At 39.7% G+C, this 72,089-nt stretch overlaps 1 protein-coding gene across 1 annotated transcript; it reads right to left on the minus strand.

The window, feature by feature from the left end:
• Positions 1–15,541: 15,541 nt before the first annotated feature.
• LOC103707105 (nuclear transport factor 2-like) lies at positions 15,542–37,121 on the minus strand. The gene is made up of 9 exons (XM_008791473.6): positions 36,618–37,121; positions 36,375–36,512; positions 35,957–36,239; positions 35,600–35,844; positions 34,334–34,511; positions 34,134–34,255; positions 33,976–34,041; positions 16,592–16,658; positions 15,542–16,236 (listed from the first exon to the last, which is right to left on the minus strand). The coding sequence occupies exons 1-9, from the start codon at positions 36,672–36,674 to the stop codon at positions 15,983–15,985; spliced, it is 1,410 nt and encodes a 469-aa protein (XP_008789695.4). The 5' UTR covers positions 36,675–37,121; the 3' UTR covers positions 15,542–15,982.
• Positions 37,122–72,089: the final 34,968 nt, after the last annotated feature.

Here is a 72,089-nt window from a genome sequence, read left to right on the forward strand (position 1 = left end):
TCCCCATGGCCAATATATCGTCAATAGAGGCCAAACTTATGGGACTTCTATGGAGAACCTTCTTATTTTCCAAGGATCTCCATGTTGGCTCGATTATTGATAAACTAGGTAACAATAAGTGCTCTACTGAGCACTACTCTCCTAGTTTCTTTGCTCACCAATTCAGTCTGGTCCAGAGCATCCCTTTCCCACCCCCTTATTCTCTAAATGCCTCGCTTGCTGATTGATTATTTATTTCTAAGCCATATCAGATCATGTTAGCAGACTTTCTCTATGAACAGCCATGTCTAGACTATTATTCATCCCTTTTGACTTTCGAGATAGCATGATCGAAGAGTTTTTAGGTTGGATGCTCACATAACCAACATTCGACATAAGCAAGTCACCACTAGGGGTGCAAATGGGTCGAATCGGGTCGGATCCTGAGTGACCCCGATCCGACCCAGTTTTTTGTTCGAGTTCTAATTTTGGACCTATACCCGACCCGGTTGAAGATCGGGTCGGGTCCGAGTCGGGTCTGGGTCGGGTCCGACTCCGAGATCGGATTCGGGTCCGAATCGAATCCACTTTTTTTGTGCTTTTGGGAAAGAATTTGGGCAAATCTAATTTGATCATATCATAATTATGAGGTGCTGGGTGACCCATGACTCGAAAGACTTGCAATTGACCTCCAGTCAGCCAAGTTGGGCTACAAGCCAAAAAAATTCCTAGGCCTTCTTCCAAAATCCAATTCCATTGCAGAAAACTGGCACATGACCCATATTCAGTTCAGTGTTCCCTCACTTTCTCCCTTCAAAAGTTAAAAGAAACAAAACCAAAAAACAGAAGGAAAAAAAAAAAGCCAGCTACCGAGACACCAGAGGTATCAACAGTGTAATAGGTCGAGAGAGAATCCTGACGGGCCGAGGATCCTTTGGATTCTGTGAACCTATGCTTGTTGCTATCCTTCCACGTTTGAACCCTACTCCCCTTAAGGCTTTTCCTCCCTCTTTTTTTTTTTTTTGGTACAAAGCTTTCCCTCCTCGTTGGCTGGCATTTCCCATCCCTTGGGGGGCAAGCTAACAAGCTCCTAAGAAACCCATATCTCCTTCCTCTCTGCCTTGAAAACCTGCCATAAATTCACTTAAAAACGACCAATAGTACCATGACCCACACAAAAAAAAAAGAAGAGACTCTTTTTTGCTTTTCCTCTCTCTCTCTCTCTCTGGGCCCATTCGAGTCGGTCGGATCTATTCGGTAAACCCAGACCCGATCCAGAAAATGATTTAGGTCTAATTTTAGGATCCGACTCGAACCCGCATATCCGAAAATTCGGGTCGGGTCTATGCTGGTTGGGTCACAGGTCGACCCGACCCAGTTGCAGCCTTAGTCACCACCATCCTAGACCGCATCAATGTTGGTTCTCCTCTTGATTCAGCTCCTAATATGCCTTCTAGTTCATAGCCATCTAGCATTAAGTCTTCGGTGTCTACAAGCAAGACTCTAGCCCCTGCTAAGAATAAAGGTATGTGTATCCTTCTGAATGAACTAAGTTGATCTATTCGACTGCAAAGTTATAATCATTCCTAACTGACCCTTATCCTTGTAGCTCCTTTGTCGATACCTTCTGTTCAGCTAAAATCAAAGACCGAGGTCTCCATCCCAAAGAGGATAAAAGCATAGTTCACAAGCCTAAGCCTACTTCTCTTCAACATTGTGGTAGAATAAGGTGCCCCATAAAGATACATGATGCCACATCTTCCAAGTCCGCCATAGTACTAGACATCAATGATGATTCAGAAGAGAAATCACTTGATGTCACTATTAATACGACAGACTCACCACATTCTGATCATCCTCAAGAGCTTCAGGTATCAAGGCATCCTTCAGTTCCTGTGACCAATGTGGCTGACATTCCTCGGCCTAATGAGTCTGAGCCTTTGTTTACCCTAGCTCCCTCTACATCTCTAAAGGCACCACTATCCAACTCCCTGACTATTGGCTACAAGGTATTACTTGACTGTTATTGCAATAATATTCTTTCATTTGCTGACCTGATAGTCTTGCAGGGCCTCAATAGTCTCTCCATCTTTCAATCTTTGGTTAGTGTCAGAGTTAATTTCTTGGCACGATTGACTGAGACCCATATCGGCCACTCATCATCTGATACTACTATAAAAATGAGGATAGTTAAGAAGTTGCTACAATGCATTCTCACCATCTTGATTCATGAGCTAATCTTTGTAGGTAGCATGGTTGAGTTTTTAAATGCAATCCCAAGCCTTCAACACTCGATCTACCTCTTGTTGACCCAAAAAATATTTGATTTTGATGATACAAAAATATTTGAGTAAAACACTAATTAGTTGCTTGGAGTATACTTGAATATTTGCAGAAAGCCAAGAAAAAAATCTTTTAGTAACTTTCAATATGGAGTAATGAAGTCATTTTATCCAAAGCTCAACATAAAGAGATTCGACTCCAAAAATAATTTGAAGTGTCCTTTGAATGCTCACATATAATAGCTGTGAATTTCATCTTGGGCTATCTCAAAAGTCGACCCTTGGATTACAACAAGTCGACCCAGCAGACTAATGCAGACTAATACGCATTCATGATTCGACCCCAGAAGAACAAGAGTCGACCCTAAAATAGTCTCAGAAGACAGATAGATAGTAGTAAAATTCAACTTATTGGAGAGCCGGCTCATTCAGCTTATTAAAGAGTCGACCTATGAAGAACATGATCCAACTCCAGTCAAACAAAAATCGACCCAGAACGAGTCGACCTCTGAATGGCTATAGAAAAAAGATAAAAAGCTATAAAATTTATCATTATGGCGAGTCAACCTATGAAGACCACGAGCCGACTTCAATCAGACAAGAGTCGACCCTAGAAGCAAATGAGTCAATCCCTGAATGACCACAGACAAAAGATAGAAAACAATAAAATTTAGGATATTAGAGAGTCGACCCATGAAGATAACGAGTCGACCCCTGTCAATACATGAGTCGACTTCTAAACTAGAAGAGTCGACCTCACAATGGTCATGGGAGACAAACAAAGCATAGCTAAATAATAGCTAGTTCAAGTCGACCCCTAAAGATCACAAGTTGACTAATAGAGATCATGATTCGACTCTTGAAAACGTTGAGTCGACCCATCTGCGCCTGACAACAGTGATGACTAGTTTTTCTATAAATTAGAATGGTTGTTTTTATCTCACAATGGCTCTTTTGACCTGTCTAATGGATAGAAGAGTCTTCCAACTATTTCTAAGTAGTATAAATGCATGAGAAGACCACAAGAAAGATAAGAGATAGAAAATAGAATGAATTGAATAACCAAAAAAAAAGAGCTTTAAAAATAAAAATATTCAAGTGCATTCATTAAAAGCTAAAAGATCACCTCCTCTACTACAGAGAGAGTTGGTGAAGAGCATTGAAGTCTATTCAAGACCAACGAATTGATTCAGAGCTCCATTTATTTTGTGTATATTTTACTTTGAGGTTTTGTAATTCTGTTGCTTTGCATTTTCTTCAAACTCTATTGTGACAAGTTTTAGAGTTTAAAACTTAGGAAAAAGTCTATCCAAATCTTGAATTGGATTGTTTTAAGCCTAGAAAAAGGCTCAAGTGTGGTTTTGGTCGATTGCCAGTAAAAATCAACTAGATTGATTGTGAGTCCAGCTAAAACAATCGGACTATAATCTTAAAAAAATTATAGTAAAAATTTTCAAGAAGGGTGTCATGAGGAGTGGGCTTAGATGCTGAGTTGGCACGGAACTGCTATAAATTTGCTATGTTTGTAGTGCATGACTTGTGTGCTTTGATCTCTTGCATATTTACATTTGTTGATTACTTGTTGCAACTCACACACGTTCATCAAGTTTTATTCTACTATATTTTACTTAAAGTTTTTGAAAAGCTCACTTCACCCCCCCCCCCCCCCCCCCGGGCTGGATAGCTGGGCAATACCTCTCGACGGATCAAACTAATGATCTCTAACATAGGTTGGCTAACATTTCTAACATTCATTGTTCATTGGCCAACCTGACCAAAGAAGTAAATATAATGACAACCCACACCGATGAACTTGAAGTTAGGGTCTCTTTCTTAGAAGAAAAAATTAGGAGTGCCTTGGATGTTTACATGTTAGTTCAAGAGAAGTTATGCATTCAAAAGGACTAGCTCACATCAACTGAGGCATAGCTGACCGATGTCTGCTAAGAGATACAATTCCTAGATGAAGAATAGATGGAGATTGAGCACAATATAGAAAGAAGTTTCTAGTCTTCGATTCAGTTCAAGAGCAGCTAGAAGCATGCAAGTCCAGGGATGTCAGCAAGGTGGATTTGGTGCGGTTAGTGAAAAAAGTCAAAACCAAAATTGAAATCCACCACCAACCCCAAAACCCAAAATTGAACAGTTTTTGAAATAAAATACCATAATCGCCACCAAAAAACCTACAAAATCGAAACCAAAATTGAAAATTTGAAAAATGTTTAACTTTTTTTATTCATTTCAATTTTTTCACATATCTTGAGTGAGATAGGGGGCTAGGATTATTTGATGACCATTCTGTGGAGTTAGTAATTTAGATTTATACTATATATAAAGGATATTAATGTTTTTAAATATCGGGCATGATCGATTTAGGATTGGGTCTTAGGTTCAATGTCAGTTCTAGTTTCAGGTTGGGAAATCATCAAAACCATAACCGAACTTGAAACCGAATAGTTTTTAATTTTTTAACCCATCATCGAGACCATCTTCATTTAGTTTTGGTTAAAATAGTCTTTCCAACTCAGGGATGGATAAAATATTCAAATATACATCCCCATTGACATCCCTATACAAGTTTAAACTCCCAACTCTCTTCAACAGGGTGGTTGCCTCGGAGCTCATATTCCAAGCTTTCCAATATGTGTGGGAGAGAATAATTGAATTGTGAGAGGTATTTAGACCAAACTAGGGAATTATTCATTGTATCAGCATCTTGACCGAAACCTAGTAGAATGTCTCCTTGCTAGTTCATATATATATATATATATATATATATATATATATATATATATATATATATATATATATATATATATATATATATTTGCTTTCATTGTGAATTTATTACTTCTTCAATCTTCTAATAGATCTTTTGTATAGCACTGAGATCCATATTATCTATAATTCACATGAGAATCTTGGATCATTCGAATGACTAGGCTCGATACCTTATAGGATCTCCATTAATAGCTAAAATGACAATACCCCCTAGCATATATGTTTAACAATACCCCCTAGCATATATGTTTAATGTGCATAGCATCCAAGCAGAGCATAGTTTTTTCCTTTGATGCGGTTGCCTCTTATGCCCCATGACCATAGCGCCGCTATGCTGCTACCTATCTACAATGGGATAGCTAATTTCCTTGATTGAAGCATACGCTCCTTCCTTGGTCTAATATGATTCTTGCATATAATTTTGTTACCTTCGCTAAAGAATTCTGAGAGCACTGAATAATTTTGGCCCCATTTTCTTGACTAGCTAAAATCAATTTGCCACGTTTAAAGATATCAACATTCTACTCAAAAACTAACGGGCTGATTTATCTTCTTCGATTTCTTGATCCACCAAGTTCACCACAATCTTCATCACAGTATGCAATATTTGATCTGTAACAACAAAACTAGACTTCTCAACTTGTTCTGTCATTATCTTTAGAGCTATTTTTTCACTCCGTAGATAGCTTTAACACAGCAGCCACTTGGCACGAGAATATCTCCAACAAGTTGTGCCTGCTTTCCTCCAAATATGACTGAAGCAACATAGCCACTTTCTGAAGAAGATCTATTGGTAGATGGGTCATCATCATCTAGCAAGCATCCACCATCTCGACAATATCATGGCAGCTACATAATGTGTTCCACCGAACATGCTAGAAAATTTGTTCCACTGTTGTCTCTCCGGATGTGCCAAAGAAACTTGATTGTTGGCTGGCTTGCTAGAGAACTTGTAGGATAAGTCTAATGGCAAATAATAGACAATAGACAAAAAGAAGGTGATCAAAGGGAGGATATAAAAATAGTGTGGATCTACGTGCCTTGACCTTCAAATACTTTCACCATCATCACATAATCAATTGAAGAAGATGGATTAGGATAGGAATAGGGTGTAACCTATCTATAGTACACGAGATCTAAATTAACACTATTTCTAAGATAGAGACCTACTAGTAAATAAAATGCAGGGCAAAGTAAAGCTAATACAAAGATAAGTTAAGATAAGAAAGAATTGATTAATATGTCTGAGGTCAAAAGGTTCCTTCATAAAGTACAATTCTACTTATTTATATGAGGAAATGTAATAACTGCCCACTGCTAATAATAGTCCACATCTGGCTTCCATATCTTGTGATTCTGATAGGTGATGCCAGTTGTCCTTCTGCTATGCACGTTTATCAAAACAGTCACTCTGCACCAACTACCAAACGATAATTATACTTTATCAGCCTTGACCTATTATTAGCCTTCATTCGGCCTTTGCTGGCATAGCTTGCATTGGCCATCTTCCTTTAATTAGGTTATAGGATGATCTTCTACAATTGGTAGTATCTTTGGGACCGTTTTAATCAATTTTTCTTATGCGGCACTTGTTCACCTTGGTCTATCGAATCCTTCTTTTATCAATCACCTGAGCAACCATATTAACTTTAGGTCCTAGCTCAAAGCTTAGGAGTTCCATCTATTTACCTCAGTCTAACGGATAGTCCTTTTATCAATGACCTGAGCGACAACATTAGCTTTAGGTTTTAGCTCAAGGCTTAGGAGTCTCATCTGATTCCACTTTAGGGACATATCCAGTGATCCTCGTGTGTTAGAATGCAGTATGAACAAATTTTTTTTTTTAATTTTAAAAAACAGTTTAATAATCTAGATAAATATTTATATGTAGGTACGAGCAAAAATCTTTGGTGCGGGCACTAGAGATTATCTCCTATGATGGCCTTCATTTGCCGCATACCGCTCCCCCCTCCTAGCTCATATCTAGAAGATCCAAAAGCATTAACAGAGGGGTAGTTCTAAATACACCCCCCCGATTGCTCAGGACACCCCCCAAAAACCAAAAAAAAAATACCCAAACTAACCTTTAGTGTAATTACCATATTGCCCTTGAAATTTTCTCAGTACACCCCCCTTCCTCCTCCTCCGTCTCCTCCTCCGTTTCGTTTTGAAAAGGAAAAAAAAAACCACCCCTCAAACCCCCCTTAAACCCCTCGATCCATTTACATCGTTTAGGCGATCTTTGAAGGAGATTTAAGCCCCATTCGAAGCATGGACAAGCAACTAGTGATTTGGGACGAAGAATCGGCCGCAAAGGTACGTGTTCCACCTTGTTTCGAAAGTTTTTTTTTTTCACGGTTCGTGCTCCGTTCGGCACTGGATCGCCGAACAAAAGGCTTCTGTTCGGCTGCATAGTGCCGAACAGAAGCCTTCTGTTCGGCAACGCTCTACCGAACAGAAGGCTTCTGTTCGGCTGCACAGTGCCGAACATAAGGCTTCTGTCCGGCACACTGAAGCCGAACAGAAGGCTTCTGTTCGGCACTCTGCAGCCGAACAGAAGCCTTCTCGTGCCAAATCGCGTGCCGTGCTGAATTTTGTGCCGAACAGATCCTCTGATTCATTAATTCTTGGTGATAAATTATTTTATATGTAGGGCTATGCTACAACCGAATCGAGTATAATTGGATCAGAATTTGTACTGGATTACACAAGCGAATTTACAACTTACGAGGTATTATAATATATTGTGCAATTTTGTATTAGTTTAGCGAGCTATTTTTACAACTGTGTACTTACATAAATTGTTTAATGTATAGATCTTCAAGAGTAGAGAGGACTTGTGTAATTGGTGTCGTGAAGCTGGGAGGCGAAATGGTTTTGTTGTTGTAATCAAATCATCCGATGCAGGTACCATTTCTAAGAAACCCAGAATTACGTTAGGTTGTGAGAGGGGTGGGACGTACCGAACCACAAAAGAAAAGCGAATAAAGACTGCCTGTGGGACAAAGAAGTGTGGATGCCCTTTTGCATTAAGAGGAAAGAAATTGGATACTGCGGATGATTGGATATTACTGGTCGTATGTGGAGTGCATAATCATCCCGCTGCAGAGAATCTGGAGGGGCACTCATATGCAGGGAGATTATCTGAGCAGGAGACGGAATTGTTAGTGGATATGTCGAAGAGTTTGGTTCGTCCAAAGGACATATTATCCACATTGAAGGAAAGAGATGCCCTCAATGTTACGACTATCAAGACTATCTACAATGTACGTCAACGGTTTAAGGTTGCAGAGAAAGCCGGGAGGTCTGAAATGCAACATCTATTAGGTAAATTATCAGAGGCTAAATATATTGAGTGGCATAGGAATTGTACTAATACGGATGTTGTGCATGACTTATTTTGGGCACACCCTGGCAGCATTGATTTGTTCCGTGCATTTCCCCGTGTGTTGATAATGGATTGCACGTACAAGACGAATAGGTATCGTCTTCCGCTCTTAGAGATTGTGGGGGTGACATCTACTGACATGACATTTTCAGTTGCTTTTGTATACTTAAATTCTGAGGGGGAAGAAAGCTATACTTGGGCATTAGAGAGATTGCGCAGTGTCATAGCTGATGATGTTTTGCCTGAGTTGATTGTTACAGATAGAGACTTGGCTTTGATGAATGCAATTCATAGAGTATTTCCTACTGCTAGACATTTATTATGTAGATGGCATATTAGTAGGAATGTTTTGGCCAAGTGCAAAAAATTTTTCGAATTGAAGGAGAAATGGGATAAATTTATTATGAGTTGGAATGTACTAGTACTGTCCTCCACGGAAGACGAGTATAATGATCGCTGGAGTGCACTGCAGAGAGAGTTCGGTACCTATCCAGATGCACTACAGTATGTGTCAGATACTTGGCTGAGCAAATACAAGGAAAGATTTGTTGCGGCGTGGACTGATACATGCAGGCACTACGGAAATGTGACGACAAATAGGTATCACAAATAAAGACTCATTTAATTTTAATTTGCCTCAATTCTTATATCTAACTTTCATTTGTTTACTAGGGTCGAGAGTGCACATGCAAAGCTCAAAAAGCAGCTTGGATCAAGCCAAGGAAGTTTCGAGTCATCTTGGACTAGAATACATGGATTGATTGAGTTGCAGCACAGCTCCGTTAAAGCCTCATTGGAGAAGAGTTTATTGGTAGTGCAGCACAACTTCAAGCCAGCTGAATTCAAAGAGTTGCGAGGTTTCATATCTATAAGTGCGTTAAATCATGTCCTCGCCCAATCGAAACGAGCCAATTCAGTTGGATTTGATGATTCAAATTGTGGGTGCGCTATTCGACGCACACATGGTATACCATGTGCTCACCAGATTGCGCGGTACAGGGTGGAAGGTCGGCCCATTCCTCTCGACTGCATAGATCCTCATTGGAGGAAACTTGATATTCTGCCTACCCCCCCCCCCGTGCAGCCAATTCAGTTGAGTTGTGATGCAGAGTTAGATTTGATTGCGCTACGATTCAAGAAGTTAGATGGGGCTTCTCAATTGCAGATGATCAAGAAGTTACGAGAGATTGCAAGTCCAGATAGTACACCTCTTTTAGAGCCTGCAAAACGGAAGACCGGTTCACGTGGGCGTGCTTCACTGAAGGTTGATACGTCTACTCGACGTGACCCGTCTGCGTTTGAGTTGGTTCTATCTGGACAGGATAGTTATTCACCTGGTGTTGAGAAAGTTACCATCCGCAATCCATCTACTCAGATTCAAAAGAGACGGCCCAAGCAAAAGGTAAGTACCAAATATTTATTTCCTTACAATAGGTATCACAACGTCTACGGGACGGTCCGTGCCGTGCCGGTATGTCATGTGCCGATACGGGACATGTCGGGACGTGCCGTGCCGAGATGTGCCGATACGGGACATGTCGGGACGTGCCGTGCCGAGATGTGCCGATACGGGATGTGCCGTGCCGAGATGTGCCGATACGGGATGTGCCGTGCCGAGATGTGCCGATACGGGACATGTTCTGCCATTGTTACATATTTTCTATCATTTGATATTATTTGCAGGTTTTTCGTACTAGAGCCCAGTCACATACGCCCATTATCTATATTGATGCTATTCCTTCTGCCTTGAGACCATACATCCAGCATATCAAGGATGTAAAAGCTGATGGGAATTGCGGATTTAGGGCAATAGCTGACTTACTGGGATTTGGAGAAGATGACTGGGTGCGTGTTAGGAAGGATTTATTGCAAGAGTTGCAATGTCATTCGGACCACTATCGCACATTATATGGTGTGGAAGGGACGATTGCTGAGATCACTCATGCATTATCATATTATGATGATTGTCCACCATATGACAGATGGATGACTATGCCGGACATGGGTCATCTTATAGCATCCTGCCATAATGTTGTCCTATACCATCTCTCGTTGCAACAATGTCTGACCTTCCTACCTCTCCGTTCTGTGCCAGTACCTCTTCTATCCCGCAAAGATATCGCTATCGAATTCGTAAATGGAAATCATTTTGTTGAGGTACTACGTTCACAACACTTGCGAATATTTAATTTTGCTTATTTAATTTTGCTTATTTATAATTTTGTAGCTATTAATATTTTCTTATTTCTAATTTTGAAGGTGTTCTTGTTGCCGGGACATCCCGTTCCGCCAGTAGCGACCAACTGGCGAAAATATCATCTTCCTTGTGCTACCGGATGGGAAAATTCATATGAAGCACGGATTCAACAGTTCAAAGAGAGCATCTCACCTAATGTTATAATTAGCGAGACAGTAGAGTTAGATTGATTATTTATATATGTACAATTTTTGAAAGTTGTAAATTTTTTTGGCCTCTTAGAGTCATGTACTGTGAAACTCCATCATCAATATAAATCAAAAAATATCTGTCTTCGCATTGTTAGATTGATTGTTATGTGCACTGTTATATTTGTGTAAAATAGAACGGGCCAGGCTTTACAAAGATTACACGTAAATGTACCAAAAATATATATTTTTCATTAATATCAAAGGCTTTACAAAGATTACAAAGGCTCCATCATCAATCCCTATGACGCCATCGTCGACGCGTGTACTGCTGTACGTCCGAATGAGAGGGTCCTGGATCCGAATGAGAGGGTGTTGTACTCGGGCCAGGCTCATCACCCAGAAGTACCTGATGCATCTGAGAAATAGCATCATATAGGTGCCCGGCACCTAGTGACGTAGCCTCTGAGGGACCCATCCGTACAATGTCGGTACTGATACCGAGTGCAGCTGCATTACGCCGCCGGTGCATGTCAGCATCATCATGACCTCCCCTAGCTCCAGAATGAGTACTCGAGCGCAGATGAGGAGGCTGAACTGCAACGTGCGTGATACGGAGATACCACTCCATGTATCCCGGTACGCTGTCTGATGGCCGGGTAACTGGGTGGCTCCTGCTCGCCTGGCTCAGCACGTGGTCCTCCCACCGCTCCCAAAGCTGATCCATATAGGAGTAATGTATCCGGTACGAGCCTGCTGTGGAACCTCTGTTGGCTCGCGTAGGGGCTAGTGGCGCTCGAGGGATGGTCTGAATACGACCAAACTGTCTAAGAACCCTTTCTGGATGATAGGGTTCTACGATATCAAGGCACTTGATGGAGCCACTAAAAAATGCGACGGGTATATGTGGGCAATCTCCCCGAAGCCGATGATGGGGATCCCAAATAACCTGTAAAACAAAAGGTCCATTTCAGTTTAATACTATATCGCATATTAAAAGTACTGACAAACACAAGCAAATGGTAATATGATACGTACCTCATCGATGCTCAAAAGGTCCAATGACTCACGTAGAACCACTAAATGGTCCATCGTGGTACGGGATGGAGTACCGGGCATCCAGCGGTGCACGCGGGGACTGGCATCAGTATACTCGAGCGACGGGTGAGGACTGAGTGCTGGAAAATGCTCATAAATCCATGCCTGCAGAAGCGTCATATAACCACTGATCTGTCTCACTGATGACCTCGACGCAATCCCCAACTGCCGATACAAATATGCTAAGGCAGCTGTACCCCAGGCATATGTGCTCACCCTATCCAGATCCCGCAGTAAACACAGATACGCTATAGGCACCCTGGTCCCACTCTTATCAGCAAAGAGTGTGCAGCCTAACAAAAATAACAAATAGGCTCGTGCTGCACACTCTATCCTCTGCTGCCTGTCTCTATCAGATACAGAGTGAAACTGAGTCCTCAGCCACTCCATCCTCACAGACTGACCGCGCGATGACAGTACCTCCTGACGCGCGTCTCCAGCTGACACCCCCAACAACTCCACAAGTAGCTCCTCAGCATCCCGATCACTCATCCTCTCAGGAGAAACTGATACTGAGGAACCTGCGACAGGAATCCCTAAAATGGCGGATACATCATCCAACGTGATAGTGATCTCGCCAAATGGTATATGGAAGGTGTTCGTCTCGGGCTGCCATCTCTCTACGAAGCCCGAAATCAGAATCTTATCGATGAATCGATAAGAGCACTGTACTAACTCTACGAGGCCCGACTGCCTCAATAGTGCTCTGAACCTGGTATTTGGTTGGTTTGAAGACCACCACTTCCATTCACCAACCTTGGCAGTATGGTTCATGCACTTTAGTGGAGCTCGTTCCTGTAATATAAATGTATAATTACTACTACTTTATAAAACATCAATAAACAAAATATAATGCTATAACAAATAAACAATACCTGTTGCCTCCAGATGGAAGCTGCTATATGCGTCCTGAAACTGATCAGGACGGACTCATCCTCTGGACATGGTCCAACGGACTCATCTTCTTCGCCCCTAGCGGGCATATCAGCATGCTCTGACTCAGGAGAGTCCGATGGCATATGAGCAGGCTCGGGAGAAGCAATCCTAGCACGACGTCTCCTAGCTGACGCCGTAGGTCTAACTCTGGCGGGACGGGGATCCATGTCTGAAAATATAGAAATTCAATGTTAGGCTATATCAAAGAAAATAATTCAATTGCATACATAAATGTTCGGCACAAAATTCAGCACGGCACGTGATTTGGCACCAGAAGCCTTCTGTTCGGCTGCACAGAGCCGAACAGAAGGCTTCTGTTCGGCTGCACAGAGCCGAACAGAAGGCTTCTGTTCGGCTGCTCAGAGCCGGACAGAACCATTCTGTTCGGCACTGTGCAGCCGAACAGAAGGCTTCTGTTCGGCACCGTGCAGCCGAACAGAAGGCTTCTGTTCGGTTGAGTGTTGCCGAACAGAGGGCTTCTGTTCGGCACTGTTCAACCGAACAGAAGGGTTCTGTTCGGCGATCCAGTGCCGAACGGAGCACTGGAGGCGGGGGGGCGGGGAGCTACCTCGACGTGGTCGTGGAGGCGCCGGCGAGGTGCTCGTTGCTCGGGAGATGGCCGGGGAGGTGGTTCCGGGAGAATGCCGGCGACGAGAGGGAGAAGGGGAGAATGCCGGCGACGAGAGGGAGAAGGGGGAACGGGGGGGTTTTGGGCGAGGGAGAAGGGGGAGACGGAGGGGGTTTGGCCGCCGGCGAGGTGCTTGAGGTGCTTGAGGCGAAGTTTTTTGGGCGGAAGGGAGAAGCCGGCTGGAGTGGAGTTTTGGAGGGGAAGAGCGGGGTTTTGGGGGGGGGGTTTGGGGGGTGTAGAGAGCAATTTAGGTGAGGGGGTGGGGAGGGTGAAGGGTAATTTAGGATTTTTTAATTTTTTAGGGGTGTCCTTAGCAAATGGGGGGGTGTAGAGAGTATTTAATTTTTTTTTAATTTTTGGGGGGTGTCCTGAGCAATCGGGGGGGTGTATTTAGAACTACCCTTAACAGAGTCTCGTCATCTCAAACCCTGACTCTCTCTGTCCATTTCCTCTCCTCTCTGAAGGCGTGCCCTGCTTCCCTGGTCTCACAAAGAATCCTTCTTTTTTTAATTGCTCTATCCCCTCCTCTCCAAAGCCAAGGATAAAGTTCTCTCCTACTCCCTCTTACTAAGCTTGTCGTAGACCAACAACTATCATCTTTTGGAGCTTCAATCATGGCAATTATTTAGCATCTTCTTCGTGGTACTTCAATCTTATTTTATTAGATATAGATCTTTAATATATCTTGGGCAAAGCTAGGCAGTCCTCTTCATCATTCTTTGTGGTTAATTTTTTTTCTCCTTTTTTTTCACAAATTATGCTAAGGAAAATTTGAAAGACTTGAGATACTAGATTTCAGGTCCCAACACAAGCAGTCCTAATCGAGACACCAAGCTCCCCTCACCAAAAACTATGTATTAGTTCAACTAATTTCTATGTTCCATCTCTTGTTTAATCGCTAAATTACATTACACTGCATGTACAAATATTCACATATTACATGCTAGTTTTGCCACTACATACTACATATTCAAATAATACATACTTATATCGAGCTAAAATAATATAATAAGAATGACCATATGCACAATTTTTCTAATTCAAATCTTATTATTTATTTATACATATCCAAAGGTTCACTAATACAAACACCTAGTCTTATGAATGTATACAAGTAAGAGCACTATGATATTGTATTATATTATATTATTTATATGCAATTAGCTTTTGGCATGATTCACATTCTCCATTTTTGGTTTTATCACGGACATGGATTTTAATTGGTTTATTTATAGTTAAAAGTTTTAAAGACTTTGTGCTTCACTATAATCAGTTACGTTCTATTTTTAAACGCACGGCTAAAGTTGTTTTTATTTTGGGAGACTTGACATGTTATTTTTTTTAATTATTTGATGTTTGCACAAATCCACTGAAGATGAACCTGCATCAAAAAAGACAATTGTTGAGTCAAATTCAAAGCCAGAAGTTGGTATTTTGTTTACCGCAGAAAAAGAAGCACATATAATATATAACTTATATGCCAGGAGAATTGATTTTAACGTCCGCAACGGTCATCCTAGATGCAAAAGGTATGGAAGCATACATAGTGGAATGTTTTTGTGCAAGAAAAAATAAAAGTACTTGGAGAACTCAAGCCATACAAAAACTAAGAAACCCCAAGCCATACAAAAACCAAGAAACCACGAGCCGTTGAGAGAACTAATTGCGTGGCTCGAATTGAGTTCAAAATTAACTGCAAGAATTTATAGGTTGCAAGTAAAGTTATCATCGATCATAATCATCCTCTGCTGAATCCTAACAAGGCATATATGTTACAACATATATGTTAAGAGCCTAAATAATTTTAACTAGAATGTATATTTTGTTTTTATAAAATCAACTCCAAATTATCCTTCTTCATTAAGATGGAAATCATCCAATAAATGCTTGTTACAATAAACCACAAGTCTTGCAAATAGCAAAGGATGAACTAATAGTAGGGCTTGCCTAGGTTTTTGGACTGCAAGAAAGAAGTCAGAATTATTTCCAATAACAAGCATTTCCAGATCTTACTTCTCCACAGCAGTCATATTCCAGGCAGGCATATACATATAAATACAAAAATTGAGGAAACTGATCTGCCCAACGTTATGATATTTGAACGATTCAGAACATATCATTGTTTTCTACTAGCTTATCATTTTATCAAAATCCCAATACAAATCAACCGGTTGTTCATGAACACAAAGTGGAAAGGCAAAACGATACCATAATGCTCAAGGGTCAGGAGAATCAAATATTAAGGTCCTAAACTGAAACAGAGAAGTCAGCTAATTAATGCAGTGAAGCCATGTTGGAATAGCATCCATATTCTACAAAAGTTTTCTCACTGCCAAAAATAGTGGAAAAAGAACTAGGGAAACCGTACAATCTATAGGAAAGCTTCTGGCATCCTCATGTGAAAACAATAGAAAAAAGGTGCTTGATGTATTCAAACCAAACAATTTTAGGAGCAGATGGTCCGCAACCTTGAAATGGAACTCCAAAGGCGAGCAGCTCCTTTATTCAATGTTTGGTTGCACTGATGGATGATGATCCAGGACGGCTTCCGCGCCCGCCATTTGATCCCATATGATCAACCCTTTGATATCCAACATCACCTCCGCGGCCCCTACCACCACCCCTGCCTCCAAAATCAGGTCTGTTATTGAAATCCCCCCTACCATAACCCCTCCCACCACTGTAAATTCCACGCCCCCTTATTCCGTCGTTCCGGAATCCGCCCCCTCTGCCAGGTGCAAACCTTCCTCTGTTACCAACTGCAGAGAGCAAATCTTAATTTGTTAATTTGGACCCAAAAAGAGCCAGGAAAACATTTGCAGAATTGAAAAATCAAAAGGTCTGGCTATGTGCAATCTCTAAGTAACAATCCTATCGGTCAAGCTCTGTTCTTCATATGACAACAGTTGCAGCAATTTTTGAGATTTTATACTTGTACTTCATAATAAAATAAACATAATAAAAAACCTTATCTGTGTTTGCATAAACTACTACCATATTAATAGTCTCATCTTATTTAGGAGAATAATAAGTAGCTTTATGATATAGTGGTTTATGTAACAGTACATATATTCATGTGTAAACAACTGAAAATATAGCTTATCCCACACTTGCCTCGTGAACTAGTGGTCCGCTTTTCCTCAACGAAAGCTTGGCGACCACCTATCGTTATAGGCGAAGCCTGAAACAGTAATAAACTCATCATATTAACAGCTGAAAATTATATGCAAAGAATGGAACTTGCTGAACATGAGAAAGATATGCAAAATGCCAATGCTAAAATTGTCTTGACCCGCTTCTCCTTATGCTTATGTCAACTTCACATAATACAAGGAATTACAGATAATGGCATAAAAGCATGAATACCAAAATATGACATAAACATGGGTAGGAAGCAGGAAACCTCAACCAGCAATGAACTTTCTAAATTGTCAATACAAAAAAAAGAATGCTTCAATATGAAAATTTTATATAGTGAAACTGGAGCTATCTTTTGATACGTTATATGACCTATATCAGCTTGTGGTATATATAAAAGAAATATTTCATTGCAATATCAAGCCAGAACAGAAACAGATACAGTTAATCAAACAAAATCAGAAAAACTGGATCCCGTGGCAGTGGAAAATAGGCATATGATACAAACATAAACTGCTTAAGATTACCAATCTGAACCATGATCCAAATAAATCACACACAAGTTTCATGACGGGACTTACACAGAAATGCAGATACCAATTGAACAGCTTGCTAAATATATTTTGAAAAATAACACAATCTTCAAAGCTGTAGAATGTGATAAGACCATGATGAGTGATAGAAATATTTTGCTCATTGCATAGCAATTACTTCATGGGTCTCAAGTTAGAAACTGGGAATATATTTCTGCCCAATGGCAGACAAAGAACAAGGCATTAAGAAACTGAAAATGTAACTAAAAAGACTGTTTTTACTGCTTGAATTTCCTTCTTGTGCAATTGAATGTCATTTTAGAAAGGAATATTAGTACCTAAAGGGATATTACCTTAGGCAATTTGCAGGTTAAGGTATGACAAGTAGCTAATCTATTCCAAAACACCAAAAAATAAAAAACTTGCATTTGCCTTTTCCTGTTTAAACTGACATCACAGATAAAGTTTTACTAGACTAGATGGGATTTGGAAAGATCCTTATAATATTTTCAATGCCACCATGAGAATGAAGCTGAAGGCCGATCATGTCCCAGGAATTAGTGATTTACTCATGAAATATAACTTGAAACAAAATGTTTTTAGTTTGAATTTTAATGACTGATTAAGATTTAATGAAACCACAAGATTGATCAAGTCTAATCATAATTCAGATCAGCAATCATCAGATAAAGCAATCTTTCAGAAGTGAAATAAACTGTTTATGAAGCCTTGTTTACGTTTAAATCTGTTTTAAGATGGAACATGCTAGTAAAACTAACTTATACAATAATGCATGCAAATAGTTGTTTTCCTGCATATGCTTGGGTTTTTGACTGGTATGATCCAATCATACACCTCCTAATGTACCTGTTTTCTTTCACGCAGCCATGATGTATTTTCTTTTACAGTTTGCATGGTCGACAGTTTCTCCATTTTCTTAGATTCAGATTTGAGTTACAAGGCTCCATCTTCCACCCCCTTGACAGGGAAATGTTAATCCACACCAGAATTTAAGACATCCTACATTATCATTTGTTTTCAAAGCATGCAAGCTTCACATGATCGTTTGCATTGTCAGCTTATTGATCATCATTGAACAGCATCGTTCAATATCTGTCAAACTATGCACAGGATCATCATAGATGGAACCATTTACTACTGATTGTAGAATTTCCAATTTATGGACCGAGCAAGAGAGCTAAGAGAACGTTAACTAGGGATTCTACTAGCAATTCCAGATAAAAGAATTCGAAAGAAACAGATGTGATGTCTTTTCCCTCTTGAAAATCTACTTTTGTATAACAATTTCATCATGGTCTGATTGGCCAAAACATCCTTCACCATGACACTTTTAAGGGAGTGGGAGGTCGGTACTATAACAGTTCCAAATAATGGCCCACAACCTCATCCTGGAGTTACAAACAATTATCCAGTTCCCCACAAGAAAGTTGCATCTTGAGATGTGGAATTCATCCACAAGACTTGGTATACAAAACCAAGTCTGAGGTATGGTGTGCCAGTGCCATGTTGGCTTGGCGCTAGCATAGTATGTATTGTGTCATGTCATTCCATGCGGTGCATGGCACATACTGGCACAAGCATCCAACCAGTACTGTGCTAGTGTCAGCAGGCATTCAAGCACTAGCACATTATACTATGTTGGATTTATCATGCAATCCAGAACTTCAATCCATGAGCAAAACTTCCTCTTGAACTTCCTTATATGCACTATGGACTCGTTAAGAAAGAACATACTTCCAAGTAACATCCACGTGGAGTTGTGAGATTACCAAAGTTAACATAGTAATTGCACTTTTAATATAAGATATTCTGATAAATTATAATTAGCATATTGTTGGTGAACCAATCACACAAACAGATTTTGTTTGATGTATGAGATTTTATTTGAAATATGGGATTTTAGACAGAAATTGATTTAAATAGGGAAACACAACAAAAATCTAAAAGAAAGAAGATTGTGCTAAATGATAGGTGAATTCCCATCGTGTTTGCAAAGAAGCAACAGTTAAAGAGAAGAAAATTTTGTTTTCCATAAAGCAGATTCTCAAATGACATAGTAATAGCCCATTTAGAAGATACTATTAGCCAGTCCAACTCATGATACTTTATTTTTTCTTTCCTTGTTAGAACAAAGACATCCAAACTTTATATATATATATATATACATATATATATACATGCATATACATATATATGCATATATATACATAATATATACATATATATGTATAGATATATGTATGTATGTATAGATATACATATATATATATATGTATATAAGTGTATATATATATACACATATCCGTATACATATATACATACATATATGTATGTGCATATATCTGGACTCTTGATCATACAATAGGTCGAAGGTGGAATACATTTTTTTGGTACAAGAAGGTGCAATAGATTACAGAGAAGCATCTAAACAGTATAGATTCCTGTTCCTGTCTCAAATAGTGATAAAAAAAATTAGCAAACTGTTCAGTACTTTTTTTCCTCAAATTAGATGGATGACTGCTCTATCAGAAATATGATGCGCACACTTTTTTCTTACGGACCCACCCACAAGTGGGTGACCCCATGACTTGATGGCCAATTATAGAATTTAATCCCCAAAAATGTTCTAAACCACATCAAGTTCCCATTTGATTTAAATAAAATAATCTCTTTCCTTCCTCAATAAGATCACCTAAGACTTTGGAAAGGCTTTTGTGCCCTCATATTGAGGTGCACACCACGATAACCCCCTTTCCCTCTTCTGAGGTAACAGAGGGGGGCTTCAACATTACAGCTGACTTTGAAAAGGTTTTTTACGAATTGAGATAGACCCAGGAAACACTACAGATGGTTTAAACAAGTTTCCCTTACCAAATTTTGGTCCATTCATCCCATTTTTCCCATAGCATGACTGAGCTGGGCCAGCTAGAGCTCCATCAGAATTGAACAAGGCAGGGTCAAGCAACTGCACTTGTGTCATTCTAAGTAAGTTCAATAGACTCTCTTAAGCTTGAAATGCAAAGCTCAAGCTCACTTACCATGGTTACAGTGAGAATAGCAGAAGGCTAAGAGGATAATGGAGGGGAGGGAGGCAGAGGACTTGGTAGCAGAACATGAACCCCCCGAGTGTCACTGATGGAATCAAGAAGCAGTCATCAATCTGATAAGTTTCTACTTTCCCTAGGGGAAGGAGATGACTGAGAAGAAAGGAGGGAGGATTAAGGTGGCAGGGAGTTGGCCGGTTACTAAATTATAGTGTAATTGACAACTGGGGCTCCATCCATTCTTGTCCCACAATGAAATTATCATTGGAAGCATGTCATCTGCCACGTGACAATTTTTTTTGGAAAACATAGAGAAAATACCACATGGAGAAAAGAAACGAGCACACATCCATGTTAAATAATGGAGAGGCTGCTGATCAGGTAGGAGAGAAGCATGTCATGCAAGTGGTTACATAAATAATCGCCATACAAGGTCGCGAAGACATTCTGATGATCGAGAGAGAACACATTTTCTAGAACCCGCGTCTCCCACTGCATTGACCTAATTCTAATGGACAAGCAAAATCTTCAAGGTGAAGCAGGTGGTGGAGATGGCACAGGCCATCACAAAATTCATATACAACCATACATGGTGTTGGCTTTAATGAGAAAGCACACTAGGGGAGATCTTGTGGTCAGCAGTAACCCGCTTCATCACACACTACATTATACTCAGTAGCCGCATTGAACAGTAGGCAAGGCTGTGATCAATGCTCATGAGTGCGGAGTAGCAAGGCAACAATATATACCTGTTGTGGCACAAAGGTGAAATATGTGAAGGTGTTATTGATCAGCAGTTGATTCTAAAAACGGAACAAGGAACTAGTTACGACATTTGCACCACTATATCAAGAGCTAAGGGCGATTAATAGCAAGAGGTAACCCTTGATGCACTTCCTTTACCATATGATGATGATGGCCAAGATCGAGATTACGGAGACCGATCCGAGACGTTGTTGATGATTACACCAACATCACAGAAGAGAAGTGGGGTACCCAGATAGGGAAGGAGTTGCATTAAGCAAGTAATCCGCATACAAACCTTGCCTAACTCAATGTTACTATAATTATAAGTACCATCATTAAATTTTTTTTTTGTTTGCTAATTAAATCAAATACATATCTCGGCAGCTTACCATCTAAATCCAACATTTCAATATACAGTTCCAGGCAAGGTTTGCTATCTCGGTACCGGACCCCGTTCCAGTGCCACACTAGCACTGTCAGTGTGTACGGTACAGGGTCTTTTCGGCATACCGAATGTCGATACGCCTCCCATATCAGGTACCGGTATCAAACCGGTATGGCACAATACACCCTGTACTGCCCGGTTCGGGCTAATACGACGAACTAAGGTCCCAGGAATAGGATCAGATGAGGAACTTTTAGCTGCAGTTGAAATGTGATTCATAAGACGGATCCCGATCCCACCATTGTTGTCCGATGCAAAGATGAGGTAAGTTGAATTTAATGGAATACCATTATAGGGAATAATACTATGTCTTAACAAACAAGCAAAATAATGCCATAAATGGTGTGTGTTTAACAAATTAAAGTATTTAGGGAGGGCTTCCATAGTTTTGCTGAGAAGGCAGCTATGGCAAACAAACTATAGATGAATCCAAGTATTCTTCAACAATGAGTCTAATTTAACTAGATATGTGTGATTCCATTTGCAGCTGAGTGGTGGCTCCATTTGGTGGGACATGCAAACACCTCAACAGGATAGCGATGTAGATCCTCTTACAAATGGTCTCGTTTAGCAACCACAAAGACAATTGGCCAACTTTGTCATTAAAATACAGTAGGAGGAACGGCCTGAACCAAAGGAAATTAAATGACTTGGTATGCGTACACCACATTCTATGGCTCAGATGAAGTGCATAATAGAGGTACAATAACTTTGTATAAGATAAAGAGGTTCCAATGATTGGTTCGCTTGAGGGCCAACAATGCTAGCCAAAGCTTGAGCCAGGATCATCTCCTAGACCAACCAATATTGTAGCAGAACAAGCTGGGATGAATGTAGAGCATAGGATAAAGCGAAACATGCCACACTCCCACACCTAGCAGTAGCAGCAACCACAAAGATCAAGAGGGATAGGTCAGGGGGGGGCAAGTCAAGATCATCACATGATTGTATGTCCAAGACCTCGAGACAGATAATGACAGAGATTCTAAGGAGAGAGTACCATTGTAAACAAGCCAATCAGGTAGGCATGGCTAGTCTAGGAGGTAGGCCTAGTTGACCCACCCAATATTGGGCCACCAAGGGAAAGAAGACAATTCCTTGGAGATCCACACAAACCCAAAACGGAAAAGGCAATTGCAGATTTGTTACAGAAGGCTGACAAGATGCCACTTCAATCAAATTTCGAGACTACTGAGCCCTCAGATGGTCGGTTGCCTAGATCATCTCGTGACACCAGCAATGATGATAATGATAGTTCACATGATGATGCATTTGGTAGCCAAAGTAGTAGCAAACATCGTAGGGGTGCGCGTTACTCGCAACTTATGGTGTAAACCTATTCATCCAGGTGTCTCATTATGCATAAGATAAGGACAACAACAAGTGACATATCAAGAAGATAGGATACCATATAAGAGAAGAGGCCCTTGAGGTAGTTATGGACATGGCACTGATATAGCTGATGATAAGACATGCAAAGTAGGAACCACGAGCATCTTAATATTTGATGCATACTCCGGATCATCATCGTACAACCCAGATCTTTTTTTAGCATATGCATACTATTCGGCTGAGGCTTCAAATTCAAGTCGCTACTACCCTCCATAACACAGTCTGTTGTGCCAGTACCAGGCACCGAACCGGTTGCCCGGCAACACAGGTTGGTACGGGCCCACGTCGTATCGTGTCAGGCCTATACCAACACAGTAGAGAGGCGGGGGAGAGGGTGAAAGGGAGAAAAAAACAGAGAATGGGGAGATGGAGAGAGAGGAGAGTGGCGGAGGCCAGCAGAGGGTCGACAAAGGCCAGTGCCCGGACAGGAGGCGGAGACCAAAACCAGATCCCCTGTTTCGTTCGAAACAAGGCTCTGGCCGCTAAAAAATAATGGGATTTGCCGACTTCACTTAAACATCTCATTTTTTTAGCGGTCGGGTCTCCTATTTCGTTCGAAACAGGAGACTCGGTTGCAGCCCTTCACCTCCTACCCTGGCGTCGGCCCTCCACCGGCCTCCTTCCCTCTCCCTCTCTCTCCCTCCCCCGCTCGCTCTCTTTTTCTCTCTTTCCTTCTTCCCTCCGGCAACGGATTTCATTTTCATTGCTGGAACCATCTCGGTCCACTACCAGGACGGCTCAGTACGACCGGAATCGCCCGGTTCGGGACGGCTCCGCCGAGCCTGCTCCATAGCCTCAGACAAACAATATGTCATAGTTTGCTGCCTTGATCACTCCTAAGACTGGATGGCAAGCTCAATATCAAACAGAGGATTTGTATTAAGATGGCTATCCAGGCCAAAGGTACTACCAGATGCAAGGATGGGCACAATATCTAGGCTAGAGTCAAGTCATAGATCAAATTATGAATGAGATCTCGTTATCTAAAAGCCACAGACACTTCATAAGGATCTTGGCGTATGTTTTATGTAATTTAAATTTATTCAATATATACCTTTTTAAGCTATAATTTATTAAATTATGTATTTTAATTTATTAATTTTGTACAAAGCACATGGCACACAATATCTCAAGACCACGATAGAAGAACAGTTTTTGAAACATATAACAAATAAAACCCAACTTCAAAACTTCCAATCCTTAAGAAAGCTTTAAAAACTAAAATAAACTGAGAAAACTGAAGAAGGGCTAAAGCCCTTAATCGATACCACAACAGTATGCTTCTGCATACCGTGTCAATACAGCACCATAGTAGTGTCGTACCAACCCGATTCCTAACCATTACAGCACCTAATATCAGTTCAGGAAACCATGGTTGCAGGTGACGCTTTGGCTAGTACATTGTGATGTAAATTTTGTTTGACGCATCTAAAGTTGTTAGTTAAAAGTTTAAGCATTCATGAATCACTATTTTGCAATACAAACATTAACCCAAAATCGATGCCCCACATATCATTAAAAAAATAAATTAGAAATCAATAGTTTTGTTGAAAGATTTAGGAGGCAGTACTTAAGGCAAATTATGCATTCAGGCCTAGATCATGTCAGAAAAGGCCTCCTACACAATACTTAAAATGCTTCTTGCACAAGCAAGGGGATCATAATAACCTTTCAAACTATGAAAACCTAACCAACGAAGTTCACAATGGCCACCTAGAGGAGCTTGCGAGTCTTTCAACAAAAGATGGAGGGCAGCTCAAAAGTGTGATTCCAAATACTACACACAGCAAATCCAAAAATTGTATATAGATATGCGTTGAATCCCAAAGAGCTCCCCTATGATCGAAGGGAAGAGTAAAATTATCCTAAAGTAAAATGATGGGGTGATAGTTTGAAAATGTGACTCTAAGCACTATTTTCAGCTAACTAGAAACTCATGTAGATTTGTTGAACTCCAAAAACTTTGGTGTGATCAATGGAGAGAGTACAATTACACTAAAGGTAGCCTACAAAAGTCAAAGGTGACCTGCAAAATTCAACAAAATCGCTAGTAGAGGCCACCAACAAGGTGGTGGTATTTAACGAGAATACAATGTTCTACACAAGAATGTAACTTGCTAATCATTGTATGAGAATTTATTCCAATATTTCGAGCAACAAACAAATGCATAGCTCATGACTATAGATCTCCCATAGGGCTGTCAATGGGCAAGGTCTTGTTGGGTCAAGCTTAGGCCTGAAGCACGCCCCAACTTAGAGCTCAGGCCCGAGTCCGACCCGGCCCGAATCAAGCCCGAGGGTCCCAATACTAGGCCCAACCTGGCTATGGGTAATATTTCCTGCCGAGCCAGACCAAAGTCAAGATCAACCGAGGTTGGCCTGGGATATACTAGCCCCTTTCATCGCGGACCAATTTGAGCTTTCATGTTAACAATCCGAGCCCGAGCTAGATTTTTTTTCTTGGGGCCAGGTCATTAGGCCACTCAGGCCACCCAACCCATTAATAGCCCTAGACTCCAAAATATATTATAGAAAAGTTTAGATACAAATCCAAGTTCTAATATAAAAAACCTAGGGATATATTGGAACAAGACATATTGATTAGTGCAGCGGACCAAGAATGGCAAAACCATGCTAAACCGGCCCATTTGGGGTGTACCGAACCAAATCGGTCAGCGATAGTTCGATCCACCCTCCCCTCACTCAGGATGTTCAAGAAAGCCCTCCCACCCCCCACCCCTCCCCCCCGGATCCACATTCGAAGGTTTCCTGTAAGTCCCTCTCCCTCTCCCTCTCCCTTAGGTTTATTGTTAGGGTTTCCCTCAGCCCTCCCCCCGTCCTCCCTCCCTCTCTCTCCCTGCTAGATTTAGAGCTAGGGTTGGGGTTAGGGTTAGAGTTTCCCTCGGCCCTCCCCTTTCCTCCCTCTCTGTCTCCGCTAGAGTTAAGGTTTCCCTCAGCCCTCCCCCTTCCTCTCTCCCACCTCCCTCTCCCTCTCCCTCTCCCTCCCTCTCTCTATCTTCCTCTCTCCTTTTTCTCCATCTTCCCTTTCTCTCCCTACTTTCGATATACCCTAGAACGGCACGATATGGACCATACCATAATAAATTAGTCACTAGCTGGTACAATCTTCGGTACAAGTTTGGCGAACCTTGGCGGTGACCAGTTATATAGGTCGTTGTACCCATGTCAATAGTGTATGCACCAAACAAAAGGAGCATATGCATATAATTATGTTATATTGCACAAATCATAAATGAAAAAATATTACATCATGTAGCACATGTTATATAGTATATGGTAATATTGACAAATTGTTGCTACTACATTATTAATCAAGGTTCTCGGAACGGGTACCAAGGCCCATATTGGTCGGCGACCAACACGGTGCGATAGGGATCCATACCATACCGTGCCATGGGCATTTCAACCTCTTTATTTTTTTTATTTTCAAATTTTGAACTAAAGTCAGCATATGGCTTGCTGACTTCAGTTCAAAATATGAAAAAAAAAAGGTATGAAACCACCCTCCTATTCCAAAACGAAAATGACGGGAGAGAGAGGGCAGAGGGATAGAAAGGGAGGGAGAGAGAGGGGCGGAGGGGGGGAGAGAGGAAGAGGAGGGAGATGAGAGGGCGAAATCCCTCATCGTCGGGGGTGGGGGGGCTCGAAACCCTAAACCTAACCCCATGTGAGAGAGAGGGAGAGAGGGAGAAAGGGGGGATGCATTACCTTTAACGTCGGCAGGGGTGTGAGAACCCCTACGAGTATGTGTTTAGAACCGCATAGGCTATACACTAGGTAAATCTTGGATACTTGTATAAAGTCTAAAAAACCAAATAACACACTCTAGCTAGCCTTTCTGGGTGAGATCCGTTGTGACAAATAGTATCAGAGTGAATCTGGTCCATGGCCTATGTGGACTAGGAGACAATAGAACAACAGTTCATAGGAGTTGACCATGGGCCAATCGTAGTGCTTGTGATTAGATATGAATGGATTGAGACTTTTAGCCTAACAAGGACACTAGGGCTTAAATAGGGAGAGTATGTGAGAACCTGTACATGTATGTGTTTAGTCCCACATCGGCTATGCAATGGGTAGATCTTGGGTACTTGTACAAGGTCAAAGAACTCAATTTGGGCGAGGTCTTAAGTTGTGACAGGGGAAGGGCGAGAAACATCGAGGTCCAAGTGCAGGGGAAGGTAAGGGTCGCAAGCATGGGGGATAGGCGAGGTCACAGCACTAGTCGGAGGTGAGGAATCGAACAAGCTAGTGGGACTTACGGGGGAGGGGGTTATACCGAAGCGAATAGATGGTTCAAACCATGTCGATAGTCGACCGGTCCAATTCGGCACACCCGAATCCAACCGGTTCAACACAGTTTGGCCTTCCTTGCTATCAATCTCTAATAATCTATGTTGTAATCCTCAAGATGTATATGGAGTTTAATGAACAAGAGTTAGCTATTAATTTGAATATGAATAGCCCTACTCCTTAGTTTTGTCCTTATTCCATCTGAAGTTCCAAATTCTCCTTCACACTTGCCATTTTTTCTTGCACGCTACTTCTTGTGTGCTGCAACAAAGTTCGCTGCTTTCATCACCATTTAAGACAGATCATGATAGTTATCTTGTCATCATAATCAGCAAAGTCAATCCTAGCTCCATTTTCACATGAGGTATAAGGATAACATGCATTTTGACAACTACCGGAATCCATGTAAAGTTCTCCTTAATAAAATTAATGATGCACAACTCAAAAAATTCCTTAAAATCACAAATTTTGGACGATGGTAGTGATCTCAACTTGAAAATTTTCTCAAAGAACTTCTTCCCTTGCTAAGTTCTTCTAAAATTTACGAAGATAACAGCATTTCAATACGGCTATCATGATCATGTATCTGGCATGATCCAACATCTTTTTGTGTCTGATATCATTGGATCTTTCAAGATCTTTCACTTTCTTCAAGGTGTTGGATAACATATGAACAATATCCACTTCTTTTTCATATTGCAAAACCACCACCTCTCATCATGTTAATGCAGATTCAACTATCACTCTTCACATATGATTTTGCTGAGAAAATATTGATAAAAATCAATCTCGTGATTGAGGCCTAAGATCTAGTTTATGATCAGAATCAGATGAAACCCGACTCATAACTGAATATCCATAACTAATCAATAACAATATTACATTCAATCGAATACATGAACAGATATGGTAACTTCCACATGATTAGGCACAAAAAAAGAAGACAAGTGAGAGCGTAGAAGAATAGAAGCACTTAGATATTAGCAATATTTGGTCCTCGTAAGAAAACCAAATAGTCATATATAATTGTTCCAAGTTCTTTTAATATGATAGAACACTTCCATACATCATGATCTTAAAATCAAAAGCAAAACAGGACATGTTAAACGACTAAAAGAAAGATCTGGACCATGGAATGCCGTACCGGCCCGTACCGGCCGGTACGGGCCGGTACGTACCGGTCCGGCCGTGGACCGGTACCGGAACGGATAAAAAACCGGTATTTCCCGGTTTTTTATCCGAACCGGCCGGTACGGGCGCGTACCGGCCGGTACGGGCCCGTACCGGCCGGTACGGGCCCGTACCGGCCGGTTCGGGCCCGTACCGAACCGGCACAAATTTTTTTTTTTTTAGAAGGCCTCGTACCGGAACCGGCACAAATTTTTTTTTTTTTAGAACCACAGCGCCGCGCGCTGTGGTTTTTGAAACCACTGCGTACCGGCCGGTACGGGACCGGTACCGGCCGGTACGTACCGGACCGGACCGGTACCGTACCGGTCCGGCCGACCACCGGTACGCCGACCGGTACCGGTACGGCGGACCTTGATCTGGACGCTATCTACAATGTTTTGACCAATTCCACTGGCCCATTTAGGAAAGAAAGAGATTAGCAGGCAAAAGGGTTCAACCCCCTTATCAACCTAGAATTAAGCTGCACACCTCTGGTTCTCCTAGAAATCTGCAGCACATTCCTAACTTCTCAACATATGTTTAGGGCCCTTACTGACAAGTAATCCAACATGCCAAACCCTAAATATAGAGATGGTGGCGCCTAAATTTTCATTATTAAAACAATACAAGAGTTTGCTCCACCATAGCCTAAGTAATGGACCAAATTAAGTTTCTCTGGTTTGAAAGAAACATAAGATCATCCCCTAATAAGAGAGCAAGTATAAGCTGAAGGGTACCCCTTATAAAGTACAATTAATTTATTTTTGTAAAACCTACAAATGACTGAAACTAGAGCTGCCTCAAACAAAACTTCATGCTCCTGTGCTCATACACTTGACATGCTCCTCTGCTTGTATCTCCATGGCCTAAATTCAGAGATCTTTGACCAGTTCATCTTATCTATTTTCAACAGAAGCATATGCACAGATTCTGTGTCTCAATAATATGTATGAGTGCATATGCAAGCATGCATCTATTTTTGTGTGCATAAATGTATGTACATACGTATGTATGCACACATAAATGCATGTGCAATATGCATGGCATGCATGCACGCATATATGGATGCATGTATGCACATATGCGTATATGTCCATATGGTTGCAGGCATACATGGACGAAAAGAGAGGATCTTACACCTACTGCAAACTCCAATGATCAAAGCTGCAAAATGAAAATCTCAAACATTAGATATGATATACAAGGCTTAAAAAAGTCATGTTTTGCAGATTCTTTCCTATCATCAGGTCGTCCAAAAATCAGCACACTGTATCATGCCACTATCTAAACTGTTTATAAAGGTGTCAATAAATTCTGTCAAAAAAATCTTCTTAACCACTAGATCATGCTTTTGGAACCATTATCATCAACCATAAACCACAAACTTATGCCCGGTCCAAAGCACAAGCTCCTTGCATCACTTATAATTCAATAAGAGGTCAAAAGGTAAAAGGAAATGGTTCTGGTGTGCAAGTCAAACTAAGTATCCACAAGTCACAAAACAACAACGAATACGCGTCAGCTGGTACAACAGAATAGTTCTATCCAAGATTGATTCTTCTTCACCTAGCTAACCAGATAAATATTTTGGAAGATTCATACTCCTGTGTCTTTCCCACCTAATAAATTTTTATCTTATTCCAAGCAGCAGGTCCTCTCTTTCACTACTTGCTTACCCTTCTTTGCTGTTGCAAAGGCAAGAAATGCTCGAGTAACAATAAGAGGCTCTGCTACTTCAAATTTAAATTCTTTTCCAGATTTAAACAAAATGGAGATATTGGGAGCTAAAACATCCTCTGTTAGTTTATAAAAAGAGAATTATATATTAGATATAGTCTCCTTTGCAAAACAAGCCTGAATCCTGCTAATACAGGCACACATTCAAATTATTAACATTTATGTATTAGTGGTGGAGTTGATCTAACTGACTAAGAAGAATTCTGCTGCTTGCCTCTTATGAACTAGTTGTCCCTCCACCCTCTTCTGCACAAAATTAATTGCTTGAGTTCCACCAAAGGAACAGAAAAATGGTCGAGGAAGGAGAAAAAGCATGCTGGCCCTTCCTGAAGCAACCGCTGATGCTGGATAAAAGCGCATCAAGTTGTGCAAGGTGCCCGTATGTTCTATGAGGTACGCTATGAGGTACGTAGGTTGATCGGCAAATCTTGGAGGGCGATGATCTCCAAATTGGCAGCAAAGTGATTTGGTTCATGTTTACATCCATGGTATGGTCTATGGAAACAAGCTTGAAGAAAAAGTTTTCTAGCATTCCCTTTCTCTTTGCTCCACAAGAAATGGAAAAGACATTAAACATTTTCTCCTCCCTTTGTTTTTCCCTTTTTTTCTTAAAAGTTGTTTTTGGCGGGGTGAATGAAAGGATACTGGATTCAAAAGAATGACTTAGAACATGTTTTAGAGTCAAATTGGATGATTGATGCCTCATCAACATTCGATGTATGAGTACGTAACACTCATAACTTCTTTCGATTAATCTTTACTTTTCCTTAAGCTTTGCTGCAATCCAATATGGCTAACCAAATATAGGAGGTTAGCAACATCCAATTTCTATTTCATCTACAATTGCACTATCTCTAATAATTTCTTTTGATGTTTATTGGTGCCTAACACAGTCATTTGTAACTATAAGTATGATAACTGAAACAGTAATATAACATAACCAAAGAATTTAACACTTAGAGGACTTTAGTTTTTCCTTTGCACTTTATCAGCTTACCTTTATGTCACTTGAGAATCTATAACTCTTCTCCAGGTTGCAACCTCTCCTTCTTTTTCTTTGTTACAAGTGGTATCCCAAATAGATGATAATTATTGTCACTTTTTGACTTGCAAAGCATAGAATAATACTAAAATTGAAGCAAAAGAAAAATAACATTGAAATTTTCTTTTTAGTGTTGATGGGTTCTACTTGCATTTGCAAGTATACATCTACCAGTATCTATAAATTTGGGATGCTTTGTTACATAGGCAAGAGAAACTCAAAATAAATAAATCTTTCTTTATAGACAATTTAGACCTTGTAGATCACATCCGACAACTACGTATTTATTTTGCAACTCCGATCACTAAAAACTAATAGTAGGTGTGAAATCCTCCCCTCACCCTCTATGTATTATAACAGAACATATATAATTATGTATATATGCACGTCTGTCTATCTACTTATGAATATAAATATACGTTTACATATGTAACTTATTCTTATAAACTGTGAGGTCATTAATAAATACGAACCAGAATTATTGACTCACCGATCTCGTGTACCTATGCAATATGTTAAATCTGTATCAGATCATCTGATTGCTTAAAAACAAGCAATTAGAAAGAATCATACTCAGTTATAAAGATATATTTATGCTAAATATTTTTGAAATAGAAACATGGATATAGCCTCTCTACACGCGGGGGTACGGCTGCATGCATCTAACCCTTCCTCAAATCTCACAATGGTGGGAGCCTCACGCACTGGGCCGCATTTTTGAAAACTTTGGGAAAAAAATATATCATCGCTTTGCAAGTTTGAACATATCAACGTCAAATGCAACCATATGCATACAGGTCAATTTTTGGCTTCACTTAAAGTTGAGATGAAATTTGGAACAAACTCAATTCTTAACCTGAATCTTTTTTTGATTTAAGATAACATCACCAAGCATATAAAGGAAACCATATATGACTGCTGAAACTTTTTAAATAATTTAAATCAAAAAAATGTATATATGCATGTGTTGTTCTGATGAAAAAACAGAAGGGACTTGTACCAAGTGTCAGCGCCTCAATTTATCAAGGCATTTCTGAGCATCTTAAATTTTAAAATCAAAATCTTATCCCTTTTGCTAATTAGAATTTAAAAATTTTTAATTTCTAGTAGGTTTTTGCTTGTTTAAAGGAAAAACATGGTTATGTAAAGTTGTAATACGTCAACGAAGGCAAAATCATTTACTTAGAAAAATTACACTCAAAAGATAAAATTCAAATACCATCAAAAATTCTACTCAAAAGATAAAATTCTAATACCATATTTGCGGGAATTTTGTGAAATTTCATTACACCAACACCAAGTTGCCTAAAATCAACATAATTTCAAAGAGTTAAAATATCTGAAGATATTATGATTCTTATAATACAGCCAAAGGCGCCCTAATTGACAGCTACATTGAGGTTTGCCCTTCCTCTAATTCAGTCTATCTGTTTGTTTCATGAATCTAAAGAATAAACATGGAGTTGGCGGCAAAGTGGCCACTCAAAACAACACAAATACAAAATGTTTTCCAATCCATATAAATAAGTAGCAACTTGTTACTAGACCTCCATGCATCATAGAATACAATCTAATATGATTGTGAACAGGTCAACGCCTGTTAATATCTAACAGTCTTTGTGACTCAAAATAACAGCCATTTACTGCATCAATGAGGTTGTTGCAGATCATTTATCTTGTAAAAGTAGCAATATAAATCAATATTTTAACCCCTATCTCCTCATTTCTCTTTTTCTGGATTCCATGCAACAACCACCAACTGCTTTACATGTAATAAACACTTTCATATCCAAAACATGTAACAGGTGCCAAATATTTTACTTAAGGTGTCATGCTTGCTATGGAATCTCTTCCATTGTTTCCTAGTACTTACTTTTTTATCAAAAATTAAATTATAACAATTTATATACACCAAACTTAGCAAGACTGGAGGATCTATAACAAAGTAGTACTTTTTTAATAAGATGTAACTGTTAGGTTCGCTAGAAATAATCCCATCACCAACATGAGAGAATTTAAATGGTTCATGTAGACACATAGACCATATCCCTTCACATACAACACAAGGGTTTATTCCTTCCACAATCCCTGCCAATACGAGTACCACTAGAAGCCAATCAAACAGATGGAAGGTTCCTCTTTTAATCAAGCAGCCGTTGCTTGTTCAAATTCTATGGCAAAGAAAAGCATAAAAAGAACATCTGGGATCATCTTGCAAGATAAAGTCGTATGTTCAATAACCAATGCTTAACATTCTGTTCACAGGAGCTTGATTTACTTCATTGTAGAAGAGTTTAACCTCATTACAAAAATGAATCAATTAAATAGAAATACAAGCCAAATTCATGATAAAGTATATACAAACTTGGAGACCTAAAAGTAAAGAGATGACTGAGAGAAGTTCTATAAAGTTAGTCCGACAAGCATAAAAGGGAAAAGAGCTGACAATATATGCAACAAACAAGAGAGGATCAGACAACTTAGCAAAAAATACAGCATAGGAACATTTCTGAATTGAAAAGACACGATTGCAAGATTGAAAATCATGTTAACAGTCTCAACAAGACAAACCATACAAGAGAATAACAGGGAAGTAGACTTTGGATCAAGAACTGCAAACAGCATTGCAACTTAAAAAAGCAATAGCACATTGTCTGAAGTTCTAGAAATACACCTCCAACAATCCAAAATGTCTATTTACTAGTATCAAGAAAGGTCCACTAAAGCTCACAAGCACATAAAGAATGCATAAAAGAGGAATTATATGAAATGAGTTTACCTTAAATATTTTCTCATGCAACCAAAAAATAATAAATATGACAAAGAAGGGAATGACAAGATATTACTATGGCTCTACATAACCATTTATTTTCCAAGCAAAATGCAAGTGTATAAGTAGAGCCTAAATCATTTACCTCTATTGCACTTTGGACTGCATTAGCCTCCTCAAACTCCACGAAACCAAAACAAAACCCTTGAAGCTACACATATGAAGAAAATTTCTTAGATTATAGAACACACAGATTTGAAAAGCATCAAAATGCAGGTAAGCAGGAGAGTAAACAAAGAGAACCTTATGGCTTCTAACTTGTATGCCACCAGGTTTAATACGACCAAACCTCTTGAACTCCTCTTCCAGCTGATCGGGTGTAGCATTCAAAGGCAAACTTTTTATGTATATTGAATGGCCATCAGCTGAAAAAAGAAAATAGATTGTGGTATTGTATTGTATTGTAACAGAGCATCTATGAAGTCGATATGGTCAATTATTACCTTCTGCCTCTTGTACATTGTTGCTTTCAACCACACTAGAATTAGCAGCAGGAATATCAGGTGCTGTAGCTGCCATAGGAGCAGGGGCTGCCTGACCTTCTGGTTTAGCAGGTGGTGGCCTAGCAGAAGCAGATGTTGGAACTGATAATGGAGCAGCAATTTCTTTCATGACTTTCACCTACATATATTACAATAGATAAGAACATTAACTTTTTAAGCAATTAGAAGACTAGCTTGAAGCAAACACATCTAATCCATGTAGTGCATAGACTAAATTATATTGTGAAACAGGTCTATCTCATAAAACTATGCATCATTCTACAGACAAAAAAGGCAGTAAATGTAAACAGCGTAAATGTAAAACAGCATATGCATTCTCAACTCATTATCCATATGACATATCCTCATGACAATAAGACTCAATTGTATCCCAAGTTCTTGTAATAAGCAAACACTAAATAGTAATACCTTCCAGTTAGCAATAGTCCAAAATGGAAAGAAGCTGCATGTGTTCCCAGTGAATTTCTTTCTGTTGAAAATGCTAAAGAAAAAGTGCTATTTACAAGATATATAGCTGCATTTGGCTGCAGGTAACTGAATAAAGACCCTTTACTCCACTTATTCCAATTTAACCTGCCAAACACTAAACAACTAACCGATTTACTCCAAGGGTATAGGGAAATTTAGAAAGTTGGTAGAGCTACTTTTTCCACCAACTCCAGAATGCACTATTACCCACATAGGGTGGATTAATTTATTCCAGAATAAAGTGGTTTAGAAGTAAATTAACCCATTTACTCCAGCAAACTTAATCTGCAATCAAACACAGCCATAGAGAAACAAACCAGGTCTATGTCCCTACTGCCCTGGCTGCAGTAAATACAGCACTGTTCTTAATGGAGATAAACTTGTTTCCCTATGGGAAATGATCAACAATTTATTTGGTAAGATGGTGACAAGCATGGAGTTGTATTCTTCAATAAATAAATACAAACAGCATAGTAACTGAATGAAATTTATCTTTCTGAACAAGATTAACGAGTAGGATCATGACTTGAGAACTACCATTTAAAAATATGGAGAACATAAAATGTTAGTTAAGCTTCAAAGTGACTCATTAATCTCACACATATAGTTATTCTGCTACTCAAGGTCCAACTAACAGTTTATTACACGTGCCAGTAAGAATCCTTGACCCAGGATGATTTGTCAAAAGTACTTAAGAATGAACAGAAGTCAGAGTATCTTCCAAAACCAAACACCTACAATTGAAGCATATGATTTTTTTGGTGCCTCTTCTTGAACAGTAGCAGCAGCTGCATCAGAGATCACTGCCTGCGAACTGTTTGGTGCTTCATCAATCACCTCACCAACCAGTTCCTCCTCCTCCACGACTGAACCCTCTCCATTGTCCGAAGGGTTGGACACTTCCTCCTCATTGGCTTCCTCCTCCTCTTCTTGCGGACAGGACTCTGGCTCTGAAACATGTTGCTCCTCTTGTGGAGGGGAATCTGAAAGCAGACAGTATCAGCAACCGACAAATCAAACAACATTTCCCATATATGTTTATTAAAAAAACATAAAAATAAAATGAATCAAGCCCTGGGTCCTCTTAAAACATACCCTGCTCCAGCGAAAGAGGAGCACCAGCGCCATTCTCCAAACCCTGGCTTCCAAGTTGGTGCTCGGCCTCTCCAACATACCTAAATATGTCATTCAGAACGAAGAAGCCTTTGTCCTGGGGAGCCAGGAAGAAAGACTGGGTGAAATCCCTCTTGACATTGTCCTTCCCAGTGAGATATCCCGTCACGAGGACGAACACCCCACCGTCGAGCGAATCTTGGGAATCCACTGTCTTGATCTCCGCTCTGTGGAAGTCCATAGACAGTATCTTCTCGTTGATCGCCTATTTCCAGGGCAAATAAGTCGATGGGAAGCAAAAAAATTTGCTATCAAGACAGAATTTTTCAGAACCAAGATTCCATTTTTATCTGAAATTTCTCTAAGTCGAACAAAAAAACAAGTTTAATACGCGGCTTACTTTCATGGAGGTGACGGAGATCAGGGCGCCATGAGCCTCGGGCCGTCCGAGCTTGCTGCTCTCCTGGTAGAACCGGTACACCAGCTCCGGCGACTGGTGAAGGATATGGTAGTACTGCTGTACAAAAGCGTTCCCAACCTAATCAAACATCCAAATCAGTCAAAAAGATCCAATCTTTCGCCAAGTTCTCAAAACCACACGACAGAAAAAACAGAGACAAAGTCCAAAGCAACTTCGCATTACCACTTGGGCAGAGGGGGGAGATCCAGGGGCGGCGGCGCTCGTCTGCGGGGCAGCCATCTCGGAGAACAAAGCTCTCAACCGCGATTAAAAAACGCCTCAGAACGCGACCCAATCGAGTCGGCTCCCTGCGATCGACGCGGATCACAGACGAGGAGATCAAACGAGAAGGCGATGAATCGATCGAGGCTACCCTCCGGAGCTCGATCAAAGATGGATACCCGCTCGTCCTCTTCCTTGTGGTCCTCCTTCGAGCTCTGCTAGGGTTTTGGACTTTCGGATCTGCAAGGAAGGAACCGGCGAGGCGAAGAGGGAAGGGGGATCCTCGGTTTCTGGGTTTTATATAATTCTCTGGGGTTTCTCCTCCTTTTTTTTATCTTAATTTTTCATTACCTTTTAACGCCGAAGGAGAGATTACTATTTTATTCTTTTAAATTTTATTGTTTTTATTTCCCGAAGAAGCAAAGGATGCGAGCAACCGCCCCTGGAGACCGGCTTTTGCCTTTCATATCATGACAATGCCCTCGGCTGTGGAGGAAAGCGGCGAGCACGTGCGAGCTGTGACGGTCCGTATCGCAAGTGCTCGCAAACTATTCGATTAGGATGGTCGGAGAGTACTTTCTATGCGAACGCTCTATCTGCCGTCCATAGATGCCGGAGCTAAGACGACGGCGGATCCAGTGTGGGTATAGAAATATCTATGCGGGTGCATGGCTGGGGATTTTCGGAAGCACGTGCGAATTTGTGCGGCGGAGGGGAAGCGAGGGAAAGAAACGCGGTACGGTGACTCGCGGGTGGTTTTGGCATTTGTGTGGGGCCCACTTGTCTGGAGATGCGTGTAAGAGAGCGGAGCACCGGGGGCGGGGGATACGATTGAGGTCGTGGGAAACCGATTCCCAGCGTTTCCCAGCGTGTGTTGGCAACTGAGGCTACCGATCAGAGGAATGGGAGCCGTTGGATCAGCTGTGATTCCACTGGGTTGGCGGCGGGATGTGTAGTGGACCGCTGCTGAGCTGTGGGAGGATGGAAGGTTATGAAAGTGAAAGGAAAGTGGAAGCTTTTTAAATGAATCGTGTTGTTGTGCCTGAATGAGGAAGAAGGTGGGGGAAAGAATATCTTTATGATAGGCAAATGGCCATGGATGAATTGATCCACATTGATGTGGACATCTCCTGCATTGGGGACTGGATGTTGGAACAATTTATTTTTCTAATAAAGTTCTGTTTATTAATAGATATAGATAGTTATCATTTTGGCTCCTTTAGGTCCATCATTCTAAGGTAAGCATAACCTTATCAAGAAGGAATGCAAATTGGTACGGCTTGGCAAAACTAAACTGAGAATGGCCAGGCATCATTATTCTAAGGTAAGCATAACCTTATCAACAAGGAATGTAAATTGGTTGGGATTGGCAAAACTATACCGAAGATGGCCAGGCTTGGGTTACAAGTTTCCTTTTTTTTTTAAGTTAGAATCAGGCATAGGTTAATTTGTCTAACCCAAATCTTAAATATATCATGATGAGGAAAATGTTGTACATCTCAATCTCGGATTAAGCCAACCTCCTTTATCTCGATCTCAACTAAGGTGAATTATTTCGGCGAAGCCGAAACAACAAGAACTGACAGCTCTAGCCATCGACAGCTATGGCAGCATTGTTGTGCGCGTGCGAACAGCATTATATACCGCCCACGCGAAATAATTTTTACATCATAATCATACTATTGGCCATTACCTAGCTATCAACGCACATTGCATCAAGTCAGGTAACGACAAAATAGGTGTCCTATGTAAACAGGTAGTCCGAGGGTCCTCATGTATGTTCACTCATAGAGAGCTCAACTTTGTTGAAATTTCTCCATTTCACACTATTGTTTCTCTATTTTAACTTAGGTATCGGAGAATTTTCCACTAAAAACTCTTCAGCAAGTAGACTTCTTGCAGGACATCTCCGGAGGAGATTAACTTCCCCATACCTCAGCCACCTCATTCAATTCGGTTCTTGCCGACCTCAGGGTCAGCCGAGCTACACTCTAACCTCAGTCCAAAATTCTGTGGCAACAAATTGGCACTAGAGAAAGGACCCTAGCTCACCGATAAAAAACGAAGGGTGAAATCACCAATATAAGGTCGTGAGGGGCACACGATGTGTTTCATGTCTCACAATGTCGTACTTCGGCCTCATGAGGATCTCTACAAAGCCTAAGACACACTTTGCCGGCACAAGCTCTAGTGCATGTGGACAATTAGCAGTTCAATATGCTCATACAATAGGTGCAGGCTCTGACAAAAATAGTTCCGGACTTGCAGCAGGCAACAGCATGACCGAAACTAATCCGGTCAAAATCTGTTCAACCCAGCCGCCACTCTTAGCAACCAACACGCCACATGTGCTTGATCAACCACCGTTCTCATGGCCAAGACTCGGAGCGATCTTGCCAGAGTCAGCACACCATATGAAGTAGTCCTGATCGGGATGGGAACCGGCATTCTACAAGCCCCCATTTCGGTAAGGACTCTGCTCCGAGCCTCCCGCCTCTTTGCCAGGCGGAGCCCCCACCTCAGCAAGATACTGGCCTCGATAGAAAAATTGAGGAAATGGATCAACAGATTTAGTCCCTTAGGAGATAGGCTCCAAAAGCAAACGACGACCTCAATTTCTCCTTAGAACCCCATTTTCTGGCAGATCATGAAGGAATTGATCATACCTCAATTCAAGATGCCCCAAATAGAGTCGGATGACGGTACCTCGAATCCTTTAGATTATCTAGAGAGTTTCAAAGTTTTTATGATGCTGCATGGAACCACTGACGTTGTACTTTGCAAGGCCTTCCCTACAACTCTTCTCAAAGCAGCTCGATTTTAGTTTTCAAAGCTTCAATCCGAATCTATTTACTCCTTCAAGTAGCTCGGACGTCTCTTCACAGTGCACTTTATCTTCAGCCAATGGCAGCATCGCAGTTTCGATGCACTGCTCGACATCAAGCAGAGGAAGAAAGAGTCTCTTAGAGATTATGTCAACTGCTTAGCACAACGATATTAGAGGTTTGCGACCTGAATCAGTCAGTCATGATGTCAGCTATGAAGGGCGGCTTACGACTGTCACGCTTTCTCTTCTCTTCTCCTTATAGAAGTGCTTCTTCGCCAACTTTGCTGAAATATTAGCAGGAGCAAAAAAATATACCAACATGAAGGAAGTCATACCTCACATTGCGAGTCCATTGGTGGGAGACCTCCCCGAGGAGGCAAAAGAACGCACGAGGAGCAAGGAGCGTCAAGAAGTACTTCACCTCAACGCGAAAGAAGTTCACAATGACCCAAAAGCCTTCCTCGAAAGTTTGAAAGGTACTCCTCACTGCCCCGAGAACTCAGATCCTCATGGAAATCAAAGGTCAAGGCTACTTGCACCCTCCGCATCAAATGAATGCCCCAATGAGCAAGAAAAACAAGAAGAAGTATTGCCGCTTCCATCAAGATCACAGCCATGACACCGAGGAGTGCATCTAGCTTAAGGATAAGATCGAGGCACTCATCTAATTTGGATAGCTAGATCATTATGTGAACACCCGACATGCCCAAGGAGGGCCTGCCTCAGCCTCTGATCCATCTCTCTCATAGGCGATCAATAATTATCCAACAATGAGGTGATGCGATCCGATAGAATTTGATCCATATCCCAAGATTATTGACTTTTCTTGATTTCTGGGAGGGTAGTTCTGACCTGATTGTAGACATAATTTCTAAAGATCTATCCGTCAGATCAATCTTAATTTTGGATATGTTATAGATCTCTGCGTTAGCTTTCCATCGGTAGGTCATGGGTCTAGAGAGAATGTCCAGATCGCAAGATATCAGCCTCCGACTGACGACTACGCAGGAAAGGATGGGTTGATAATCCGACGGGATGGAATTGTTTGTAGAGGCTGGTAGGGATCAAGGAGGAGAGGAAGAAGACGGAGAAGGTGGCTGGCCTCTCGGGACAGAGGTGGTGCAGCCGGACGAAGGAGGGGGCGGCGGCCTTGGACGGCGGCCTAGGGAGAGGGGGAAGGCGTCGCAAGAAGAGAGGAGAGAAGGGAAGAGAGCTAGGGCAAAAGCCTTTCAATTAATTTTTGCATGCTGAAATAGATGCTCACCACATCTATTTATAGGTGGCTACCTGACCCCTTAACTTGACTTGATCTAATCGAATTCAAAAAACAACTAAACCCAAAGCGACTCTAATAAAGGCCAAGTCGGCTAGCCCGAGCAAGGCTATGCTGAAATAAAATTAACATCAAGGACTCAAAAACAAAAATAACCAAATGATTTAGTCCGAGGCGGTCTAGTGGATCCAACCGCATCATGAGGGTCATCAATGCCATCGCTGGCCGACCTACCGAGGCTACAAGCATCTCTGACAACGGAGCTTCTTAAGAGGCCGAAGCTGTCCCGAAGAGACAGCATACCAGGGACATTATTTTTTTCTTCTACGCCGACTTGGAAGGAGTACAAACTGCTTATGATAATGTTGTAGTCATTTCTCTGATGATTACAAAATATGGTATAAAAAGAATCCATTTTAATAATGAAAGTTTGGCCGATGTATTATTCTACAATACTTTCCAACGAATGAAGCTTCCTCCTAAACAATTTCAAAATATTAGTGCACCCCTGGTGAGCTTCTCAAGAGATTCTGTCCCCATGGAAGGCGTGATCAATCTATTGGTCACCGCAGGACAAGAGCCTTGAAACAGCATTTGGAGGATGGACTTTCTCGTGGTTCGAGTCTCCTCATCCTATAATGCAATCTTAGGCCGACTTGGTCTCGATGCCTTCTGAGCTGTGGTGTCTACTTATCATCTGCTTGTTCTTTTCTCTATAAGAAGCAGAATTGAAGAAATCTGAGGTGACCAAATGATAACTCGCCAATGCGATATGGCCACCATCAAAGGAAAGAAACCGATAGAAGCTCTACCTATTGAAGGACTGGACACAAGACATGAACACAAAAAGTAGCAAGAACTTACCGAAGAATTGGTGTAGATCCCCTTAAGAAAAGATGAGCATGGCTAAACTGAGCAGATCGACTTGAGCTTGGATGAAAAAAATCGGGACAAAGTGATCAACTTTCTCTGTGCCAATGCTAGTGTCTTTGCCTAGTCGGCCACTGACATGCTGGGTATAAACCCTGAGGTGATGGTTCACCAGCTCAACAAACCCCGCTTACCAACCTGTGCGACAGAAGATGAGGAACTTCACCATAGAAAGATAATGAGTCATCAACCAAGAAGTTGACAAACTCTTAGAGGCCTTTATTTGCGAGGTGAACTATCCTGATTGGCTAGCCAATGTTGTACTTGCTAAAAAAAGCTAATGGCAAGTGGCGAGTTTGCATCGACTACACCGACCTGAATAAAGCTTGCCTAAAAGACAGCTTGCCACTCCCGAAGATTGATCGGCTCGTACATGTGACCTCGGGACATCAATTGCTGACCTTCATGGATGCAATCTCTGGGTACAACCAGATCCAAATGGCACCCGAAGATAAGAAAAAATCTGCCTTCCTAACTGGCAATGGCCTCTACTGCTACAAGATCGGCCGAAATATGGAGGTATATGTGGATAACATGCTCATAAAAAAGCCAAGCAGCAGACTAGCACATAACCAATTTAGAGGAAGCCTTTACGACCCTCAAAAACTACCAAATAAAGCTCAATCCAATGACATGTGCCTTCAGAGTCGCCTTAAGAAGGTTCTTGGGGTTCATGGTGACACAATAGAGCATCGAGAAAAATTCAGAGAAAATCCATATAGCGCAAAAAATGCAACCACCAAAAACTGTCATAGAAGTTCAACACCTGATGGGTCGGGTCGCTGCACTTAAAAAAATTGTCTCCAGATCAGCGGAGCGATGCCTCTCATTCTTCAAAGTCCTAAAGCATCTGAAGAACTTTCAATAGACTGAAGAGTGTTAAAGGATCTTCGACCAATAAAAGGAGTATCTCAGCTCGTCGTCTCTTCTCACAAAACCTCAGGTCAGAGAAATACTTTACTTATATTTAGCCATCTCAACTGTTATTGTAAGCTCAGTTTTAGTACAAAAAGAACAAAAATGTCAGAAACTGATCTATTACACAAGTCAGCTCTATGAGATGTCGAGACAAGTTGGAGATGACGGTCTACGCCCTCATCATCTCAGCTTGAAAGTTTCGGCCATATTTCCAAGCCCATTCAATTACAATCCTAACCGACTAGTTAATGAGGCAGATTTTGCAAAAACTTGAAAATGCAGGTCAACTAGCAAAGTAGGCAGTGGAGCTCAAAGAGTTCAACCTAAAGTATTAGCCTCGGCCGTCAATTAAGATGTAGGTGTTAGCAGATTTTCTAGTGGAATGCACCAATCCTGATGAAGGTATATGTGGATAACATGCTCATAAAAAAGCCGAGCAGTTAGGATTGTAATTGAATGGGCTTGGAAATATGGCCGAAACTTTCAAGCTGAGATGATGAGGGCGTAGACCGTCGTCTCCAACTTGTCTCGACATCTCGTAGAGCTGACTTGTGTAATAGATCAGTTTCTGACATTTTTGTTCTTCTCGTACTAAAATTGAGCTTACAATAACAGTTGAGATGGCTAAATATAAGTAAAGTATTTCTCCGACCTGAGGTTTTGTGAGAAAAGACGATGAGCTGAGATACTCCTTTAGTTGGTCGAAGATCCTTTAACACTCTTCGATCTATTGAAAGTTCTTTGGATGCTTTAGGGCTTTGAAAAACGAGAGGTATCGCTCTGCTGATCTGAAGACAAATCTTTTAAGTGCAGCGATCCGACCCAGCAGGTGTTGAACTTGTATGACAGTCTTTGGTGGCTGCATTTTTTGCACTACATGGATTTTCTCTGAATTTTCCTCGATGCTCTATTGTGTCACCATGAACCCCAAGAACCTTCTCAAGGCGACTCTGAAGGCACATGTCATTGGATTGAGCTTTATTTGGTAGTTTCTAAGGGTCGTAAAGGCTTCCTCCAGATTGGTTGTGTTAGTCTGCGACCAGCTAATGAGGCAGATTTTGCAAAAACTTCAAAATGCAGGTTAACTAGCGAAGTGGGCAGTGGAGCTCGAAGAGTTCAACCTAAAGTATCAGCCTCGACCGTCAATTAAGATGCAGGTGGCAGATTTTCTAGTGGAATGCACCAATCCTGATGAAGTTTCTACCAAGCTCCCCAAGAAGAAGACCACAGAGCGGTCGCTTACATGTAGATGGATCATCTGGCTCAGGGGCAGTGGGGTTGGACTCATACTTACCAACCCAAATGGAATGATCACGGAGTACTCACTACGGTTTAGATTTTTGACCTCAAATAATGAGACTGAATATGAAGTACTCATCACCAAGCTCAAGCTTTCCAAGGAGCTCGGGGTTCAACAGTTGAAAGTCTTCAATGACTCACAATTAGTCGTCAGCCATGTGCGAGGAGAATTCGAGGCTCGGAAGCCATCAATGATAAAATATCTACAAAGGTTAAAGGACCTCACCCCGGCCTTTCATAATTTTGACATACAACAGATTCCTCAGATAAAATACAAGGGTTGACTTGCTGTTAAAGTTGGCCACCTCGGAGACAGCTAACTTGACTAAAGCCATGCACTTCGAAGTCCTAGAGATGCCAAGCATCGACAAACCTGAGCTCATGATGAATACTACTGTCGAGCTGAGTTGGATGGATCTTCTCGTCAACTTGTTGAAGAATTGAAAACAGCCTACAAAGCGGGATGGAGCTCACCGAACAAGGGGTCAAGTCTCCCACCTGTGTCCTTCTCGATGACAAGTTATACCGAAAATCATTTTCAATGCCACTCTTCAAATGCTTCTATTCGACCGAGGCATATTATGCACTTTGAGAAGTACACGAAGATCTGCGGAAATTACCTAGAGGTTAGATCTTTGGCCTACAAGATCTTGCGACAGGAATACTACTGGCCAACCCTACAAAAAGATGCGGCCAACTTCATCAAGAAATGTGACCTACGTCAACACCATGCAATCATCCAACGGCGACCAGCGGTGCCATTGATGCCGATGAATGCCCCTTGGCTATTTGCATGGTAGAAAATCGACATCCTCGAACCTTTTCTAGTGGCAACCAGGCAGCATAAGTTTCTCTTTGTTGCTGTGGATTAATTCACCAAATGGGCAAAAGTCGAACTAGTGGCTCAGATTACCAAGGCAAAAGTCAAGACTTTGTTTAGAACGTCATAATTTTCACGTTCAGACTTCCTCAGGTAATCATTACAGATAATGGACATCAATTCAACAGTGCCCAATTCAAAGAATTCTTCACTGAGCTCGGGATCAACCATCGGTTCACTTCGGTAGCACCCCTCCAGTCCAATGGAGAGGTTGAGGTGACCAACCGAACGGTCCTACAAGGGCTACAGGCAAAACTGGACCAATCAAAAGGACTATGGGCTAAAGAGTTGTACAATATCTTATGGACGTATCAGATAACACATCGAATTCGTACAAGAGACACCCTTCAACCTTGCTTTTGAAACGAAGGAAATGATTCCACTGAAGATCGGGCTTCCATCACTTTAGGTAAAAATCTTTGACGACCAAACAAACTCAAATCAACTCCAAGCTAACTTGGATCTACTAGAAGAGACCAAAGAACGAGCTCAAGTCCGCATGACGACATGCCAACAAAGAGCAGCTTGGTACTACAATTCAAGAGTCAAGGGTAAGCTTTTCCAACCTGGCAACCTCGTCTTGAGAAAGATGACAACATCACAACCAAAAAAACTTAGGAAGCTGAGCCCAAATTAGAAAGGCCCATACTGAGTAGCCGAAGCAATATGATCAGAAACATATCAACTGGAGCATGTTGACAGTGATGTAATCCCATGAACTTGAACTTCAATAACCTCCACATCTATTAATACTAAGGTTCATTTTATTTCGAGCTTATTTTTAACAAAGATCTTCTTGTTATGTTTCTATCTTTCAGATCGTTTAACAATTATGACAAGCATATTTGACTCGGACAAAATAAGAGACACCCAAAAATGCCTAGTTCCAACCTAAGGGACACCTCAAAAATGCCTGGGTCCCGACCTAAGATCTCCAAGGTCAACAATAGTTCAATAACAAAACCAACTATTCTAGTGGAGACACCTTGAACCCGTTCAGGATCTTCTTAAGCTGAGCTCACTTGGAATTCAAATTAAACAAGGGGATGAACTCCAAAAAAATCAACGAGGAGCCCAAGATTGGCTGAAAATCCTAACCAATCCTCTAGTCAGAATTATTAGAAGACCAACCGGAGAGTCCAAAAATCCTCACTGATCCTCTAGTCAGACTTAAACCTAAGAAGAGGCATCAAAGGAAGATTTGGCGCGATGAGCCGAACTCAAATGAAAAAGTAAATATTGCAAGCGAGAACTGAAGATAGGTACATTGAAAAATTTTTACTTTCATTACTTTTGAGTTTGTACATCAACCTAAAAAAAAATTGAGCAAGAGACATCATTCTTTGTCGCTGCCATGGTTACTGTCTTTATCGTCATCATCATCTCCATCGCCGAGGTCGAGTTGAAGACCAAAGAAGTCCATCCCTAGGAAAAGTCGATGAAGCTGAGCTCAGCACTCTTCAAAGCCCTTCGTGAATGCATCAGTTGCATTCTCAACGAACTCATCTTTGAATTGATCTGAGGAGAGATACTCCTTGACCGCTCTGGCAGCCTTTCTATTGACTCAGAAGACGAGCTCCTTGGCGGCCTGCCACTTCGTGTCCAGCTTTGAGCCAAGCCTCTCGAACATCAGGATTGCCTCGTGCATGTAGCTGACCTCATGAGCATGCTAAAAAGAAGAAAAATCAGCAACGAAGCAAAAGACTTGGCAAAAATCTGCGAAGTAGAAGCTTACCCAAATGACTGAAGAGTAGGCCTCGTCGATCAGGTCAAGAATGGGGAAGGAGCGCATGATCTTCTTGTCGGCATGAAGTTGGAATGCTCGGACCATGCCTTGGCTACTTTAGAGGTCCTCGAAGCCAAGTCAGATTCTTTGACCGACCACTTCGGAACATAGACCCTTGAGGCACGGGCCAAGGCTGAAGGGTTGTCCTTGGCTGGAGCGGACGAGCTCAGTTAGGTCTGAGCCGAGGTACGGGCCTCGAATAATGACATATATGAAGATGTGGCGGCAGCAGATGGCTGACCTAGGACGACCCCCTCTGGAGGGCTGACCTAATTGGTGATATGATCTCAACCTCGGGGTCGAGATCCATTCTCTCTACTTGAGGAACTGGCACCTCGGGAGAGACCACGGGAACCAAGGCCTCGATGGCTGCTTTGACGGCAGAGGCCAAGGAGGACTCTTTGTTGGGAACTCGCCCATGCCGTAGAAAATTAAAAAAATTCAGATGGCAGCGGAAGTGGCATGCGTGGGATCAACGTTCATCTCATGAACGTGTTTCAAAAACCGTTTGTAGATAGATTAGGATTAAAAATAATTTTTGAAATATTAGGAAGATCAGATCTTCACCTTGTGCGGGTAGATGATCACCGCAAGCTGAAGTTCGTGGTTTTAGGATGAAGGTTCGCTTGAAGCTGCACAAGCGTCCGACCTCTATGGGTATCCACACAAAGTAGAGAACCGATCAAAGCTTCCTTGTCTTTCCGGGGTGCTAGCTCCCTTGCAGAGACAACTTTGGATGGCTAGTTTCCTTCCTTTCAATCAACTCTTGAATCCCAGAGGGAGGAGGAGGAAGAAGGATGCAGAAAGGAAGAAGAACGAAGCCCTTGCAGTCTTCTTCTTTTTCTTTGCGTTGGAGCCTAAGAAGAGAGGAAGGAAGAAAGCACGCCTCTCTTCTTTTTCCTTGGTGGCTTGCGGCTGAAACCAAGAGGAGAGGAGAGGGGGCGTACGGCTGAAAAGAGAAAGGCTTGAATGCCTTAGGTGCTGCCTCCTCTTCTCCTTAAAAAGGATGTGGAGCTCCTAACATTTAGGAGCTCCATATTAAATTCCTTAAGAGGGGCGCCGGTCCCTCTTGTGTTGCCGCACCAAGAAACAAAAGGAGGAGGGGCATGAGCCCCTCCCTCTTGTGTTGCCCTAGTCCTCCTCTAAGGAGGATTAGGAGGCCCCTATTTGGTTTAGTCCTAATCTAGTTAGGCTTTAACCAAATCATTAACCATTTGGGTTTAATCTAGGCAAGTCCTAATCCAATTAGAAGTTAAATGAATTATGACTCAATTGAACTCTTAAATCCTAATCCAATTAGGAGTCATGTTAATTCATTAGATTAATAATTAATTAGGACTTAAGAAATCCTAATCCAATTATGATTTATTCAATTTTAGTCCTAATCCAATTAGGACTCTTATTTGAATCCGAAGTTCTAATCTAATCAGGACTTCTAGGAATCCTAATCCAAGTAGGACTCCAAGTTGAATTCAAAATTCTAATTTAATTAGGATTGTAGGAATCCTACTCTAAGAGGATTCTCAGTCCTAATCCAATTAGAACTCTAGGAATCCTACTCCAAGTAGGATTCGTGTTTAAGTCTAATTAATCAAATTTCATTGTTCCTTCTTCAACAGATTATCAATCGAATTGATTATTCGTGATTCACAATCACAATTCAACCATCGGATCGGTCAATATCTCTAGTGTGTGTGACCCCATAGGTTCTATTATGTCTGGTAGTGAGATATATTGCGATCACTATCACAATATTATTGAAAACTCCTTTCAATGGGTTGGAATAGTTCCAACTCAACTCATTAGGGTTTATCGATCATCAAGATATTCCTTATGAGTCTCACCATCCACCAGTGTCACCTTGCAGCATGTAGTGGCTACCCAACAGAATGGAATGATGAACCTCTAGGTGCAATTATCGTATGATACAATCCTTCTATCGTGGATCCTTACAGGATGGAGGTCATGGATAAGTCGTCAAACCCCATCGTCTGTCATATGTCAAGATTTATTCGACTTAAGTTCGAGAGTGGAAAACTCTTTCTCCACTGTGTATACTGCCCCGGCCGAGGTCTTATGAACTCAGTCTTATAGATCACATAGGATCTCTTCTTATCTATCAAGGTCGATAGATTCCATATAGGTGCATACCTACTCCTACAGTGAACCTACTGCAGCCAATCTACACTGCATGGACCTATATATCTAGAGACCATGTATACGTGCAGTTAAACTACAATAACCTCACTAGGAGTAGGCGAAGCACCGCAGGTCAAAGGACCAGTTACACTACTGCAACATCAAGCAAGTCACTAACGAGTGGATAGACATCCAAGTAACTTCTTGTCTTGGTCACGCTCAATACCCTTGTTCTTTAACAAGCACCTGCACTATTACTTCAGTGTCCGCACACCGTGGACTCGAGTCTCATCCATCCTCAAGGAAAGTAATGTGTGCACTGATCTCATCGGATCGATCACCGTTCTTGTGATGATCCATCGATCAGGAGCATTTAGAAATTAATCACCAATGATACATGGCTCAAATTCTCAACTCTTGAGAATATGCATCATTATCTTATTAATTTTTTGGACGATTCATAGACACATAAACAATATGAATGAAAAAGATGCATTTTATTATTTAATAATAATAAAGTTAAGTACAAAATTATGTTCCAGAATTAATAATGTGTCAGCCAGAGTAGATTCTAGGGCATACATCTAACAATCTCCCACTTACACTAAAGCCAATCAGTCATATATCTAAGTCCCATCTTCTCAAGATGGGCTTCAGTCTTTTGCTGACTTAGCTGCTTAGTGAACGGGTCCGCCACGTTGTCCGCGGAGTCTACTCTCTGCACCTCGGCATATTCTTCTCAACATAGTCGCGTATGAGGTGAAAGCGCCGCTCTGTATGCTTGGACTTCTGATGAGACCTTGGCTCCTTAGCAAGAGCTATGGCGCCATTATTATTGCAGTAGAGTGTTATGGCATCTGATGACATTACATTCAATTTCGCAACGAATTTTTTGAACCAGAAGCCTTCCTTAGCAGCTTCAGAGGCGGCGATATATTCAGCTTCCATAGTAGAATCAGCAATGCTCGGTTGTTTAGAACTTTTTCAATTCACCGTACCACCATTACACAAGAACACATATTCAGATGTAGACTTTCTATCATTGATATCAGTCATGAAGTTTGAATCTGTGTACCCTTCTACCTTTAACTCTGATGCTCCTCCAAAGACCAAGAATAAATCTTTACTTCTTCTTAAGTACTTAAGAATATTCTTCACAGCTGTCCAGTGCTCTTCATCTAGATTCGACTGATATCTGCTAGTGATACTCACAGCAAGTGCTATATTAGGTCGTATACACAGCATGGCATACATGAGGCTCCCTATTGCCGTAGCATAAGGGATCGTGCTCATGCGTTGAATTTCTTCAGATGTGTTGGGGCACATCTTCTTGGAGAGATGAATTCCATGCTTAAGGGGTAAGAGATCCCTTTTGGAGTTTTTCATGCTGAACATTTTCAACAGTTCCTCTATATACATATTTTGTGATAGGCCAAGCATCCTTTTAGATCTATCTCTATAGACCTTTATCCCCAAAATATAGGATGCTTCCCCAAGATCTTTAATTGAGAACTCTTTTGACAACCAGACCTTGATCGAGGTTAGCATGGGAATATCATTCCCTATCAGGAGGATGTCGTCCACATACAGTACGAGAAATACGACAACACTCCCACTAACCTTCTTGTAAATATACGGTTCTTCTTCATTCTTGATGAAATCAAACGTTTTGATTGCATCATTAAAACGAGTGTTCCAACTCTGAGATGCTTGCTTTAGTCCATAAATAGATCTTTGCAGCTTGCAGACCTTGTGATCTCTATCACTGGAAGTGAAACCCAAAGGCTGCTCCATATAGATATCTTCATCAAGATATCCATTCAGAAAAGCAGTTTTCACATCCATCTGCCAAATTTCATAATCATGAAATGCTGCAATGGCAAGCAATGTTCGGATGGATTTCAGCATGGCTACAGGTGAAAAGATCTCCCGATAGTCAATGTCTTCGCGCTGATTATACCCTTTCGCTACTAGCCTTGCCTTATAGGTCTCTACCTTTCCATCCGAACCTATCTTCCTTTTGTAGATCCATTTGCATCCAATAGGTACAATACCTTCTGGTGGATCTACTAAGATTCAGACTTGGTTGGAATGCATGGGTCTAACTCTGACTTCATAGCTTCGAACCATTTCTCGGAATCGATATCTGATATCGCATCGTCGTAGGTTTTAGGATCCTATATGTGTTTCTTATCTCCCATGAGGAACATTTCTTTAGTATCCTCTTCAAGCATACCTAAGTATCTATCAGGAGGATGGAAGACCCTACTAGATCTGCGAGATGGAGGAGGAACAACATGTACTGGCTCTGTATGAATGGGTTCTATAGGATCCATAACTCATTGCTTTTCAGAGTCTTTCTATTCAAGCTTAATTTTCCACCCACTACCTCTATCAAGGATAAACTGTTTTTTCAAGAAGATGACATGTCGGCTCACAAACACATTGTTATGCTCTGAGACGTAAAAATTATATCTTAATGACTCTTTAGGATATCCTATAAAACGAGCACTTATAGTCCTAGCCTCTAGTTTGTCCATCTATAGTCGCTTAACGTGGGCCGGACATCCCCAGATCTTGAGATGACCAAGACTTGGTTTCTTACCATGCCATATTTCATACGGTGTGGTAGGAACGGATTTAGAGGGAACTCTATTCAATAGATAAATTGCGATAAGTAAGGCATCTCCCCAAAGAAACATGGGTAAATCAGTGAAGCTCATCATGGACCGGACCATATCCAATAGAGTCCAATTTCTCCTCTCTAACACCCCGTTGAATTGAGGTGTATCCGAAGGAGTCCATTGTGAGACTATGCCATTCTCCTTGAGATAGTCCTGGAATTCTCCATTAAGGTATTTTCCTCCTCGATCTGATCGAAGAGCCTTAAGGAATTTTCCAATTTGTTTTTCTACTTTATTTCTGAACTCTTTGAACTTTTCAAAAGATTCAGATTTGTGTCTCATAAGATACACATACCCATACCGTGAATAAATATTGGTAAAAGTAATGAAGTACGAATAATGATCCCTGGCTAGCACATCGAATGGGCCACACACATCTGTATGTAACAGGGTAAGTATTTCAGTGGTCCTCTCCCCATATCCTACAAAGGGCAATCTAGCCATTTTTTCTTGAAGACAGGACTCGCAAACTAGATATGACTCGGAAGTCAATGAGCCGAGAAGCCCATCTTTATCCATTTTGTTCATTCTGTCCTCTCCAATATGGCCAAGCCTGAGGTGCTACAAATACTTTTGGTTTATCTCATCCCTGGGTCTCTTGGGTCCTTTGGCACTCACTTCTTGCTCAGACACATTTACAGATACATCCATATGCAAATGATAGAGACTGTCAATCATCAAACCACGTGCGACTATTTTATTTCTGAAATAAATAGAACAGCAATGTTTGTCAAATGTAAAAACATGACCATCATGTGCCAGATATGAAACAGAAAAAATCAAATTTCTGCTAGCAGCAGGTACATAATAACAGTCTCTAAGTAATAAACTAAAATCAGACGGTAGTCGCAGAGGATAGGTGCCCACAGCACAACAGCAACTTTTGCCCCGTTGCCAATCCGAAGGGTTACCGCACCTTCTGCCAGCCTTCTACTTTCCTTTAGACCCTGCATAGTAGTGCATAAATGAGCACTAGAACCAAAATCTATGATCCAACTAGAAGTAGAGGCAACCGTAAGGTTAGTTTCAATTACGAGCAAGTCTAACATACCTTCTGAAGGTGTGTCTGCCTTCTTGTTCTTAAGGCTCTCGAGGTATAAAAGACAGTTCCTCTTTCAGTGGCCATCAACATTGCAGTGGAAACATTTTTCTTTGTTATTAGCCTTTTTTTTGAACTTTCTTCTTTGGCTTCTTGTCTTTCTTCTGCTTCTTCGCTGGCTTCTTCTTCTTCTTCGAAGTAGACTTTCTCTTGGAACCAGAAGTCAACTCAGCAGCAAGGACATTGCCCCTTGAACCTTTCAAGGCTCCCTCAGCAGTTACCAACATGTTTAACAGTTCAGTCTTAGTGCATTCAATCTTATTCATGTGGTAGTTTACTATAAACTGTCCAAATAAATCAGGAAGGGATTACAAGATCAGATCTACTTGCAATTCCTTATGCATATTCATACCGAGCTTCTCAAGCTCCTCTAGGTCCTTGATCATAGTCAGACCGTGATCATGGACAGACTGCCCCTCGCGCATCTTTGCCTTGAAGAGCCTCTTGGACACTTCAAAACGAGCTGTGCGACTCTGCTCACCATACAACTCTTGCAGGTGTGCAGTATGTCCCTAGCAGTCTTCATATTCTCATGCTGGCATTGGAGTTCATTGGACATGGATGCCATGATGTAGCACTTGACCCTAATGTCATCGTCTTTCTACTTTTCATGCATCGCACGCTGATCAGCGGTCGGACGTGTTGGTAATGTGGGGATATCATTGTTGAGCACATAGCCTATTTTTTCGCAACTCAGAACGATTTTGAGGTTTCTAAGCCAGTCTTTGTAATTTGTATCGGTCAGTCGGTTGGTCTCAAGAATTTGGATCAAAGGGTTTGAGGCTGACATTTTGATCTGCAGAGAGTAAAGATTCTAGTTAGTTTTTTGTACTTGATCCTAATTTGTTCTAGGATCTTTTAGAACAAATATACCTCCTACTATTTTCTCGAATTCCTCACACTTTCCTGGTAGGAAAACGAAAATCCTACGCGACTAGGGTTTCTAGTGGGTACTGCGGTTCCACCGATTTACATGCCACCTCACCTAACAGTTATTGGTGACACATAAATAGATGAGTGTACAACTCTTGTACAATGCTTCTCAAGCATGTTGCAGTGCTACTTAGTCTCTAAGTCATGAAGACCTCACTTAACAGTTATTGGTCCCATGCCTTAGTTAAGTCAGACCCACCGTATAACCGTAGAAATAAAGTCGTCATTGGATCCTCACCTAACAGTTATTGGTGCCCAACCCCACCTTTATCCCTACAACATCTCATGTCTATAGAGAGATCCAGCCTCCTGATGCAACTTGCCCACTGTGTCCAGCCGAGACAAGTCAACACCAGAAAGACCTTAGCAGCTCTACTACGGTGGAAGACCTATGGACTTAATATTGGTTAATCATGTCTTAGTATTTGCAACCTTGAGCTCTTCATAAGAGGTAATCGAACAATTGGCCAGGTAAGTAGATGGGAGGCTCCCCTTACTCAGAGAGTAAGGTTCTAATTAAGTAACCACCTTTCATGCTTTTCTAGACACCAATTAGATCAATTAATCTAATATGACTCGCTCATGTTGGTTCACTCTCGACTGATTGAGGAGGTTTTAGTTTAGGTCTCATTAGGATTGCTCTACTAGTTTGCATCATATGTAAATCTATCTACCTCGCTCACATTTGCATCACATGCAAACGGCACATCGCAGGCAGTTATAATCGCAACAATAAATAAAAGCTGAATTTTAAATAGGTGATGATCATGGATTCTAATTAGGTCATATTACAAGCACATGTACGTCAATCGATCAGCTGGTCTTCAACTCTTTTATTGGTTTCGAGTCTCCTTGATTCGATCCCTGATCAACTCTTGATCCAATTGCCATCAACCGCTCAGATCGTCGTTCATCTCATGTACTATCTTCGACTGATCGTTCACGTACATTACATCATAGAAATACAACCAGATATAGAATAATTACATCCCTTTTAGGAGGCACGCAGGCCTCTCAAAATATCAAATAAGATGCATGCAAGCATCTAAAAATATTACATGACATTACAGATCACATCGCAAGTCTTTATATTTGATACCAAAAGGGTTTGAATCCTATGATCATCACCACATGCATCAATTATAATTTTGAGATCTGAAATTTAATTGATTACGTCATCACATGAGTTGCTGATCATGCAAGACAAAATTCTAAACTTTTGTAATCTCATTAACAATGCAATAGAATCATCAACTTATGCACATAAAAATCAGCATGCAAAAATCAGCAACCCTGAAATTCTGCATGCAGAAAATTTCAGCATGCATAACCTTTTAAATTTCAGATCTAACATGCCCTTTAATAATTAATCCTAACCTTAATCTACGAAACCTGGCTCTGATACCACTGTTGGAAACCCGCCCATGCCGCAGAAAATTAAAAAAATTCAGATGGCAGCGGAAGTGGCATGCGCGGGATCAACGTTCATCTCATGAACATGTTTTAAAAACCGTTCATAGATAGATTAGGATTAAAAAAAAACTTTTGAAATATTAGGAAGATAAGATCTTTACCTTGTGCGGGTAGATAATCACCGTAAACTGAAGTTCGTGGTTTTAGGATGAAGGTTCGCTTGAAGCCGCACATGCGTCCAGCCTCTACGGGTATCCACACGAAGTAGAGAACCGATCAAAGCTTTCTTGTCTCCCCGGGGTGCTAGCTCCCTTGCAGAGACAACTTTGGATGGCTGATTTCCTCCTTTTCAATCAACTCTTGAATCCCAGAGGGAGGAGGAAGAAGAAGGATGCAGAAAGGAAGAAGAACGAAGCCCTTGTAGTCTTCTTCTTTTTCTTTGCGTTGGAGCCTAAGAAGAGAGGAACGAAGAGAGCACGCCTCTCTTCTTTTTCCTTGGTGGCTTGCGGCTGAAACCAAGAGGAGAGGAGAGGGGGCGTACGGCTGAAAGGAGAAGGGCTTGAATGCCTTAGGTGCTGCCCCCTCTTCTCCTTAAAAAGGATGTGGAGCTCCTAACATTTAGGAGCTCCATATTAAATTCCTTAAGAGGGGCGCCGACCCCTCTTGTGTTGCCGCACCAAGAAACAAAAGGAGGAGGGGCTTGAGCCCCTCCCTCTTGTGTTGCCCTAGTCCTCCTCTAAGGAGGATTAGGAGGCCCCTATTTGGTTTAGTCCTAATCTGATTATGCTTTAACCAAATCATGAACCATTTGGGTTTAATCTAGGCAAGTCCTAATCCAATTAGAACTTAAATAAATTATGACTCAATTGAACTCTGCAATCCTAATCCAATTAGGAGTCATGTTAATTCATTAGATTAATAATTAATTAGGACTTAAGAAATTCTAATCCAATTAGGATTTATTCAATTTTAGTCCTAATCCAATTAGGACTCTTATTTAAATCTGAAGTCCTAATCTAATTAGGACTTCTAGAAATCCTAATCCAAGTAGGACTCCAAGTTGAATTCAAAATCCTAATTTAATTAGAATTGTAGGAATCCTATTAAGGATTCCCAGTTCTAATCCAATTAGGACTCTAGAAATCCTACTCCAAGTAGGATTCATGTTTAAGTCTAATTAATCAAATCCTATTGTTCCTTCTTCAACAGATTATCAATTGAATTGATTATTCGTGATTCACAATCACAATTCAACCATCGGATCGGTCAATACCTCTAGTGTGTGTAACCCCATAGGTTCTATTATTTGTCTGGTAGTGAGATATATTGTGATCACTATCACAATATTATTGAAAACTCCTTTCAATGGGTTGGAACAGTTCCAACTCAACTCATCAGGGTTTATCGATCATCAAGATATTTTCTATGAGTCTCACCATCCACCAGTGACACCTAGCAGCATGTAGTGGCTACCCAGCATAATGGAATGATGAACCTCTAGGTATAATTATCGTATGATACAGTCCTTCTATCGTGGATCCCTACAGGACGAAGGTCATGGACAACTCGTCAAACCCCATCATCTGTCATATGTCAAGATTTATTTGACTTAAGTTCTAGAGTGGAAAACTCTTTCTCCACTGTGTATACTGCCCCGGCCGAGATCTTACGAACTCAGTCTTATAAATCACATAGGATCTCTCCTTATCTATCAAGGTCGATAGATTCCATATAGGTGCATACCCTACTCCTACAATGAACCTACTGCAGCCAATCTACACTGCATGGATCTATATGTCTAGAGACCATGTATACGTGACTTAAGTTCTAGAGTGGAAAACTCTTTCTCCACTGTGTATACTGCCCCGGCCGAGATCTTACGAACTCAGTCTTATAAATCACATAGGATCTTTCCTTATCTATCAAGGTCGATAGATTCCATATAGGTGCATACCCTACTCCTACAATGAACCTACTGCAGCCAATCTACACTGCATGGATCCATATGTCTAGAGACCATGTATACGTGCAGTCAAACTACAATAACCTCACTGTGAGTAGCCGAAGCACGGTAGGTCAAAGTACCAATCACACTACTGCAACATCAAGCAAGTCACAGACGAGTGGATAGACATCCAAGTGACTTCTTGTCTTGGTCACGCTCAGTACCCTTGTTCTCTAACAAGCACCTGCACTATTACTTCAGTGTTCCCACACCGTGGACTCGAGTCTCGTCCATCCTCAAGAAAAGTAATGTGTGCACTGATCTCATCGGATCGATCACCATCCTCGTGATGATCAATCGATTAGGAGCATTTAGAAATTAATCACCAATGATGCATGGCTCAAATTCTCAATTCTTGAGAATATGCATCATCATCTTATTAATTTCTTGGACGATTCATAGACACATAAACAATATGAATGAAAAAGATGCCTTTTATTATTTAATAATAATAAAGTTAAGTACAAAATTATGTTTCAGAATTAATAATATGTCAGTCAGATTAGCTTCTAGGGCATACATTTAACACTCTTCCCTTGACTTTTTCTTTATTTGGGGGGTTTCAACTGCAGATGCCGCGACTGACCACTTGCGCATTTTCTTGTGGGTCACCATCGGGTTGGTTTTCATAACTACAAAACTGAAGACAAAGTTAGACAAGAATCCCGAAGAGCAAAGATAGAAAAATTTTGAAAGAAGTTTATCCTGAGGGTTGATTGGTCTCAGACCAATATTGATCAGCGTCTCCTCGGACAACAATTCTTGCAATGAAGGAATCTTAGATTGAGACTTGAGAAGACTATCTAAGGGTTCTTGATCGTCGCCAAACAACCTTGAGGGCCGATTCAAAGATCTCCAAGGTGTCCTCCACAGGATTTCAAACCGTCATGGCTGCTTAGAGGAAATAAAGAAGAATCTTCCTTTCCATCCATGGATGGAAGAGAAAATACCTCGGATCAACTAGCAACCCTTTCAAGAAGAAAAGTACTACCAGTTGCTATCTCGAGGATGCCTCTTCAGAGTGAAGCATCCCTGAAAGACAAAAAATATGGCCCGAATGTTCAAAAGAAAACAAAGACAAAGAAAACCAACAAGAATCCGTCAGAAGTTTAGAACTAGCTGGGTCGGGATGAGGCTACAAACCATCATCAACTGGACAAAAAAGGGATGAAGGGGTGATCTCAGCTCGGCCCCGAGAGTTTTCTTGTATAGGACAAGCCGAGAAGGAGAAGGACTGGTTACCCAATCATCGAAACTAACGAGCTCAAAGGTAGACTCGAGAGATATGAAGTGCTGAGTTCGGATGAAGTCCATTTTCTCTTGAGTGAGGACAGATGCTTTATAGTCTGGGGCTGATCGGACCTCGGGCTCAGCCTCACCAGAAGATGAGGACTGTCGAGCTCAAGGAGAGAGGTCGGACAACCAACTCCCTCCTGAGGCACTGACCTCGGCAAAATGAAGAAAAACGATAGAGAAGAAAACAAGGAAAGAAGGCTGAGTAGCCGGGAGCGGGTACCCATTGAAAAATGGAGAAGCGCAAAGGACACCAAAGTTAGGAAAAAGAGAAACCTCACCGGAGCACCACCTGGGAGCTGGAGCACTCAAGCACTCGAGAGAATTTGCCAATGAAGCAAGAATGGAACATGAGGGAAGGGTTTACCCTTATATAAAGGCATGGATGGCCCTGATCAAAGCACCGATTCAACTAGTCGAGCAGATTCGGCCACATGTTAGCTTGGGATATGGCATGAGCGATTCACCAAGATCACTGCATTAATGGTGCCTAGGGATAATCTTAGAATAATGGCACCTCGGGACACCTCAAATATGGTGATGCTTTGAGAAGATTAACCGACATATTTAATGCTCTCTAACAAAACTCTCTCCCTCGATCAAGATCACGATATGACTTCCATCACCCAAACTAAAATACAGCTTGACCTTGAATGTAGGAGACAAGTGATGGGAGAAATGTTGGACATCTCGACCTCGAATTTGGCTTACCTCTTTTATCTCGTCTCAACCAAGGTGAATGACTACAACAAAAGCTGAGGAGCCAATCAGCACATGCCGACAAGGAATGACAGTTCTGGCAACCAGCAGCTATGGTGGCATTGTTGCCGGCGCGCGAACGATACCGTATGCCACCCATGCAGAATGATTTCCATGTCATAATTATACTAATGGTCGTTACCTAGCCGTCAATGCACCTTACATAAAGTCAGGTAACGAGAAAATAGGTTGCCCTATATAAAGGGATAGTTTGGGGATCTTCAGGTTTGCTTACTTAAAGAGAACTCTACTATGTTGAAATTTCTCTCTTCCACACTGTTGCTTCTCTATTCTAAGTTAAGCATCAAAGGGTCCTCCGCAAGAAACTCTCCGGCAAAAAGATTTTTTGTAGGCCATCTGTTGACCCGAAGATTACTTTTCATGATCACAAAACCTTGAAGTATAATTACTAATGGTTGTATGGCAAGAAGAAAGATAATTTGTTTTGCAAGAAATATAGCAAGTTGGAAGAATGCAAAAAGGCCTCAAAAGTTTTCAAGAAAAGTTGAAAAAAGCCACATTTCATTGGCCTAAGTTTTAAGTACAAAGAATTGAAGTTGGAGGGATAATTCTAAAGAAAAATTCAAAAGAACAGTCCCTGAGTCGACTCCTGAAAGCTTAGAGTCAACTCTGGCACCTTGGAGTGCCATGGCATAGAAAACAATTTTCAGCACTACAGTGCTCGAGCCGACTCCTACTATTCACGAGCCGACTCCAGCTACAGTGCCGAGTCGACTCCTACTTCATTCAAGCTATCTTTCTCAGTCTGGACAGAAAGTAGTTTTCAACGCTACAGTTCTTGAGCCAACTCCAGCTACAATGCGAGCCGACTCCAGCTACAGTGCCGAGCAGACTCCTATTCACGAGTCAACTCCTGCTTCAGTCGAGTCGACTCAAGCACACTGGGAGGCATAATAGCTAGTTTTTTCTCGACTCCAAGGGCTCTATTTTTGTCTCTAACGGCTAGATCTTTGTTCGTACACCATTTAAAGCTATAAAATCAAGGGGAGAGCAAGAGAAGAATAAGAGAAGAGGAAGAGAACAGATAGGAAAGAGATTTCAAAGAGATTTTAAGAGAAACTTTCCAAAAGCACAAAAAGGCCATTCAAAGCAAAAGAAAGAGAAGAGGAGCATCTGAGTGAATCCCAAAGCTTCCTCTTCAACTGTATGCTGCCTTAATGATCCTCTACCTCGTGCGAAATCAGAAGAGGATCAAATAAAGGAGAAGCCGAGTTCTTTCATATGCAAACCTTGTTTGAGGGCTTCTTTTCTTTGCTCTATTTATTTATATTGTTATATCTGCTTATTTGAGAAACTTGTATTTATTTTAAACTCCTATTCTGACATCTTGTAACTTGATTCACTCAAGGAATTAAATCAAGGGGTTAAGGATTGTTGGTGAGCCAGTGAAAACCAATGTTGTAGGTTATAGTTGGTAATCCGGAAAAAACCAACTGAGTTCGTTGTGATCTTGTGAAAACAACAAGTTAGATTGTGAGCTTGTAAAACAACCGGCTGTAATATGAGGGATTATAGTGAAATTCCTAAGAGGTCTTGGGGAATGGATGTAGGTGCTGGGGTGCACCGAACCACTATATATCTTTGTGTTTGTGATGTCTTATCTCTTGTGCTTCATGCCTTACATTTATACTTGATTGTGTAATATCTCTAGCTTTGTTTCCTATTGATTTATATGTGATTGTTTAGAGCTTGCTTAGCTTCCACTCCATTCATACCATTCATATAGATTAAAATTGATCACATAACTATAAGTTAATTTTAGATCAATTACACCTTAAAGCCATAGTGTAGTTGCTTTAGTTTAATTTTTCACTACTTTACTTGTAATTGCCTAGAGCTTAAGTAAGATAATATCTTATCATTCTGCTGCATTCAATTCAAAGTTAATTAGGAAACATAATTTTTAGAAAACCCAATTCACCTCTTCTCTTGAGTTATGTCACCTTGGGCAACAAGTGGTATCGGAGCCTCGTGCTCTAATATTGATTGTTGATCTAACGATCAAAGAGACAAAGATCATGACAACTCAAATAAATTATTTTCTAGGTGAGGGACAATTGATTGATAGACCTCCACTATTTAATGGGATAAGTTACACATAGTGGAAAGTACGCATGCACATTTTCATACAATCACTTGATTATAATTTATGGAGTATTATAGTCAATGGGACACACACAAACACTAATCATAATAAGAAAATGGCTCAATAAAATTCAAAAGCCATAAACCTATTATATTATGTATTAGATGGGAATGAGTTTAATTGCATATCTTTTTGCATAACTGCTAAAGACATATGGAATATGCTAGAGGCTAAATATGAAAGGACTAACATTTTTAGTGAATCTAAAATTAGCTCTAAAGAAGAAGAGAGGCAAGTGATATTGAAAATTTATGCCTTGTAGCACACAAGAACGTGGTATGTATTAAAACACAAAGTGTCTCCTCTTCTGAATATGAAGTATATGATAAACTTGAAAATGATTTTACACTTGATGAGTTATATGATGCATTTTTTGATCTAATGAAAGAATATAAGAAACTCATTTGTAAAAACAAGAATCTGAAGAATGAAAAGAAAACCCTAGTAAATGAAAAACTGAAACTGTCTAATAATTATGAAATACTAATTAAGAAACATACTAATGAAATTGAAATCTTAATTGAGGAAAACAAAAACCTAAATCAGAAAAACCAACTTCACACTGAAAGCCATGATAAACTTAAGAAAAAACAATGAATTGCTTTCAGAAGATAATAGAAGATTAACTAAAGAAGTTGACAAATTAAAACCTGTTGTTGAAAGATTTACTTTCAACTCTGAAAAGTTGAACCTAATGATAAATAATCAAAGAGCTGAATTTGATAAAGTTGGATTGGGATATCATCCTTGGTACATCCAAAAATCTTTCAAGAATATGTTTGTTAAAACAATTTCTAATTATTTTAAAATTGATTCTTATAATACTGATAAGCAAGAACAAAAGCTAAGTAAAATCTCTTCAGTTGCTCCTAAATCTATACATTACAAATTTAATTAAACTAAAAGGCAAAAATAGAAAACTGAAAGTTTATCTACTACTCATATTAAATCTATGTTTGTTAAATTTAACAAAAGGATGCAGAAATACATTCCTTGTAATCCTAAAATCTGCAAACTTATGGACAAAATAGTTATAAGAAAATATGAGTTCCAAAAGGAACAATTATAGCTAACCTACAAGGATCCAAAAGAGCTTGGGTTCCTAAGTTGAAAACCTAAATATTTTTTGTAGGTGTGTCTAGCACTCAAGGCTCCAACAAAAGTTGTAAATTTGGACATTGGGTGCTCTAGACATATATTAAAGAATGAAACTTAAAATATACTTAAGAAAAGTAATTAAAAAAAATAAAATTAGTAATCCTTGCATCTCATCATTCTCTTTGTTTTAGTATTTGATTAAAACATGAATTGCAGGTATTAATCAATTTTGTGATATAGGTAATATTTTTGGAAATATATTCAAATCACTTCATTTTATAGTATGTTTTACTTACTGTTGGATAAGTTGCTAAATGATTAATCAATTTTATAAGAATAACTCTATGAATTCTGCATATGCTTGATTGAGAGTTTTTATATCCATGGCATTATCTTCTATTGATCATAAACATAAGAATATGTACTTGATATGTTCTTAAAAAATATGCATTATAAAAACCAAGATCAAAGAAACCTTTTTTTTGGCATATAAAATTAACTCATGCTATTATGGACCTAATTTCAAAAGACTTTATCATTAGTTTACTTAGATTATTTTCTGCAAGGTCAAAGTTTACTATGCATGTTAATTAAGAAAACAAACAAGAATCAATTTCTAAATCTAAAGATGTTGTTTCCATCACTAAGTTTTCAAAAGCTTACATTGGATTTGTTCTTGGCAAATAAAATTGAAGTATTTTTTGTATTTGCTAAATCTTGTAAAAATATTTCAAATAAAAAAAACTGTGAATTTAAAGAGTATCATGGCACAGTGTTGAAAACCAAAATTCTGATAAGGTTGACACAGAAAATAAAATTGAACATAATATTTTTTTTGTACCAAGAATAACATAAGTAAAATAGGGTTAATAGAATACTTACAAAAATCAAAAAGATAATGTTGTATGATAGTCATCTGCTTAAATAATTTTTGTTAAAAGCTATCATCACTGCTTGTCATACATATGGTTTCTATTAGATCTATTTTTGATGAAAACTCCTTTTGATCTTCTGAAAAATAGAAAATGAACTATTGTATATCTTTCATGATTTTCAGTCATACATGTTATGCTTGATATGTTCTTATGAAAATAATGCCAAATATGATAAAGATATTCCTGTCTTTGGGTATCATTCATCAAGCAATGCATATAGAATATTCAATGAAAAGATTCTAGTTGTAGAAATATCAATTCATTATATTCTTTATTAAATTAATGATCTTTCATCAAGACACTAAAATCAGATTATGTGATATGTATATGATAAATCTTTTTGCTTACATATAACAATCTGAAACTAAAACACCTTAAGAAGAATGAACAAGATTATTGGTCAAGTTAAACTAAATCATTTTTGAAAGAGATAGAATTTGAAATCTTCTTGATAAAATCTGAAAACTTATTAATAATTAGAACCAAATTGAGTTTTTCAGAAATGCACTTAATGAAGAAAAATTGGTGACTATTAAAAGATTCAATCAAAAAAAGATGAAATAGATCTTGATGAAATTCTTGCATGATTAGAAGTAAAGATCACCATTATCATTTGCTTGCTTTATGAGCCTTATATTCTGTCAAATGAATGTGTAGAATGCGCTCCTATGTGATTATTTCATCAAAAAAGATCTATGTAAAATAACCATCTTATTTGAAAACACTCATTATAAATATGATAAAACAATATATGATTTGGAACAAGCACCAAAAGCATGATATGAAAGCTTGAGTAACTTTTTGATAGAAAACAATATTGATAAATCTATGCATCAAAAAGAAAAATTTGTGATATCTTATATGCTTAAAGTATACATTGATGACATCATTTTTGGTTCTACTAAGGAAACTTTATATGAAGATTTTACTAAGCTCATGCAGGGTGAGTTCGAAATATGTATGATGAATGAGTTAACATTTTCTCTCGAACTTCAAATTAAGACAAATAAGAAAGGAAATCTTCATTGGCCAAAGTAAGTCCACAAGAAAACTCTTATAAAAGATTAGCATGAAGAAGATATGTCTATGACCCCATCTTGTAGAATTGGAAAAAAGATGAGCAAGATAGATCTATTATTTTGAAACTGTATTAAAGCATGATAGAATAATTATTTTATCATGCAGCTAGTAGACCAGATTGTATGCTCATTATGTGCCCTTGTGCAAGACTTCAATCTAACTCTAATGAATCATATTTTATTAATAACAAATGAATCATAATCAGAATTTTGATAGAAACAACTGATAATTAGATTAAAACTTAATTTGTGATCTTTTGAGCATAATAAAAATTTTGTTTGCATGATATATATTTATGTGCTATAAAGTATATTAGATTATTTCTTTATTTATGCTCTTTCATGAAAATTACTTAAAAATTATAAAAGAGAGAAAGATAAAGAAAAGAAAATGAACATTGTTTAGGAGGAGTAAAAACTAAGTAAATGTAAAACCAAAAATATTTGAAAAAAATTAAAATGGTCATTAATTAAAGAAAGAAAGTTAATAATAATAATAAAATATAAGGGAAGGAATGACAGATAAACGAAAAGAATTGTTGCTCACATTGATAATCTCTAAGTAAAAATAAACAAAACTAAAGAAAGTTGTGAAAAATAAATATAGTTTCAATCACGTTAAACCACACCTTAAGGATAAAATCAGTGCAAGATTATATTTAAATAGGAGGAGTTTATTTGAAAAGAATTGATTTTGATCCTTGACATGCTTGTTCTTAATATTTTAATATATGTTGTTATGACTTAATACATAATATGTTTTGCATGTGGCATGATGTTTTGAATTATGGATTCTCAATATTTTGTAATGCTCCATGCTTGGATAATTTGATTGAAACATATTTTATCAACAATAATTTGGAATGTGTTTTAACTTTGCACACAAGCATTTTTTGGGTTCATATCAAAAATTGCTTATTAAATCAGTTCCAATAGTTGAATGTTTGAAACACTACATAAAAAAAAATTTCTAAATATTATTAAAAAGAAATTTTAGATTTGTCGTTCACGATCATCTTTGAAATCTGAAAGTTGAATAAACTTGCAAAAAGAAGAACAGAAGGATATCTCTATTTAGGCAAAATGAATTGATTTTGATTTATCTTTCAACTTGCCTAATTTTGGTACATAATATTCTAATACTTGTTAAAATATCCTCCAATTTGTACCAAAACTCAATATCAAATACAAAGATGTGCTCTAATGTGTTTGAAATATGTGTTTTCAATCGTAATGATTTAAGATGAGCTACAATGTAGAAGATACATATCTCAATTTATAATTTTGAAAGTCTTCTTGAAAATTCTTATGAAAATCAGAATCTAATCTTTTATAAAAGTTTAAACTCAATATAAAATGCTTACATCTTTGAATGTTTATAATTTTTTTGTTATATGCTTCACTCAAATGACTCTTAAAGAAAAAAAAATATTTCAGCTTCAAAAGAATTATTTTCGGATTAATATTTTAGTGCATATTCTCAAAAATTAATAGGAAACATAACCTGTTCTTGAATAATTAAAAAGAGTGATTCCTATAACTTTGAAAAACTCTGGATCACTCTACATTCTTGGTATCACAGAATTTTAGTTTTATTCACACTTATCATCAAAAACTGAACTTCAACAAAAGAAAACAATGTTTAAAGAAGAATGCATCATTTGAGGGGGAGCTTTAGACATTCAATCTCTTTACATTTTGCATCTTATTCAAAAGTCATCATCATTTGATGCACACCTTAAATATTTTATGGATTGATTTTAATGAACCTCCTTGTGTTGCCATTACTTGTCTTAGTTATATAGTAGCCTATACTTTGAGTTTAATTTTATAGAGCGTTTATTATCTTAAATGAATATGATTTGATACTTGAAAATATGCTCTCAATGGGTTAAGTTGTGCTGAAACTCATAGAAAATATATTTTTGAGATTGACAATTTGAGTGCTTTATTGAAAAGTATCTTCAAATTCTAAACTCTTAAATGAAATAATCAATTAAGGAGGAGAAAGATCATATGGAACTTAATCGCATAAATTCATAACTAAAAGAGAGAGAAAGAATACTAAATGAGAAGTGATCCTAATACTCTCCAATATATACTATCTGAAATTCAAATTTGAAAACCTTTGTGATACACCTTGAGACTTGTCGTTTGGTTAATAAATCCTGTGTATCAATCATGAACCAAATTGTTGATCTTAAAGTACCTCTAATTTAATGAAAAGGAGGAATAATAAAAATAATAATAATAAAACTTGAAATGTAATATTTTATATTTGATTCATAATCATTCGTGTCAACTTGTGCATGTAACTATTTTACTTGCAAAGCATAAATAGATCTCAAGAGCCTTACATAAATGAAAAAAAATGAATGCTCTTAAAGCCAAATCTTTAAAAGTTACTCTATATAAATTTGACAATGATTTTAGTTTGCTTTTACTGTCTAATTGTTTTAAAACTAATATCAATTTAAGCATATTTTGGTATCAAACCTTGTGCTTCATTGAATATGCTTCAAAATCTGAATTTTTATCTGTATTTTATTGGTAAATCATTTATTTTGAAAATAAATTGAAATGGATTCCATTTGTCTTAGTATCAAAAATTTATTTTGGAATCCACTAATGAGCTCTTGTTGGCTTGCACTTTAGTATTTCAATCCTATGCCAACTCATCTTGCTTGATTTTGACGCCTTGACTTTTAAAAGAAGCAAGAGAATTATCAACAAAATTTTGAACTTTATGTATGCTCAAAGATATATCATGAAAGAACTTTGACTTCATTAAGAATCATAAATTCAACATAATCTTATGTTTTTCGAGAATATAAGCTTTGATCTTATATTATATTCTGAAAAATTAATTAGATTGCTCTCAGGTTGCTATATGATTAATATGTTTGGAAAAAGAGTTTAAATGAAAATTTTTTGTTATTGAAGATCTTTCCAAAAAAAAAAAGTTTATGTTCATTCGTGCTTTACTTGAATATCATTCTTAATATTCCTGGAAATAACTTGGTAAAGATTCCATCTACACTTAATTTGAAAGCTATTTTTCGAATCTATCTCTAGAGATCTCTTTTAGCTTGTATATCAAACATCTCTTTCTTAAAGCCACACTTTTCATCCTTTATTTTGATGATATGTGTTAACCTCTGAAATTATTTCTGGTTTACTCCTTTTAAAAGAGGGGTAAAAGAACCTTTAAACAGAATATTAAAATCATCAAATTTAAGACTTGCTCTGATTTGCTTCAAAATTATCTTAATTAGCTCTGATCTATGCTCATTAACTTGCTCTGACATTATTGACTTGAGTTCAATGATTTATATTCTTGCCTTAACATGCATTGATTGAAAATCAGAGTACAATAAGGGAGAGAAATGTGATGGTGTGCGTGCAGAGGGCTAAGCATGAATTTCTGAAAATTTTATGCGGAAAGAACGGGTTAAACATTTTAACCCAAAATATGCTTGATATTTTAGATATTTTGACTCTGGTACCAATTGAAGACAGTCTTCAACTGCATATCACATGTGGCGCGGGCTCAGTCCCAATACATAGGGTGACACCCGCGCGTGCCCATCAAAGCACTCATCACATGAGCTCCCGGATGGAGAGCCACGCTTCGTCGCATGATCACGCGTGAGAGTTCTCGGTAATCGGATAGTCTCCACTAATCCTTTGCTTTGACACCAAATATCACAAAGCCCTCGGATCCCGAGGATTGTGTAATTCAAATAAATATGCATAAATCACAACTTCTTATGATTTGAAGATTGAGATCATATCGTAAAAGAGATCAGATCTCTTACCTTTAGAAGGAGGTTCCTTCAAGGATGCTTCGCAACCGCACAAGCGTCCGGCCTCGATGACTTGTCCACCCGAAGCTCCGGAATGATCAGCTTCTCGGAGAGTGCTAGCTCGCAGGAAGGCAGAAGGTTGGCTGAAAGAGAGAAGAAAGAAGAAGATGGACCTTCATAGCTCAAGAACTCCTTCTTGGGCTTTCACCTTCAGAGCTTCTCTCTCCTCTCATTCTCTTTCTCTGGTGCTCTTGATGTCAAGAAGAAGGAAGAGGGGTGGCCTATTTATAGGCCAAGAAGAGGGTGAGGTGTCCCTATGAGGTGTCCGATGAGGTGTCTTGTCAGGACACATGTCACACATGCAAGAAAAAGAGGTGTCTTGCTCTGCCATGTGTCACGCATGCAAAGAGGTGAGGTGGCCTGGAGGGCGATGTCTTGGATGACCTCATGAGGCAGATGAGGTTATGGATGACATCAGGAGGAGTGTGAGGTGTCCAGGCCTGCCACATATCACACATGCAAGCAAGAATATGCTTAAGAGCGGGCGGTCGGGATGTGGGTCCCACATACAATATGTGGGTCCCATAAATGCAGGACGTGGGTCCCACATACAGTATGAGGGTCCCACCTAAGCAGGACGTGGGTCCCATATATAGTATATGGGTCCTACAAAGGGAAGGGAGTCCTAGTCATACTAGGATCATAATTGATTTCAATCCAATTTGACTCAAGCCAAATCTGATTTGGTTGGGGCAAATTAGACATTTTCATCAAACCAATTTTGGTGTCAATTACGGTTTTACCAATTTCAAATCATATTTGAATTTGGTTAAGCCCAATCTCTATTACTTAATCAAATTGAGTCTAATCAGTGATCCAATCACCAATTAACTTCTCCAAGCAACAATTGCTTAGGGCAATCTGTCAATCACATTGACTATTTTACCTCTAGACGATTCTCAATCGTCAATCAGCCATTTGATCAATCCAGAAACTTCTAAGCGTGTGACCTCACAGGTTCGAACCTAAGTCGATAGTACAAGAACACTTCCTGCACTAATCGAAGTAACCATCTAGCAATGGGATCCAATGACCGGATAGGCCGAATAGATGCAAAGCAACATTCTAGAACCTTTTGTACAATAGTTACCGTATAATTCATCCTCTTGACCACAAATGCCCAAGATGGGTTAAGAGTCTGTCAACTCTAAAACTATCCATCCAGAAATGTGTTTCAATTCAATAAGTCAAGTGATAGTGATTTGACTTTCCCTAGCCAGGGTACTACTTAATTGAAAACACAAGGCATTCACCCTTATTTCTAAGGGAGGTCAATCCCATCTTGATCTGCAACTAACTACCACAAGTACTTGACTGGATCCAGAAACCTTCCGTCGCTGGATTAGAAATCTAGGTAGTCCGGCACCAAAGTACAGTGAGTTGCTTGTAAGCCACCGATTGCAATCTCAGGTTTAAAGGATACATATATCCATATCCACTCGGAACAACTCTTGACAAGAGAGAGTCCGTCAATTGGTCACGTTCAGTGAACATACACTACCATTCATCTGTATATCATACTAGTATCTCTATACTCTTTGGTTTGGAAGACAACCAACAAATATGATACACAATGACCTACGTCCGATAATACTATTGTCCTGTTAATAGTATATCATACGGTCATGAACATTTAAGGACCTGTGTGACAAAATCATATTTCATTACACAAAGCAATCCTAAGGACTTATCACATCGGAGTTTGTGAAGATGTTCTGCTGATGAATAAATACCATGTTATTTATAATTGATTCAAATACATTTACAATCAACAATTGATTGAATTTAGGACACAATTTCCAACAAAATATCTAAGTATAATTTATTGCTTTGCGCTTAATGTTTCATTATTTTGCAACTTTTTTGATGTTGTTAAAAAGGGGAAGAAATATCTGAGTAAGAGTATATGCTCATAATGTTTTATGTGTCATAATGCTTTATGTGTTTTCAATGGAATATAAATCAGCTTAAATTGAAATGTATTGATTGGGTTAAGCTGATTAAATCTAAAGCATTATCATGAAGTATGTTTTTAAAGATACATATTTTCTACTTCATGCAACTTAGCTATGCATTAGTTCTAGAACACAATCTATTTTATATTGCATATACTCCAAGTTTTGTCATCATCAAAAAGGAAAAGATTGCTAACCCAAAGATTTATTTTGATGATCACAAAACCTTGAAGTATAATTACTAATAGTTGTGTGGCAAGAAGAAAGATAATTTATTTTGCAAGGAATATAGCAAGTTGGAAGAATGCAAGAAGGCCTCAAAAGTTCTCAAGAAAAGTTGAAAAAAAGCCACACTTCATTGGCCCAAGTTTCAAGTACAAAGAATTGAAGTTGGAGAGATAATTCTAAAGAAAAATTCAAAAGAACAGTCCCTGAGTCAACTCCTGGAAGCTTAGAGTCGACTCTGGCACTTTGGAGTGCCATGGCATAGAAAGCCGTTTTCAGCGCTACAGTGCTCGAGCCGACTCCTCCTATTTACGAGCCGACTCCAGCTACAGTGCCGAGTCGACTCCTACTTCATTCGAGCTATCTCTCTCAGTTTGGACAGAAAGTAGTTTTCAGCGCTACAGTTCTCGAGCTGACTCTAGCTACAATGCGAGCCGACTCCAGCTACAATGCCGAGCAGTCTCCTACTCACAAGTCACCTGCTTCAGCCGAGTCGACTCGAGCACACTGGGAGGCATAACAGCTAGTTTTTTCTCGACTCCAAGGGCTCTATTTTTGTCTCTAACGGCTAGATCTTTGTTCGTACACCATTTAAAACTATAAAATCAAGGGGAGAGCAAGAGAAGAATAAGAGAAGAGGAAGAGAACAAATAGGGAAGAGATTTCAAGAGATTTTAAGAGAAACTTTCCAAAAGCACAAAAGGGCCATTCAAAGCAAAAGAAAGAGAAGAAGAGCATCTGAGTGAATCCCAAAGCTTCCTCTTCAACTGTATGCTGCCTTAATGATCCTCTACCTCGTGCGAAATCAGAAGAGGATCAAGTAAAGGAGAAGCCGAGTTCTTTCATATGCAAACCTTGTTTAAGGGCTTCTTTTCTTTACTCTATTTATTTATATTGTTATATCTGCTTATTTGAGAAACTTGTATTTATTTTAAACTCCTATTATGACATCTTGTAACTTGATTGAATCAAGGGGTTAAGGGTTGTTGGTGAGCCAGTGAAAACCAATGTTGTAGGTTGTAGTTGGTAATCCGAGGAAAACCAACTGAGTTCGTTGTGATCTGGTGAAAACAACAAGTTAGGTTGTGAGCTTGTAAAACAACCGGCTGTAATCTGGCTGCATTCAATTCAAAGTTAATTAGGAAACATAATTTTTAGAAAATCCAATTCACCCCTTCCTCTTGGGTTGTCACCTTGGGCAACACCATCTCTGGAGGAGATCAACTTTCCCACACCTCGGCTGCCTCATTCATCTTGGTTCTTGCCGACCGCAGGGTCAGCCAAGCTACGCTCTGACCTCAATCTGAGATTCTGTGATAACAAATTAGATATAGATTAGAGCATTAACTCAAGTCATAAGGATAAAATTCTATTTACAATTTAGATTGGATTGGGTTATGATCTTGGATAAGAATTTTTTGAGTGATTGACCATTTTCTATTGCTAATTATTTAAATCATTTTGAGTAATGTTAGATGCATTAGAGATTAAGCCTTGTAAAATGAAATTGTTAAGGGTCAAATGGATTATATTATGTTAGGGATGTCGAGCCACAAGTGGATATGGGTCAATAGTCGTGCCACAAGTGGATATGGATCATGAGTCGTGCCACAAGTGGATATGGGTCAAGGGGTCTTAACCTAATATAAAGTCCAATTAAATATAGGTCAAGATTTTGTATGATGTTGTTCTAACCTGACTTGAGCTTGATGACCCATTACTACCTCTAACCAAAGCCATCCTAGTCCAACGTATAAATCCAGTTGTGCATACATTGACTTAGAATTAGATTTGGAATGGTAAGCATCAACTCGATTTCAACCTATACTTTCTCCATTATAATGGTTTTTGGATTTATCTTGTATTATGC

This window comes from Phoenix dactylifera, chromosome 13 (assembly GCF_051530095.1).
Source record: "Phoenix dactylifera cultivar Ajwa chromosome 13, Ajwa_hap1_PhDact_Kaust_v1.1, whole genome shotgun sequence".
NCBI lineage: Eukaryota > Viridiplantae > Streptophyta > Magnoliopsida > Arecales > Arecaceae > Phoenix > Phoenix dactylifera.

What these genes read in the sequence shown, in the direction of transcription:
- LOC103707105 (XM_008791473.6), bottom strand. Translation starts at nt 36,674, where the DNA reads ATGGCTGCCCCGCAGACGAGCGCCGCCGCCCCTGGATCTCCCCCCTCT. An exon ending in TCCTCTTTCGCTGGAGCAGG is followed by an intron (nt 35,845 to 35,956) that starts GTATGTTTTAAG and finishes GTCTGCTTTCAG; the next exon opens with ATTCCCCTCCACAAGAGGAG. An exon ending in TACAAGTTAGAAGCCATAAG is followed by an intron (nt 34,042 to 34,133) that starts GTTCTCTTTGTT and finishes TCATATGTGTAG; the next exon opens with CTTCAAGGGTTTTGTTTTGG.